Source organism: Aegilops tauschii, chromosome 7 (assembly GCF_002575655.3).
Source record: "Aegilops tauschii subsp. strangulata cultivar AL8/78 chromosome 7, Aet v6.0, whole genome shotgun sequence".
NCBI lineage: Eukaryota > Viridiplantae > Streptophyta > Magnoliopsida > Poales > Poaceae > Aegilops > Aegilops tauschii.
Genome location: NC_053041.3, coordinates 637,230,153 through 637,302,001, shown reverse-complemented (window position 1 = coordinate 637,302,001; position 71,849 = coordinate 637,230,153). Strand labels below are relative to the sequence as shown.

The following is a 71,849-nucleotide window of genomic DNA, read 5'->3' as shown; positions in this document are numbered from 1 at the left end:
GCTATCTTCCGTAGACGACAGTCACCATGATCGTATTTGAACTCACGTAGAATACCGATGTACTCAACCTCTGGGCAGTCGTCTGAGATTTTTGGAAGTCGAACCCGGTGACGAGTGAGGGAGTCCTGGACTAAGGGGTCCTCGGGCGTCCGGCCTGTTATCCATGGGCCGGACTGATGGGCTGTGAAGACATGAAGACCAAAGACTGTACCCGTGTCCGGATTGGACTCTACTTGGCGTGGAAGGCAAGCTTGGCGACCGAAGATTCCTTCTTATGTAACCGACTCCATGTAAACCCTAGATTCCCCCGGTATCTATATAAACCGGAGGGGTTAGTCCAGAAAAGACACACATTACCATAGTCATACAGGCTAGACTTCTAGGATTTAGCCATTACGATCTCGTGGTAGATCAACTCTTGTAATACTCATATTCATCAAGATCAATCAATCAGGAAGTAGGGTATTACCTCCATAGAGAGGGCCCGAACCTGGGTAAACATCATGTCCCCCGTCTCCTGTTACCATCGATCCTAGACGCACAGTTCGGGACCCCCTACCCGAGATCCGCCGGTTTTGACACCGACATTGGTGCTTTCATTGAGAGTTCCACTGTGCCGTCGATAAAAGGTTCGATGGCCTCTTCAATCATCGATAACGACGCTGTCCAAGGAGGAACCTTCCTCCCCGGACAGATTGTTGTATTCGGCGGCTTCGTACTGCGGGCCAACTCGCTTGGCCATCTGGAGCAGGTCGATAGCTACGCCCCTGGCCATCAGGTCAGATTTGGAAGCTTGAACTACATCGCGGATATCCGTGGAGACTTGATCTTCAAGGGATTCGAGCCCGCGGCGATCGCTCCCCCTCGCCCCGATGAACGTGACTTAAATCTGTCATCGGATCACACCCAGGAGATGGTTCCTGCTGCTGTGACGGCCTTAGAGCCAAAGCAGATCGTGCCATCCGAGGCCACAGAGTCCGCGGCGTTGGAGCCGCACACGGACTCGACTTCCCGCAATATTCACGTCAATGGAACTCCGGGCTCATCTCCGGCTATAAGTTCCGGAGCAGGTACGCCTGCGGATACCGAGTTGGATCGGTTATCGATTTTCGAATTTAGCGCCGCAGACATCTTCCAGCATTCACCTTTGGGTGACGTGCTAAACTCTTTAAAGAATTTGTCCTTGGAGAAGGACTCACAGCCGAACTATGTCCGGTTCGAGCTAGAGACAGATGACGAGGAATTTTGCTTCCCGGCCGCCACCCACTTCATAGCCACTTTCGATGACTTAACCGACGTGCTTGACTATGGCTCCGAAGACATCGACGGTATGGACGACGATCCCGACAAGGAGCAAGGCCAAGACCCGCCATTCACTGGACGGTGGACGGCCACCTCTTCGTACGACGTATACATGGTTGATACACCCAAAGGATCTGGCGACGACAAAGAAGAGCCAGATGCAAATAAAACCTCTGAGACGCAGTCCAAGCGTCGACGCCCCAAACGCCGTTCTAAGCCTCATCGCTCAAAAGACGGCAACACCGGCACCGGAGAAAATAGTACTCCAGGCGACACCGAAAACAATGAAGACCCTGTCGGAGCTGCATCCAAACAGGAGGAACACGGCAACGGGCGGGATAACTCTGATGAACAGGCCATAGAAGATGACTCGGAGGACGACAGTTACCGTCCACCCTCCAAGGAGGAGACAAGCCTCGGCAACAAAGACTTCATCGTGCCTGAGGACCCTCTGGAGCAGGAGCGCTTTAAGCTTCAGCTCATAGCCACTGCAAGGATCCTGAAAAAGAAACAGCAGGAGCTTCAAGCTGAACAAGATATGCTCGTCGACAGATGGACTGATGTCCTGATAGCCGAAGAATACGGCCTCAAGCGCCTAGCCAAAAGCTACCCGAAACGCAGACTACTACCTCAATTCGATGAGGAGGCACCGGAGCACATATCTCCCTCGCGTAATGCGGAACGACCACCACGTGGTCGAGATAGGGCGGCCGACCGGCCACCCCGCGGTCGGGATAAAGCGGCAACTCAGGCCGAACAGCAGCCGGCCCCACCGCCCCGTAAAAATAGAGATGGAAGAGTTCGGGGTCACACATACGACCTCCGGCAGACCCTGGACAGTAGAGCAGGACATACAAGATCGATCTACGAATCACGAGGGCGTGCCTCGAGGCACGACGACGGCTACTTATTCGGACGTGACAAACCTAACTACGCCCGGGCCGAATGCCGCAGACGGACTCCATCAGAGCTACGCCGCGACGTGGCCTGATACAGAGGTGCCGCACACCCTCTCTGCGTCACAGATGAAGTACTGGATCATGAATTCCCCGAGGGGTTCAAGCCCGTCAATATAGAATCATACGATGGCACAACCGATCCCGCGGTGTGGATCGAAGATTTTATTCTCCACATCCACATGGCCCGAGGAGATGACCTCCACGCCATCAAATACCTCCCATTAAAGCTCAAAGGACCAGCTCGACACTGGCTAAATAGTCTGCCTGAGAACTCCATCGGCAGCTGGGAGGACTTGGAAGAAGCCTTCCTCGACAACTTCCAAGGTACATATGTCCGGCCACCCGATGCCGATGACTTAAGCCACATAGTTCAACAATCTGGAGAATCAGCCAGAAAATTCTGGACTAGGTTCCTAACCAAAAAGAACCAGATCGTTGACTGTCCGAATGCCGAGGCCCTAGCAGCCTTCAAACACAGCATCCATGATGAATGGCTAGCACTCCACCTCGGCCAAGAAAAGCCGAAGTCTATGGCAGCCCTTACGGCACTCATGACCCACTTTTGCGCGGGTGAGGACAGCTGGCTGGCCCGAAGCAAAAACACAGCCAGCGAGGCAGGCCCCTCAGAGGCCAAAATCAGCACCAGCAAGCTCCGGCATAATAGACACAAACGCCGAAGCAATGGCGATAACACCGATGACACAACAGTAAATGCCGGATTCAGCAGCTCCAAGTCCGGCCAACGAAAGAAGCCCAACAAGAGGAACACTGAGGGACCTTCCAGCCTGGACCGCATACTCGACCATTCGTGCCAGATACATGGCACCCCAGACAAACAAGCCAATCACACCAATAGAGATTGTTGGGTCTTCAAACAGGCTGGCAAGTTAAATGCCGAGAACAAAGAAAAGGGATCACAAAGTGAGGACAAGGACGAAGAGCCCCGGCAGCCGAACACCGGAGGGCAGAAGAAATCCCCCCCTAAGTCAAAATGGTGAACATGATATACGCCACACACATCCCCAGGAAGGAGCACAAACAGGCGCTCAGGGACGTCTACGCGGTAGAGCCAGTCACCCCAAAGTTCAATCCGTGGTCATCATTTCCGATCACCTTCGATCGTTGAGATCATCCAACTAGTATCCGCCATGGCGGTTCGGCCGCACTGGTCCTTGACCCAATCATCGACGAATTCCACCTAACACGAGTCCTGATGGATGGTGGGAGCAGCCTCAACCTGCTCTACCAGGATACAGTACGGAAGATGGGCATTAATCCCTCACGAATCAAACCCACAAAGACTACCTTTAAAGGAGTCATACTAGGCGTTGAGGCCCGCTGCACGGGCTCAATCATGCTGGAGGTGGTCTTCGGTTCTCTGGACAACTTCCGAAGCGAAGAGTTAATCTTCGATATCGTCCCCTTCCGCAGTGGCTACCACGCACTGCTCGGACGAACCGCGTTCGCTAGATTCAACGCGGTCCCACACTATGCTTACCTCAAGCTCAAGATGCCCGGTCCGCGCGGCGTCATAACAGTTAATGGAAATACGGAACGCTCCCTCCGTACAGAGGAGCACACCGCTGCCCTAGCAGCAGAAATACAGAACGGCCTTTTCAAGCAGATCCACAATCTGGCTGGCGAGCCCACAGACACTGTCAAGAGGGTCTGGACTACACTGCCATAGGACAACTCGGCCCGTCAAAAGCTTGACTAGCAGTTCGGCCTCCATCCCAGCCCTAATCAAGTAGTGGCATTTGTACCACGCGCACATAATTACGCACTCAAAATTCCATGGGCATCGACGGAGGCACATCTTGTGGTCCACAGTACGGCCAGACCGACCCCGGACTCACATATACCTTCCCCTTTTTTCCTTTTTGTTTCAGGTTCTTTTTGCCGTGTGCCTGATAACCAGTCCCTTCAAAGGATCGACATACAAAGACAGCTAGCAGCATAGGTGCGTAGGGTAACCTCTACACGTTCTTCTTGACGGTATTTCTACTTATTTCTTAGGACCCGCACGCTCCGCCCCCTCAACTCCGGCATGTTAAATAGCCCGGAGACTTATTGCACTCTTTGTACAGGATACACCTTGACGTATCCATACAGTCATAATAAAAATGGTTTGCGGCCCAGTTTCTGTGGTTTGCGTTTCTTACTTCATTTTTATTTCGATTTGCTTATTGATCGCATCCGTACAACCTGGCACATCTCATATTCGCCAGGGGCTCCCTGTCGTCCCATAATATGGCAGCAAAGTCCGAACACTTCTTATAGATAAGTTCGGCACCCCGAATTCAGCATTATATACATTGGCTCCGAATCATGTCTTTGGTCAATAGTTGGGTCGCCCGGCTCCTGTGCTTGCTACCCTACGTTCCGCTGAATCGGCTAGGGTAGTAAAGGGAGAACTACTGCGATTGTGCCCTGGCCTTGACCAGATGAGCACCTCAGTAGAGAAAGCCGAAAACTGAATGTCATGATATGGCGAGAGCCGGTCAGCTGTTCGAGGGTTACAAATCGTTGGAGATTTTTTCCGCGTTATGCGGGAGATCGGCACTTCCCGATCAGATGCTGATAGTACTCTGGTTTAAACCAGGGGCTGCGCCCATGCTTTACTATAAAACTCCTATGGCTAAGTGAGGGCGTTCAAGCCATACAGTCTGATTGCCTTGTTCGTTGTGCTAAACAACTCCTTCAAGGTCCATGTAATTGGATCAAGATTGTTTAGATTCCATCCCGAACACCTCCGTACTACCTACGTGAGGGCAGAAGCCGACGACTGGCCAACCCTCAGATTACATGCAACACGGCCGCACACGAGGAAACAATTCAAAGCATAATAAAATTAATTTACAAAAACTGGCTTTGTTCTCATAATACAAGGCTAAGGCAACATGAATACATTCATTCAAATACAATGTCCTGCGAACATTGCACCGCTACAAGTCGAGACCCTTCTACGACATGCGCGAAATATCGCTCGGGTGTGCGGTGCTCCTTGCCCTCTGGTGGCCCACTGGCAACTTCAACGGCGTTCATCTTCGCCCACCACATCTTGCAGCGAGCGAAGGCCATACGGGCACCTTCAATATAGGCGGAGCGCTTGACGATGTCCAGTCGAGGACAGGCGTTCACCATCTGCCTCACAAGCCCGAAGTAGCTGCCAGGCATAGCTTCGGCAGGCCATAGCCGGATTGTCAAATCCTTCATGGCTAATTCGGCCACTCTGTGCAGCTCCACCAGCTGTTTCAGCTGATCGGTGAAGGACACGTGAGGCTCTGACACCGCATATTGCGACCAGAAGAGCTTCTCCGTAGAACCCCCTCCTTCGGCTCGATAGAACTCCACGGCGTCCGATACACTGCATGGTAAATCAGCAAAAGCCCCTGGGAACTCCGAACCCGGGTTAGTAAAAGGTACTGCTTCTCCGCATACTTGCTTTGCATCTTAAAAGCCTTACCCGCCGTGATCTTCTTGGCCTCCTGGATCTCCTAGAGGGCGGCCTGGGCCTCGTTCCGTGCCGTCTCCGCGCTCTGACGAGCCTTGGTGAGTTTGACCCCTTGAGCCGACGCATCATTCTCCAAGGTCTCACATTTGTTAACCGCATCCTGGAGCTCCTGCTGGACTTCTTTGACCCAGGCCTTGAGCTTCTTACGGGCGGCTTGCTGCTGGACAACCTTCTCCTCGGCCTCGCCCAGGGCCTTCCTCAGGGCCTCGACCTCGGTCGCGGCTTCTGCACATACCATAACACCACTGTCAATATACAGCACTTATTCTTTTCCGAACACATAGCAGGTCGTCACTCACCTTGCTTCTCCTGGAGACGGATTTTAACCTCGCCGAGCTCGTTCTCGGTTCGCTCCAGCCTCTGCTTCAGTTCAGAGACCTCGGCAGCATGCGAGGTCACGGCCAAAAGTGACGCCTGCTTATCGATACATATTGAGTCAGCCTCTTATAATTAACGATTGATCCTCTGTCCGGTTCTTCTCATCGAACACCGGACAGTGTCTCAGGGGCTACGGTCTACATGGGGTTTTTCTCTTTCTTACCTCGAAACCTGTCAACAGGTTACTGCAGGCTTCATTCAGGCCGCTCTTGGTGGTTTGAACCTTCTCGATCACTGCACCCATAAGGACACGGTGCTCATCCGCGACAGAGGCGCCTCGCAGCGCCTCCATCAGATTATCCGGCGCCCCTGGATGGACGGGGGCCACCGGTGGAAGCGGCGCACCCCTCTCCTTCAAAAGGGGCTGCTCGCCTGACTCCGGAGCTACCTAAGTCTCCGGAATCATATTCGGCTGAGGGCCGAACTGGATGCAGCCCTCCTCACCAGTCTCCATGGGGCTCGGCTCCCCCATGTGTCCGGCAGTGGAGGTCTTGCCTTGTGGCACCTCCCGGACAGCGTCCTGGGCTCCTCCTCGGTTAGGAGCGGTCCTCCGGGACAACACTTCGGTGTCGTCCCTGGCCTCGGGGGAGTAAGCAGGCGGTGGCGACATGCTCGCCATCTCCGACAGAGCCAACGAACCTCCAGACGAGGATCGCTAGATAAGGTCGCGAGCTGGACTGCAATAGTGCAGTTAACCAAGTCAAGATAATAAAGAGAAAGGGCCGGATGTGCGCATGACAGAGCCGTGTCACTTACGATGCGGCCTGGGGCTTAGTGCGGGGGCGTCGTTTCGGACTGCTGTCAACGTCCCACACGCTATTGACCGCTGGGACGCCCTTCCCCTTCTTAGGCGTTTCCGCCTCCAGACGCGCCGAAGCCGCCCTCTTTTTCTTCTTCTCCTCGGGGGGAGGGTTGTTTTCCTCCTCCCCCTCTTCCTTGTCATTGTCCTCAGGGACAGAGGCATGAGCTTCGTCGTCTTCGGACGTCACGTCCGGAGTGCCCTTGCAACGGGGGCCGCTTTTGGCCCCCTTGGCCTTCTTCTCCGGCGCCTTATATGGCGCCGGCACCAGCATCTTCGCCAGGCACGGGATGACCGGTTCTTCGGGCAGCGGAGCCGGACACTGGATCCGCTGCGCCCTCTCCGTCCAGTCCTGAAAAGAGCAATAATAAAAGCTTAGACATCATCCTTGAAACATTTAAGTTGGGGATACATCAGGAAAAACATACCTCGCTGGCGGGGTGTTTACAATCGTGACCACGGTCTGAGTCCGTGGCCGGTGGCTTCTCGTTGCCCTTAAAGAGCAACTTCCAGGCACCTTCGTGAGTAGTCTCGAAGAGCCTTGTCAAGGTCTGGTGCTTCTTCGAATTGAACTCCCACAAAGGGCGGCTTCGGCGCTGGCACGGAAGAATCCGGCGGACTAGCATCACCTGGATGACGTCAACGAGCTTGACATTTTTGGTCACCATGCTTTGAACGCGCGTCTGCAGTGCTATCAGCTCGACAGGTGAACACCAGTCCGGACTCTTCTCGACCCACGAGGTGAGTCGCATGGGAGCACCGGAGCGGAATTAGGCAGCTGCGGCCCAGGAGGTGCCGCGAGGTTCTGTGATTTAGAACCACTGCTTCTGCCACTCCTTCACTGTCTCCACAAAAGTGCCTTTGGGCCAGGAGATGTTGGATAGCTTGCTCACCATGGCTCCTCCGCACTCCGCGTGCTGGCCATCCAGCACCTTCGGCTTCACGTTGAAGACTTTGAGCCATAGCCCGAAGTGGGGTTGGATGCAGAGGAAGGCCTCGCACATGACGATAAACACCGAGATGTTGAGGAAGGAATTTGGGGATAGATCGTGGAAATCGATCCCATAGTAATACATCAGCCCGCGAACAAAAGGGTGGAGTGGAAACCCTAGTCCGCGGAAGAAATGAGGGAGGAATACCACCCTCTCATTGGGCTCCGGTGTGGGGACGATTTGTCCCTCGGCCGGCAAGCGGTGGGCGATTCCCTTCGCCAAGTATCCGGCAGCCCGGAGCTCAGTAATGTCCTCCTCTTTGACGGAGGAGACCATCCACTTGCCCTGACCACCGGATCCGGACATGGTTGCTTGAGTGGAGAGGAGATGAGCACTTGGGCACTGGAGCTCGAGATTGGAAAGGCGGAGACAGAGAGATAGCGTGAGAAGAGGAAGAGGGAATCCTTATCCCCTTATAAAGGCAGCAAATATTAAACGCCTCCTCACTCGCCTTAAGATTCGCCTATTCCCGAGGGCCGTATAAATGGCACGGTTGGGTTACCCATGCCCGCATTAATGAGAATCCCGTGATAAGGGGACACGACCTCTGCTTTGACAAGACGTGCCAATGGCAACTGCGTCTCGGGACGTGGGGCATCGAACATAAAAGCGGTTTGGAATTATGACCGGTCGGACGTAATGTCGTGCTACAAAAAAGTTGTCAGCGGATGGAACTCATGTAAAAATATATTCTCTCTGCGGTTGTGCATGGTGTGTATACGGTAGTTCCGGATACAATCATTATATCTGAAGACTGTCTTGGAGTTCGGAAAGGGGAACCTGCCTTGCAATGCCGAAGACAATCTGCGCGCCGGACTCCTCGTCATTGAAGCCAGGTTCAGGGGCTACTGAGGGAGTCCTAGACTAAGGGGACCTCGGGCGTCCGGCCTGTTATCCATGGGCCAGATTGATGGGCTGTGAAGACATGAAGACCGAAGACTATACCTGTGTCCGGATTGGACTCTACTTGGCGTGGAAGACAAGCTTGGCGACTGAAGATTCCTTCTTATGTAACTGACTCCATGTAAGCCCTAGATTCCCCCGGTGTCTATATAAACCGGAGGGGTTGGTCCGGAAAAGACACACATTACCATAGTCATACAGGCTAGACTTCTATGGTTTGGCCATTACGATCTCGTGGTAGATCAACTCTTGTAATACTCATATTCATCAAGATCAATCAAGCATGAAGTAGGGTATTACCTCCATAGAGAGGGCCCGAACCTGGGTAAACATCGTGTCCCCCGTCTCCTGTTACCATCGATCCTAGACGCACAGTTCGGGACCCCCTACCCGAGATCCGCCGGTTTTGACACCGACAACGAGTGTACACATTCACAAGTTCCCACTCGTAGTTGTACCCAATGTAAACAACCCAATCCCCATTTGCGCCTTCCCAAGCCTTGCCCTCAAGCGATGGCATCTTAACATCATACGTATCATTATCAAGCGGCATCAACTTGCACAAGGCGAGGCTTCCCTCGTCCCCGCGCCAGTCGGCAGGGTCACGGCGAAGAAGATAGGGGAGATCAAACCGCTCCTGGACCCTTGGGTTCCTTGTAATGATGTTATTAGTTGAGTCGAGAATGGTCTTGAACAAACCTGCCATGCTAGCCGAGGTGATGACGTCGCACCGATCAATGAGTTCCTCCACCGCGTCATCATTCAAATCGGGGCAAGAATAACAGGGTCGTTTCCGGCATGTTCCCTCCATGGAGAAGATGATCGAACAATGGCAGAAGGAAGGGTGAAGGCGAAGGGAGGAGGGAGGAAGAGCGTGCGACAACAGTTCCAAATCGAGAGGGAAAGGCGAAGAGGCGGTGGACGGTTGCCACGGTACACGAAGAGGCGTCTGGGGAGCGAACGGTTGCCACAGAGGTCACACATTGACAACAAGGGCCGAGTGAACCGCATGCGTATATCGCACACACCTTGATCTGGTTGACCGTTTCTTTTGTGTTGCCTAATCACAAACAGTTCATCTGAGTGAACAGTATGATGTATATCGCACACACCTTCATCTGGTTGCCCATTTCTTTTGTGTTGCCTAATCACAAACAGTTCATCCGAGTGAACCGTATGCTGTGTATCGCACACGCCTTCATCTGGCTGCCCGTTTCTTTTATTCCTCCTCATCGTAAACAGTTAATTGAACTGAACCGTATGCCCTTCATCGCACACGCAACTAAAACCTGAACCGTGTTTGATGCATCCGTCATCATGTTTTATACATTTCTGACGGTTTTCATACAGCATCGTTTGCGATTATGGCATCGCACACAGTTTCTCAAAGGGTCTCTTATTGTAGTGTCGCGTTAGCAGCATCCTGCAGTAGTGAGGGGATAGCATTGTGCAGTCATCTCCATATAAAGGTTTTAACCTTTCTCGGGACCTTCAGAGACCATAGTTTGCCCCAGATGGGGTGTGGAGATGAACCCTGTACAGCCAAACTACTGTCATTGCTGGATGCAAATGCTACTTCCCATTGCCAGTAATAAGCAGACCGTACAGTAAAGATCCCCGACTTGGTGAGATGTCATGCTACAAAGTCCTCAGTCTCATGTTGGTATATAGGAATCTGAAGAACCCATTCAGTGTCTACATGCCAAAAGTTATCACGAATAAGTGGCTCATCCCACTCACCCGTGGTTGGATTAATAAGCTTGTTTACCTTGGAGAGGATGCAGTTCCCCCGTACTGTCAGTATCTTCCTTGAGCTGCTACTAGGGATCTAACAATCATCCCAGATATCAATTTTCATTCCATTTCCAACCCTCCAGATGCACCCTTCCTTGAAGGTCTGTATTCCTGACCATATGCTTTGCCATACATAAGATGAGCCCTTCTTCAAATCACGGTTTAGCAAGTCTCCCGAGGGGTAATACTTAGCTTGCAGAACCTTGGCACAAAGTGAGTCATAGTTATCTATGAGTCTCTAGCATTGTTTAGCGAGCATTGCTAGATTAAAACTATGAATGTCACGGAAGCCCATGCCTCCCCTAGATTTTGGAATGCACACATTCCACCAAGTGAACCAATGTAGTTTACGTTGGTCCTCACCATCACCCCACCAAAAGTGCGATACAGTATCAGTGATTCCCTTGCAAATTTTCTTTGGAAATTTGAATACACCCATCGCATAGGTCGGGATGGCTTGGGCCACCGCTTTAATAAGAGCCTCCTTTCCTCCATATGACAAATTGCATTCCTTCCAGCCACTTATTAATTTCTGAATTCTTTCAATAAGATGTTTAAACCAATCCACTCGGTCTACTCCAATCATTGAGGGGAGTCCCAAATATTTATCAGACAGAGACTCGGTCTTAATATCAAGTATTTGGCACACTTCTACCTTATCATCAACATTTGTGTTTGGGCTGAAGTATATGGATGATTTTGCGGCACTGACCATCTGCCCCGAAGTTTCACAGTAGTCATCTAGGATCCTCTTTAAAGTGATAGCATTAGCTGCATCTGCCCTCATAAGAATCAAGGAGTCGTCAGCAAAGAGCAAATGAGTGATAAAGGGGGAGTCCCGACAGACCTGAACTCCCTTCAAATTCCCTTGTTCTTCCTCATGGGTGATCAAAGCCGAGAGACCTTCCACACAGAGCAAAAACAGGTACGGGGAGAGAGGGTCCCCTTGCCGTAGGCCTCTACTTGGGAAGAAAACGTCTGTTTCATTTGAGTTGAACCTCACCTTATGTTGGGGAACGCAGTATTTCAAACCATTTACCTATGATCACGCAAGATCTATCTAGGAGATGCATAGCAACGAGAGGGGAGAGTGTGTCCACGTACCCTCGTAGACCGAAAGCAGAAGCGTTTAGTAACGCGGTTGATGTAGTCGAACGTCTTCGAGATCCAAGCACCGAACGTACATCACCTCCGCATTCAGCACACGTTCAGCTCGATGACGTCCCTCGTACTCTTGGTCCAGTTGAGGCCGAGGGAGAGTTCCGTTAGCACGATGGCGTGGCGACGGTGATGATGATGTTACCGGCGCAGGGCTTCGCCTAAGCACAACGACGATATGACTGAGGTGTGTAACTATGGAGGGGGCACCGCACACGGCTAAGACAAATCTTGGGGTGCCTTTGGGGTGCTCTCCTCCCCAGTATATAAAGGAGGGAGGGAGGAGGCGGCCGGCCTAGGGGGCGCGCCAAGCATAGGGAGTCCTACTAGGACTCCCAAGTCCCAGTAGGATTCCCTTTCATATTCGGAGTAGGACAGAAGGAAAGAGAGGGAGAGGGAGAAGGAAAGGGGGGCCGCGCCCCCACCCCTTGTCCAATTCAGTTTGGGCAGGGGGGAGGTGCGCGCCACCTCTTGGCCCTTCTCCCCTCTCTCCACTAAAGGCTAATAAGACCCATTACTTCTCCCAGTGAATTCCCGTAACTCCCCGGTACTCCGAAAAATACCCGGATCACTCGGAACCATTCCGATGTCTGAATATAGCCTTCCAATATATGAATCTTTACCTCTCAACCATTTCGAGACTCCTCGTCATGTCCGTGATCTCATCCGGGACTCCGAACAAACTTCGGTCATCAAATCACATAACTCATAATACAAATCGTCATCGAACGTTAAGCGTGCGGACCCTACGGGTTCGAGAACTATGTAGACATGATCGAGACACATCTCCGGTCAATAACCAATAGCGGAACCTGGATTCTCATATTGGCTCCTACATATTCTACAAAGATCTTTATCGGTCAAACTGCATAACAACATACGTAGTTCCCTTTGTCATCGGTAAGTTACTTGCCCGAGATTCGATCGTCGGTATCATCATACCTAGTTCAATCTCGTTACTGGCAAGTCTCTTTACTCGTTCGGTAATACTTCATCCCACAACTAACTCATTAGTCACATCGCTTGCAAGGCTTATAATGATGATCATTACCGAGAGGGCCCTGAGATACCTATCCGAAACACGGAGTGACAAGTCCTGATCTCGATCTATGCCAACCCAACAAATACCTTCGGAGACACCTGTAGAGCATCTTTATAATCACCCATTTACGTTGTGACATTTGATAGAACACAAGGTGTTCCTCCGGTATTCGGGAGTTGCATAATCTCATAGTCTAAGGAACATGTATAAGTCATGAAGAAAGCAACAGCAATAAAGCTAAACGATCATTATGCCAAGCTAACGGATGGGTCTTGTCCATCACATCATTCTCTAATGATGTGATCCCGTTCATCAAATGACAACACATGTCTATGGTCACGAAACTTAACCATCTTTGATTAACGAGCTAGTCTAGTAGAGGCATACTAGGGACACTTTGTTTTGTCTATGTATTCACACATGTATCAAGTTTCCGGTTAATACAATTCTAGCATGAATAATAAACATTTATCATGATATAAGGAAATAAAATAATAACTTTATTATTGCTTCTAGGGCATATTTGCTTCAGTCTCCCACTTGCACTAGAGTCAATAATCTAGTTCACATCGCCATGTGATTTAACAGCAATAGTTCACATCACCATGTGATTAACACCCATAGTTCACATCGCCATGTGACCAACACTCACAGGGTTTACTAGAGTCAATAATCTAGTTCACATCGCTATTAGATTAACACCCAAAGAGTGATCATGTTTTGCTTGTAAGAGAAGTTTAGTCAACGGGTCTGCCACATTCAGAGCCGTATGTATTTTGCAGATTTTCTATGTCTACAATGCTCTGCACAGAGCTACTCTAGGAAATCGCTCCCTCTTTCAATATGTATCCAGATTGAGACTTAGAGTCATCCGGATCAGTGTCAAAGCTTGCATCGACGTAACACTTTACGACGAACTTTTTGTCACCTCCATAACCGAGAAACATGTCCTTATTCCACTAAGGATAATTTTGACCGCTGTCCAATGATCCACTACTGGATCACTATTGTACCCTCTTGCCAAACTCATGGTGAGGTACACAATAGATCTGGTACACAGCATAGCATACTTTATAGAACCTATGACTGAGGCATAGGGAATGACTTTCATTCTCTTTCTATTTTCTGCCGTGGTCGGGTTTTGAGTCTTACTCAACTTCTCACCTTACAACACAGGCAAGAACTCCTTCTTTGGTTGTTCTATTTTGAACTACTTCAAAATCTTGTCAAGCTATGTACTCATTGAAAAATCTTATCAAGTGTCTTGATCTATCTCTATAGATCTTCATGCTCAATGTGTAAGCAGCTTCACCGAGGTCTTTCTTTGAAAAACTCCTTTCAAACACTCCTTTATGCTTTCCAGAAAATTCTACATCATTTCCGATCAAAAATATGTCACTCACATATACTTATCAGAAAGGTTGTAGTGCTCCCACTCACTTTCTTGTAAATACAGGTTTCACCGCAAGTCTGTATAAAACTATATGCTTTGATCAACTTATCAAAGCGTATATTCCAACTCCGAGATGCTTGCACCAGTCCATAGATGGATCGCTGGAGCTTGCACATTTTGTTAGCACCTGTAGGATTGACAAAACCTTCTGGTTGCATCATATACAACTCTTCTTTAAGAAATCCATTAAGGAATGCAGTTTTTGACTTCCATTTGCCAGATTTCATAAAACGTGGCAATTACTAACATGATTCGGACAGACTTAAGCATCAATACGAGTGAGAAAATCTCATCGTAGTCAACACCTTGAACTTGTCGAAAACCTTTTGCGACAATTCGAGCTTTTGTAGATAGTAACACTACTATCAGCGTCCGTCTTCCTCTTCAAGATCCATTTATTCTCAATGGCTCACCGATCATCAGGCAAGTCAATCAAAGTCCATACTTTGTTTTCATACATGGATCCCATCCCAGATTACATGGCCTCAAGCCATTTCGCAGAATCTGGGCTCATCATCGCTTCCTCATAGTTCATAGGTTCGTCATGGTCTAGTAACATGACTTCCAGAAAGAGATTACTGTACCACTCTGGTGCGGACCGTACTCTGGTTGACCTACGAGGTTCGGCAGCAACTTGATCTGAAGTTTCATGATCATCATCATTAACTTCCTCACTAATTGGTGTAGGCATCACTGGAACTGATTTCTGTGATGAACTACTTTCTAATTGGGGAAAAGGTACAATTACCTCATCAAGTTCTACTTTCCTACCACTCACTTCTTTCGAGAGAAACTCCTTCTCTAGAAAGGATCCATTCTTAGCAACGAATATCTTGCCTTCGGATCTGTGATAGAAGGTGTACCCAACAGCCTCCTTTGGGTATACTATGAAAACACATTTCTCTGATTTGGGTTCGAGCTTATCAGGTAGAAGCTTTTTCACATAAGCATCGCAGCCCCAAACTTTAAGAAACGACAGCTTAGGTTTCTTGCTAAACCACAGTTCATACGGTGTCGTCTCAACGGATTTAGATGGTGCCCTATTTAACGTGAATGCAGCTGTCTCTAATGCATAATCCCAAAACGATAGTGGCAAATCGGTAAAAGACATCATAGATCGCATCATATCCAATAAAGTACGGTTACGACGTTCGGACACACCATTACGCTGTGGTGTTCCAGGTGGCATGAGTTGTGAAACTATTCCACATTGTTTCAAATGAAGACCAAACTCATAACTCAAATATTCACCTCCACGATCAGATCGTAGAAACTTTATTTTCTTGTTACGATGATTTTCCACTTCACTCTGAAATTCTTTGAACTTTTCAAATGTTTCAGACTTATGTTTCATCAAGTAGATATACCCATATCTGCTCGAATCATCTGTGAAGGTCAGAAAATAACGATACCTGTCGCGAGCCTTTATAACCCACAAGTATAGGGGATCAATTGTAGCCTCTTTCGATAAGTAAGAGTGTCGAACCCAACGAGGAGCTAAAGGTAGAACAAATATTCCCTCAAGTTTTATCGACCACCGATACAACTCTACGCACGCTTAGCGTTAGCTTTACCTAGAACAAGTATGAAACTAGAAGTACTTTGTAGGTGTTGTTGGATAGGTTTGCAAGAACATAAAGAGCGCGTAAATAAAAAGTAGGGCCTGTTGTAAGTAAAGAAGCAATAAAGTAAATATAGCGAGTGTGGAAAAGTGGTGGTAGGAGTTGTGAAATTGTCCCTAAGCAATTGACTACTTTAGTAGACCAATAGCAAGTATTTTGTGGGAGAGGCCACTGCTAGCATGTCATCCCTGACTTGGAACTCTATGCACTTATGATTGGAACTATTAGCAAGCATCCGCAACTACTAACGTTCATTAAGGTAAAACCCAACCATAGCATTAAGATATATTGGTCCCCCTTCAATCCCGCATGCATCAATTTCTATGCTAGGTTGAAGCTTCTGTCACTCTTGCCCTCCAATACATAGTCCTATCAACATACAACTAACCCTATGGTCTGATCCACGCGCGCGCTCATATGATGGGCACCAAAGGACAGCGACATAACCACAAGCAAATTAAATCAATCATAGCAATTCATCAACCACCGATAGGACAACGAAAATCTACTCAGACATCATAGGATGGCAACACATCATTGGATAATAATATGAAGCATAAAGCACCATGTTCAAGTAGAGGGTACAGCGGGTTGCGGGAGAGTGGACCGCTGTAGATAGAAGGGGGAAGGTGATGGAGATGTTGGTGAAGATGGCGGAGGTGTTAGTGAAGATCGCGGTGATGATGATGCCCCCGGCGGCGTTCCGGCGCCACCGGAAGCGAGGGGGAGAGAGCCCCCCTCATTCTTCTTCTTCCTTGACCTTCTCCCTAGATGGGAGAAGGGTTTCCCCTCTGTTCCATGGTCTCCATGACGTGGGAGGGGCGAGAGCCCCTCCGAGATTGGATCTGTCTCTCTGTCTCTCTTTGTTTCTGCGTTTTTTCTGCTGCCCTTTCACCGTTTCGTATATATATATATGGAGATTCGTAACTCCGATTGGCCTGAAACCTTCGCCGTGATTTTTTTACCAAAAATTAGCTTTCTTGCGGCCGAAGAAGGGCGTCAACCGCCTTACGGGTGGACCACGAGGGTCAGGGGAGCGCCTAGGGGGTGGGGCGCGTCCCCCCTGCCCTGTGCCCACCTCGGACACCGTTTCGCGTTGATCTTTCTCCCAGATTTTCCAAATATTCCAAAAATAAGCTCCGTCCGTTTTTATCCCGTTTGGACTCCGTTGGATATGGATATTCTGCGAAACAAAAACATGCAACAAACAGGGACTGGCACTGGGCACTGGACCAATATGTTAGTCCCAAAAATAGTATAAAAAGTTGCCAAAAAGTATATGAAAGTTATATAATTTTGGCATGGAACAATCAAAATTATAGATACAACGGAGACGTATCAGCATCCCCAAGCTTAATTCCTGCTCGTCCTCAAGTAGGTAAATGATAAAAAGGATAATTTTTGATGTGGAATGCTACCTAGCATAATCTTGATCATGTATCTAATCATGGCATGAATATTAAGACACGAGTGATTCAAAGCAATAGTCTATCATTTGACATAAAAACAATAATACTTCAAGCATACCAACCAAGCAATTATGTCTTATTGAAATAACATAGCCAAAGAAAGCTCATCCCTACAAAATCATATAGTCTGGCTATGCTCCATCTTCACCACACAAAGCATTCAAATCATGCACAACCCCGATGACAAGCCGAGCAATTGGTTCATACTTTTTAACGCGCTTCAGCTTTTTCAACCCTCACGCAATACATGAGCGCAAGCCATGGACATAGCACTATGGGTGGAATAGCATATGATGATGGAGGTTGTATGGAAAATACAAAAAGGAAGAAAGTCACACATCGACGCGGCTAATCAATGGGCTATGGAGATGCACATCAATTGATGTCAATGTGAGGAGTAGGGATTGCCATGCAACGGATGCACTAGAGCTATAAGTGTATGAAAGCTCAAACTGGAAACTAAGTGGGTGTGCATCCAACTCGCTTGCTCATGAAGACCTCGGGCATTTGAGGAAGCCCATCATCGGAATATACAAGCCAAGTTATATAATGAAAATTCCCACTAGTATATGAAAGTGATAACTCAATGAGACTCTCTATATGAAGAACATGGTGCTACTTTGAAGCACAAGTGTGGTAAAAGGATAGTAACATTGCCCCTTCTCTAATTTTCTCTCATTTTTTTCATTTTTTTGGTGGGCTTCTTTGGCCTTTTTTTATTTGGGCTTCTTTGGCCTCTTTTATTTATTTTTAAAGTCCGGAGTCTCATCCCGACTTGTGGGGGAATCATAGTCTACATCATCCTTTCCTCACTGGGGCAATGCTCTAATAATGATGATCATCACACTTTTATTTACTTACAACTCGATATTACAACTCGATACTAGAACAAAGATATGACTCTATATGAATGCCTCCGGCGGTGTACCGGGATGTGCAACGATCTAGCGTAGCAATGACATCAAAAAATGGACAAGCCATGAAAACATCATGCTAGCTATCTTACGATCATGCAAAGCAATATGACAATGAATGCTCAAGTCATGTATATGATGATGATGGAAGTTGCATGGTAATATATCTCGGAATGGCTATGGAAATGCCATGATAGGTAGGTATGGTGGCTGTTTTGAGGAAGATATAATGAGGTTTATGTGTGATAGAGTGTATCGTATCACGGGGTTTGGATGCACCGGCGAAGTTTGCACCAACTCTCGAGGTGAGAAAGGGAAATGCACGGTACCGAAGAGGCTAGCAATGATGGAAGGGTGAGAGTGCGTATAATCCATGGACTCACATTAGTCATAAAGAACTCATATACTTATTGCAAAAGTTTATTAGCCCTCGAAGCAAAGTACTACTACGCATGCCCCTAGGGGGATAGATTGGTAGGAAAAGACCATCGCTCGTCCCCGACCGCCACTCATAAGGAAAGCAATTAAAGAACACCTCATGCTCCGACTTCGTTACATAACGGTTCACCATACGTGCATGCTACGGGACTTGCAAACCTCAACACAAGTATTCCTCAATTTCACAATTACTCAACTAGCACGACTCTAATATCACCACCTTTATATCGCAAAACTATTGCAAAGAATCAAACATATCATATTCAGTGATCTACAAGTTTTATGTAGGATTTTATGACTAACCATGTGAATGACCAATTCTTGTCATCTCTCTAAATAGATATAAGTGAAGCAAGAGAGTTTAATTCTTTCTACAAAAGATATGCCCACGCTATAACAAGTATAACTGAAGCAAAAGAGCATTCTACAAATGGCGGTTGTTTATGTAAAGAGAAACAGGCAATCCAAACTTCAAATGATATAAGTGAAGCACATGAAGCATTCTATAAAGCCATACTCAAAGAATATAAGTGAAGTGCAAAGAGCATTCTATAAATCAACCAAGGACCATCTCATACCAGCATGGTGCATAAAAGAAAAATTAAAACTAAATGCAAAAGACGCTCCAAGATTTGCACATATCACATGAACGAAATGAATCCGAAAACATACCGATACTTGTTGAAGAAACAGGGGATGCCTTCCGGGGCATCCCCAAGCTTAGATGCTTGAGTCTCCTTGAATATTTACTTGGGGTGCCTTGGGCATCCCCAAGCTTGAGCTCTTGCCTCTCTTCCTTCTTCTCACATCGAGACCTCCTCGATCATCGAACACTTCATCCACACAAAACTTCAACAGAAAACTCGGTAAGATCCGTTAGTATAATAAAGCAAATCACTACTCTAAGTACTGTTGCAAACCAATTCATATTTTGTTTTCGCATTGTTTCTACTGTAGTATAACTTTTTCATGGCTTACTCCACTGATATAAATCGATAGTTTCATCAAACCAAGCAAACTATGCATCAAAAACAGAATCTGTCTAAAACAGAACAGTCTGTAATAATCTGAACATTCACGATACTTATGATACTTGAAAAATTCTGCCAAAATTAGGAAAAATAAAAAAATTCATAGAAAGAAAGTGAAAAAAGAATCAGAACCATTCAACGTTCCAGTAAAAAATGTAAAATCGCGCACTACAGCCAAAGTTTATGTCCTGCACTGTACAAACCAACAAGCATTGTAAACATCCTAAAGGCAAACCTTGGCACATTATTTTTATTTCTAAACTTTATAAAAGCACACAACAGAAATAAATGACTCTCTAAAACTTCCGGGTTGTCTCCCTAGCAGCGCTTTCTTTAATGCCATTAAGATAGGCATATAGTGCTCAAGTAATGGATCCACCCGGATCCCAAGGTATATCAAAGCCAATTTTAATTAACAATGATTTGTAATTTAGTAGTGAGCACAAAGTAACATATATCGAGCAATGACGAAGTCTAACTCTCTTCCTATGCATCGGCATGTCATAAAAGAACAATTCATGCACACAAAGTAAAGGGCAATGCATAGTATAAACAGTTTCTTGCAATTTTATCGTGTTGGAAACATAGAGAGGTGGAGATATAGTTCCTCTCTCATAATAATTGCAAGTAGGAGCAGCAAGCACATGCATATTATATTCATCAAAATCATCATGTGCAACGGTAAAAGGCAACCCATCAATATAATCCTTAATAATTGCAAACTTCTCCGATATAGTGTAGTTTGGAGAATTCAAAAAGATAATAGGACTATCATGTGTGGGTGCAATAGCAACAATTTCATGTTTAACATAAGGAACTATAGCAAGTTCATCTCCATAAGCATAATTCATATTGGCATCTTGGCCACAAGCATAGCAAGCATCATCAAAAAGGGATATTTCAAAAGAATCAACGGGATCGTAACAATCATCATAGCAATCATCCTTCGGTAAGCACGAAGGGAAATTAAACAATGTATGAGTTCAAGAGTTACTCTCATTAGAAGGTGGGCACGGGTGATCAATCCGCTCTTCCTCCTTTTGTTCTTCGCTCTCCTCCTCATCTTTTTCATCCAATGAGCCCACAGTTTCATCAATTTCTTCTTCCATAGATTCCTGCAAAATATTAGTCTCTTCTTGGACAGCGGAGACTTTCTCAATAAGTGCATTAATATCGGAATTGTATTCATAATTCTCATAGCAATATTTGAGGATAGCTAAATTTTCAGGTCTATAAGCAGCATCATCAAAATCTTCAAACTCTTTAAACATAGATTCAATTTCATAAGCACCCATAAAAGCAACAAATTCTTCTATTTGTTCCACATCATAGTAATCATATATACCATTAGCATAAGAAGCTAAGGTTTTATTATCGTTAAATTTGCATGAAAAGGGAAGGTGTGGAGCCTTCATCCTAGAGCAACAAATATAATCATAACTCAAGCATAGTTGTCTAGCATACCACTTCAATATATGAATTTGATCCCATAATAGTTTCCCTTTTTGAGTCAAGAGATAATCCCTAAAGTATTCACGTTGATCCAACGTTACTCCCATTACCAAATTGAATGGGGTTTTCTCTGGATTATCAAAGTAGTACATAATATCTGTCACATAACGAGCATCGAGGGTTTTAGGAGGTTCCTCATCTCCATGAGTAGCAAGTACACCTAATTTTTTTGGTATTTTGTGTTCCATATCCATAACTAAAGATAGAGAACAACTAAGAACAGCAAATAAAAATTACTTAGTGATAAAGCAAACAAGCACACACGAGAATATTCACCCCACGCTATTGCTCCCCGGCAATGGCGCCAGAAAAAGGTCTTGATAACCCACAAGTATAGGGGATCAATTGTAGCCTCTTTCGATAAATAAGAGTGTCGAACCCAACGAGGAGCTAAAGGTAGAACAAATATTCCCTCAAGTTTTATCGACCACCGATACAACTCTACGCACGCTTAGCGTTTGCTTTACCTAGAACAAGTATGAAACTAGAAGTACTTTGTAGGTGTTGTTGGATAGGTTTGCAAGAATATAAAGAGCGCGTAAATAAAAAGTAGGGGCTGTTGTAAGTAAAGAAGCAATAAAGTAAATATAGCGAGTGTGGAAAAGTGGTGGTAGGAGTTGCGAAATTGTCCCTAAGCAATTGACTACTTTACTAGACCAATAGCAAGTATTATGTGGGAGAGGCCACTGCTAGCATGTCATCCCTGACTTGGAATTCTATGCACTTATGATTGGAACTATTAGCAAGCATCTGCAACTACTAACATTCATTAAGGTAAAACCCAACCATAGCATTAAGATATATTGGTCCCCCTTCAATCCCGTATGCATCAATTTCTATGCCAGGTTGAAGCTTCTGTCACTCTTGCCCTCCAATACATTGTCCTATCAACATACAACTAACCCTATGGTGTGATCCACGCATGCGCTCATATGATGGGCACCAAAGGACAACAACATAACCACAAGCAAATTAAATCAATCATAGCAATTCATCAACCACCGATAGGACAACAAAAATCTACTGAGACATCATAGGATGGCAACACATCATTGGATAATAATATGAAGCATAAAGCACCATGTTCAAGTAGAGGGTACAGCGGGTTGCGGGAGAGTGGACCGCTGTAGATAGAGGGGGGGAAGGTGATGGAGATGTTGGTGGAGATGGCGGAGGTGTTGGTGAAGATCGCGGTGATGATGATGGCCCCCGGCGGCGTTCCGGCGCCACCGGAAGCGAGGGGGAGAGAGCCCCCCTCCTTCTTATTCTTCCTTGACCTTCTCCCTAGATGGGAGAAGGGTTTCCCCTCTGGTCCATGGTCTCCATGGCGTGGGAGGGGCGAGAGCCCCTCCGAGATTGGATCTGTCTCTCTCTGTTTCTGCGTTTTTTCTGCTGCCCTTTCACCGTTTCGTATATATATGGAGATCCGTAACTCCGATTGGCCTGAAACCTTCGCCGTGATTTTTTTACCAAAAATTAGCTTTCTTGCGGCAGAAGAAGGGCATCAACCGCCTTACGGGTGGACCACGATGGTCAGGGGCGCGCCCCCTGCCTCGTGCCCACCTCGGACACCGTTTCGCGTTGATCTTTCTCCCAGATTTTCCAAATATTCCAAAAATAAGCTCCGTTCGTTTTTATCCCGTTTGGACTCTGTTTGATATGGATATTCTGCGAAACAAAAACATGCAACAAACAGGGACTGGCACTGGGCACTGCATCAATATGTTAGTCCCAAAAATAGTATAAAAAGTTGCCAAAAAGTATATGAAAGTTGTATAATATTGGCATGGAACAATCAAAAATTATAGATACGACGGAGACGTATCAAGCCTCAACACTCATCAGACCACATATATCAATATATATTATTTCCAATAAGTCAGTTGCTCGCTCCATTGTTCCGGAGAATGGAGTCTTAGTCATCTTGCCCATATGAACACAAGGGTTCCGATATTACAATGAATAACATCGTTACGGCGACACTACGCCAATCACGGTTGCTCTATACAAGCAGCATAACAACTCGAAGCAGCGGAACAACTACTGGCAGCGGAACAACGAATAGCGATGATGGACTCCAATCCGCAGGGACTCTGGCTGGAACGTTTATCCTAGCTCGCGAACACAGGAACAACACCAAACAAGCAAGCAATCCAGGCACGACCTGCAGACTGGCATGACACGCCAGGTCAGTACATTGAATGTACTTGCAAGCTCACAATAACCATAAGCATTCAAGACAAACAACAGCATGGCAATTACAGGTTAAGCAGGAATTTTCATTGGATCATCAGGATAGCATGGCATGAACAACATGAACATAATATCGCTAGGACAATATATGATCATGGCATATAAATCTGATGATACTAGCATGCAACATGATGACACTACATGCACCATTTATTCTGCTCGGGTTACCTCGTAATCCATCACATGCATCACTTACCAACCTCGGACATTACACGATCATCTCAGGATCAAATCAAGCTTGGTATAAACAATACCGTAGTAATCATCAAATGACCACAAGGAGCTTGATCTTTCCCACGATTCTCGCACAACATCACGAATATCCAACAACTCGGTATCCTCGATACCACGGTGATCATTCCGGCGACCACAACCATGACCAACACCTGGTCTCAAACAGTGATCCTTCCGGCGATCACAACCAACTTATCTCATCATCGAACCGGGGTTGTTATTAAGCACATTATTATTATTACTGTTGACTCACAGTGGGTCCGACACGAACTGGGACCTTATCCGCGAGCGCGGCTATCGATAGATTTAATATACACTCTGCAGAGGTTAGTACATTGTACCCACACTACGGAACCCATGGCCTCGCACTCGATCCCATTCGGGTGGACCAACGGCGTTCCGACAAAACCGATCTACTACCATGACACTCTCCCGGCCACTCCGACCCACTCCCAACTGGGCTAGTCCTAGGTGGCCCCGTGTCTACCAAAGACACAACGACCACCGTCGTGGCCAAAACGTCCCTCACGGGGACCGGATCCATAATACAACAACGGGCACACAAGGTTATGTCTGCTTACCGGGCCAGGGTACCGCACGCCCATAACCTTCCCTAGTTGGAGGCACCAACGAGAGGCACGACAATAGACCCAGTTAGGACCTTCCCATAAAGGTAAGCGTGGTTGCACTGGTCAGTTCAATTTGGTGGCACCATGACTCAGCCAACAGTTGTTCAAGTTCAATTTAATCCGGTTAAACTGAATGCAAATATGCTGAGCCATGATAAAATACATGATGCAATTACAATGCATGAGCATGAATATCAACATAATCATGAGAGAACCACATAACTATCCACCATATCAACAATGAATCATATCCAACTAAGCATGGCATACTGACTAGCATGAACATCATAAGTACATACTTCTCCGAAACATAGCATGACCACTAGCATCAACAATAAATATCATGCAAGAACATATCAACAATGCCATCATGCAAGCATTTAACCAACTGGATGCAATGGAACATGCATAACAACGGTACTCGGGACAGACGGCAGTTATGCATCGAAGACCATCACCAACATCAACAGGTACTACTTGCAAGCATAAGCATATGAAAGGAATACTAGCAACTACCAGGGCATGATAACCAGGTGCATAACAACATAGCAAGAAGGTAAGCACTAACCCAGAAGCATTACCGAAACAACAATAACCATATTTTAAACAAGCAATCATTTAATAAATATTCAAGTTGAAAACCATGGCTACTGCATGACTATCATGCAAGTGGGTATTGTGGCTTGCCTGGGGGTGACGGAGACTCCAGGAAGAAGTGCAGTGAAGCCGCGGAACGAAACGTTGGACGGTTCTTTCTCGGAGGGGAGTGATTAGAGGCAAGGGAAAAATGGTCATTTTCACTTTGAGAACACCTAGTGAAAATGTTACCAAAAGATAGACCTCGACGCGACGAAGAAGTGAGCGCTGGTTTCACCTCAATCGGAGTTACGGTTGCGGAGTTATGAGGTGTAGAAGATCAGGGACCAATCTGTGAATAAACTTCAGCAAACAGGACCCTGGGAGGAAAAAACTGAAAGCGTATAAGTAGGAATACGTTTTCAGAAAAGTGAAAGCGTACTTTATGCTGCACTAGAGAGGAATACGCTTTCCGGAGGGGAAAACGTATTTTAGATAAAAGAAAGGAGGAATACGCTTTCATTGAAGAAGACGTACTCGGGGAAATGTGTTTCCACTTACGTGACTTGGCAGTGGCGGGGTCAACGGGCAGAGGATGACATGCGGGGCCCACCTTATCCTTCTCTCTCCTTCCCCTGTCTTCTTCTTACTCCCGTGCCTGGCCACGACAGGAAGCAGAGGAGGAGGACAGGGGCGCTGCCGGCGCTGGGGCGGCCGGTCCAGGCCAGCTCCGGTCAGGGCGCGGGCACCGGCGGGCGCGGCCCGGCGTGGCGCGTCCGTCCAGGGGGTTGGCCGGTCCCGGGGAGGAGAGGAGGACGCGGGGCGGAGGAGGACCGAGGGGAGGCAGAGGACGGCGGGCGGCGGTGGTCTTTGGCGATGTGGGCAGCTCCGGCGAGGGGTGATGGGGTGGAACGACTCAGCGGAGCACGGGGAGGACGGTGGTGGAGTCGGGAGGGAGAGAGGAGGCTCGGGTGGACTTGGTCGGGGTGGTGGCCGAGAGCAACGGCGACGGCCAAGCGCCGGGAGCAGGGCCGGCCCTGAGGGGGGGCAGGGGGGGCGGCCGCCCCGGGCCCCCAACATCCAGGGGCCCCCGCCCAAGTATGCAACAACTAAGCCTAGGTAGGCTATGGGCCTATGTCCGAAGAAAAAATCAAAGGGCTGGGCGCTGGGCTTTATTTAGTCTTCCAGGCAGACGCGCGAGCGCAAAACGATCTCTAAAAAAAGCAAGCAGCAGGCCGATCGCTTTGATCCCACTTTCCCACCCATCGTCGATTCGTTCGTATTCCAATCACGATCAGCCGCAAGCGAGCCCTTCACGTGAAAAAAGGAGCCAACAACGCGCGCCCTTCCTATTCAATCGGCAATCACGCAGGCGCAGCTATTCTAGCCCTAGCCGCCGAGGCCGGATGTTCATACTGGTACTGACGCCTCATCCCTCCCGACTCCTGGTAATCTCCTTCCTAATTGACTGCTGATTTCAGTTCCTAGGGCCCCCATCTTAATTTTGCATAGGCAGTTAGGAACGCGTGTAATCTAGTTCGCCACTGATTTCAATTCCAGAGGCCCTCATCTGTAATTCCATAAAGCACACGAACAAGGAAGACGGCCATGGATAAATTGGTACAATCAGGTATATGATGTGAGCCTTGATGATAACCCTAGCGTTGAACAATTGCTGCAGCAATATTTTTGAGCATTGTGTGTTATCATGTCGTACAAAAGCAGGACATATTCATCGGGTAGGGATAAAAGGACAAGGAAGACGGCCATGGATAAATTGGTACAATCACAACACCCAGATACGCACAAATTTCTCGAGAGTAATAATGGTGCTTCCACTGCTTCGATAAACAAAGATGATGATTGGCAATGGTTCCCATAGAGGAAGAGCAACAACCAATTGGGAATTCAGAATATGATCAGCGAGTAGAAAATGTTGACACCAGCATCGGCGATGACAATGTAAGTGGCTACGAGATTATGAGATTATTGAACTTCTTTTTGAACTAAAGAGTATGAGTCACTTTGCCATACGGTGTAATGTCTGCCATGGAGATTTTCGAACATGTTAGAGAAGTTGATAGCTATCCTAATATCTCCATTGTTTCTCACATTTTATTTGATATGCCTATGATGGTCGCATCAGTCAAAAGAAGCTTTTCAAATTTATAATTATTGAAGAAACTATTTGAGGTCAGCAATGACTCAGGAGAGGTTAAATAGCTTGGCAACATTATGCGCCGAGAAAAAAATATAGATGAGATTGACATCGACCTCATCATAAGTGCCTTTGCATCGAGGAATGTTATTTTTAAGGTAATATGTATATATTATTTCTGTCGCTAGTGATTTTGGATTCATTTAAGTGTTATTTATAATATTATATATATAAATATATTCATTGTTATTATTGTGGTGTCTATACTAAGGGCCCCGAGTTTTAGTTTCGCCCCGGGCCCCCAAAATCTCAGGACCGGCCCTGGCCGGGAGGTGCGGCCAGAGGGACTTCGGGGTCGAACGAGTGGGTGGGGAGGCTCTCTGGGATGAGGGGAACGCGGTGGACAACTCTGGAGGAGAGGGGAGGGGCTAGGTTCGCCGGAAATGAGAAGACCGGCGATGGCCGAGGCGAACTCCGGTGAAAAGAGGAGGGGGCCGAGGACTCCGGTGGGCAAGGAGGCTTGGGAGAGGCTGGTGATGTGCGGAGGGACTCGGGGCACGCTTAAATAGCCGCGGGGAAGGCTCTGGAGCTCACAAGCGAGCTTGAGCAGTGCTCTAATGGAGGTCAGGGGCAGGGCATGGCACGGGCACTGCTCTAGCGGCGCATTGATGGCCAACCACGACGCGGAACCGATGCAGGGAGACGCAGTCGAGCACGGGCGAGCTCCTGGACAAGGTTTGAGGTCGAGACGAGGAGGGAGGAGACGAGCATAGTGGCCGGAACAAGCCAGAGCATGCCTGCAGCCATGACGCAAGCGTGATCACCATGCGCACTGGCGCACGAGGCGCTCTTTGGCGTGGCCAACCATGTCCAGTGGATGGACCTTGGTTCCCTTAGTCCAACTGAAGAAATAAATCGGTCCAGGGGCAAAGAAGAGATTTGCACTTAGCTCCAAAAGTAAATCAGTAAGAAGGTGTTTGTAACTTGTTGTGGTTAAACCAGCTAGGTAACGTGGTAACTAGTTTGTCTGATGATGATGACATGCTAAGGTGATGCTGATCACCAAAAATCAGACTAAGAGGAGGAGTTTAGATGAGGGTTGCTGTAGAAAGTGCAAAACTGGCCAGAATAATGGATTTAGATGATACACTCACATACTTGATTGTAATGAGCTGAAATTATGCAGAGAGGGGTTATATGATGATATGAAGCTACTGTAAAAATTTCATGCCATTTGTAAATACCAAAGTGGCACTTGCTTCACAAAGCTTCATTCTGGACAGAAATTTGGAAAAATTACACAGGGCAATTGGATTAACAAATTGAGATAAAACTTGGTGGAAGGAGTTGATATAGGTAGAAGCATGTCCTGGTAAAGTTTCAGCTCAACTGAAGCAATATAAAATATAGTTGCTTCACAAACTGAAAACCTAACCAGAAATAAAGATTTGGTCCTGGGCTCACATGGATGAGTTACATGAGCTCATATTTGGTGGAGAGTCATGATTTGACCATAGGAAGGACCTTGCAAAATTGCAACTCATTTGGATATGCCTAGAATATAGCTCCTTCACAAAGTTCCTTCCTGGACAGAAACTTTGGAAAATTGCTGAAAAATATTTACTAGGCAAATTGAGTTGAATTTTGGCATGAGCCAATGATATGGACAGGAAAAGGTGTCCAAGAAGTTTGGGGTGAATCAAGCAAATATAAATAGCACTTCCTTTGCAAAGTGCCATTTAGGACAGAATAGGAAAAGAATTATTGGGGGATTATTTTTGAACATGGCAATGAAATATGTTGCCATATTTGAGCAAGATAGGACCCAAAAAATTTATGAGAATTATTTGGGAATTTTAGGAGTGACAGAAATATAGGTTGCTTCACAACCTAGGGTTTAAAGGGTTATTCCTTTATCAGAAAAGGAATATTCCCAACAAAAGAATTTTGGGTTAGGTCAAGGATGGAAATGACATGATCTTGGGATGATGATGACAAGCCACTATAAAACCTAGGAAGACATGATCTTTCCAAGTTTCAGAACCACATAGCCACGGAAAAGCAAAACAAAACAAGAAATCCAAGGAAATCAAAGGAAAAAAGAAAAGGGCAAAAATCCAGGCTGTTACACATTATTAACCTTGCATCTTTTGACTTCAATATTATGAATATGTGTATCACTACGATCGAGATTCAGTAAACCATTTATATTAAGTGTATGGCCATAGAAGGTTTTATTCATGTAAACAGAACAACAATTATTCTTTGACTTAAATGAATAACCGTATTGCAATAAACATGATCTAATCATACTCATGCTCAACGCAAACACCAAATAACATTTATTTTAGGTTCAACACAAATCCCGAAGGTAAAAGGAGTGTGTGATGGTGATCTTATCAACCTTGGTATCATTTCCAATACACATCGTCACCTCGTCCTTAACTAGTCTTTGTTTATCTTGCAACTCCTGTTTTCGTGTTACTACTCTTAGCAACCAGTATCAAATACCGAGGGGTTCTTATAAACACTAGTAAAGTACACATCAATAACATGTATATCAAATATAGCTTTGTTCACTTTGCCATCCTTCTTATCCACCAAGTATCTAGGGCAGTTCCACTTCCAGTGATCATATCCTTTGCAGTAGAAGCACTCAGTTTCAGGCTTGGGTCTAGCTTTGGGTTTCTTCATGGGATTGGCAACTTGCTTTCCATTCTTCTTGAAGTTCCCTTTCTTTTCCTTTTCCCTTTTACTTGAAACTAGTGGGTTGTCAACCATCAACACTTGATGCTTTTTCTTGATTTCTACCTTCGCCGATTTCAGCATCGCAAAGAGCTCGGGAATCGTTTTCGTCATCCCTTGCATATTATAGTTCATCACGAAGTTATAGTAGCTTGGTGATAGTGACTAGAGAAAACTATCAATCACTATATTATCTGGAAGATTAACTCCCACTTGATTCAAGCAATTGTAGTACCCAGACAATCTGAGCACATGCTCACTGGTTGAGCTATTCTCCTCCATCTTGTAGGCAAAGTAGTATCAGAGGTCTCATACCTCTCGACACGGGCATGAGTCTGAAATACTAATTTCAACTCTTGGAACATCTCATATGCTCCATGGCGTTCAAAACATTTTTGAAGTCCCGGTTTCAAGCCGTAAAGCATGGTGCACTAAATTATCAAGTAGCCATCATATCGAGCTTGCCAAACATTCATAACGTCTGGATATACTCCTGCAATAGGTCTCTCACCTAGCGGTGCATCAAGGACATAATTCTTCTGTCCAGGAATGAGGATAATCCTCAGATCACGGACCTAGTCCGCATCATTGCTACTATCATCTTTCAACTTAGTTTTCTCTAGGAACATATCAAAAATAAAACAGGGGAGCTATACGCGAGCTATTGATCTACAACATAGATATGCAAATACTATTAGGACTAAGTTCATGATAAATTAAAGTTTAATTAATCATATTACTTTAGAACTCCCACTTAGATTGACATCCCTCTAGTTATCTAAATGATCACGTGATCCAAATCAACTAAACCATGTCCGATCATCACGTGAGATGGAGTAGTTTTCAATGGTGAACATCACTATGTTGACCATATCTACTATATGATTCATGCTCGACCTCTCGGTCTCAGTGTTCCGAGGCCATATCTGCATATGCTAGGCTCGTCAAGTTTAACCCAAGTATTCTGCGTGTGCAAAACTGGCTTGCACCCGTTGTATGTGAACGTAGAGTTTATCACACCCGATCATCACGTGGTGTCTTGGCACGACGAACTGTAGCAATGGTGCGTACTTAGGGAGAGCACTTATACCTTCAAATTTAGTGAGGGATCATCTTATAATGCTACCGCCGTACTAAGCAAAATAAGATGCATAAAGGATAAACATCACATGCAATCAATATAAGTGATATGATATGGCCATCATCATCTTGTGCCTTTGATATCCATCTCCAAAGCACCGTCATGATCACCATCGTCACCGGCTTGACACCTTGATCTCCATCGTAGCGTCGTTGTCGTCTCGCCAACTATTGCTTCTACGACTATCGCTACCGCTTAGTGATAAAGTAAAACAATTACATGGCGATTGCATTGCATACAATAAAGCGACAACCATATGGCTCCTACCAGTTGCCGATAACTCTGTTACAAAACATGATCATATCATACAACAAATTATATCACATCATGTCTTGACCATATCACATCACAACAAGCCCTGCAAAAACAAGTTAGACGTCCTCTACTTTGTTGTTGCAAGTTTTACGTGGCTGCTACGGGCTTCTAGCAAGAACCGTTCTTACCTACGCATCAAAACCACAACGATTATTCATCAAGTGTGTTGTTTTAACCTTCAACAAGGACCGGGCGTAGTCAAACTTGATTCAACTAAAGTTGGAGAAACTGACACCCGCTAGCCACCAGTGTGTGAAGCACGTCGGTAGAACCAGTCTCATGAACGCGGTCATGTAATGTCGGTCCAGGCCGCTTCATCCAACAATGCTGCCAAATCAAAGTAAGACGTTGCTGGTAAGTAGTATGACTTTGTGTTCTACTCGTGCATATAACATCTACGCATAGACCTGGCTCGGATGTCACTGTTGGGGAACGCAGTATTTCAAAAAATTTACCTACGATCACGCAAGATCTATCTAGGAGGTGCATAGCAACGAGAGGGGAGAGTGTGTCCACGTACCCTCGTAGACCGAAAGCGGAAGCGTTTAGTAACGCGGTTGATGTAGTCGAACGTCTTCGAGATCCAACCGATCCAAGCACCGAACGTACGGCACCTCCGCGTTCAGCACACGTTCAGCTCGATGACGTCCCTCGTACTCTTGATCCAGTTGAGGCCGAGGGAGAGTTCCGTCAGCACGACGGCGTGGCGACGGTGATGATGATGTTATCGGCGCAGGGCTTCGCCTAAGCACTACGACGATATGACCGAGGTGTGTAACTGTGGTGGGGGGCACCGCACACGGCTAACACAAATCTTGGGGTGCCTTTGGGGTGCTCCCCTCCTCCGTATATAAAGGAGGGAGGGAGGAGGCGGCCGGCCTAGGGGGGCGCCAAGAATAGGGAGTCCTACTAGGACTCCCAAGTCCTAGTAGGATTCCCTTTCCTATTCGGAGTAGGAGAGAAGGAAAGACAAGGAGAGGGAGAAGGAAAGGGGGGCCGCGCCCCCACCCCTTGTCCAATTCGGTTTGGGCACGGGGGAGGCGCGCGCCACCACTTGGCCCTTCTCCTCTCTCTCCACTAAAGCCCAATAAGGCCCATTACTTCTCCCGGTGAATTCCCGTAACTCCCCGGTACTTCGAAAAATACCCGAATCACTCGGAACCATTCCGATGTCCGAATATAGCCTTCCGATATATGAATCTTTACCTCTCAACCATTTCGAGACTCCTCGTCATGTCCGTGATCTCATCCGGAACTCCTAACAAACTTCGGTCATCAAATCACATAACTCATAATACAAATCGTCATCGAACGTTAAGCGTGCGGACCCTACGGGTTCGAGAACTATGTAGACATGATCGAGACACATCTCCGGTCAATAACCAATAGCGGAACCTGGATGCTCATATTGGCTCCTACATATTCTACGAAGATCTTTATCGGTCAAACCGCATAACAACATACGTTGTTCCCTTTGTCATCGGTATGTTACTTGCTCGAGATTCGATCGTCGGTATCATCATACCTAGTTCAATCTTGTTACCGGCAATTTACTCGTTCTGTAATACTTGATCCCGCAACTAACTCATTAGTCACATTGCTTGCAAGGCTTATAATGATGATCATTACCGAGAGGGCCCTGAGATACCTATCCGAAACACGGAGTGACAAGTCCTGATCTCGATCTATGCCAACCCAACAAATACCTTCGGAGACACCTGTAGAGCATCTTTATAATCACCCATTTACGTTGTGACATTTGATAGAACACAAGGTGTTCCTCCGGTATTCGGGAGTTGCATAATCTCATAGTCTAAGGAACATGTATAAGTCATGAAGAAAGCAACAGCAATAAAGCTAAACGATCATTATGCCAAGCTAACGGATGGGTCTTGTCCATCACATCATTCTCTAATGATGTGATCCCGTTCATCAAATGACAACACATGTCTATGGTCACGAAACTTAACCATCTTTGATTAACGAGCTAGTCTAGTAGAGGCATACTAGGGACACTTTGTTTTGTCTATGTATTCACACATGTATCAAGTTTCCGATTAATACAATTCTAGCATGAATAATAAACATTTATCATGATATAAGGAAATAAAATAATAACTTTATTATTGCCTCTAGGGCATATTTCCTTCACCTTATACTCCACCGAAGTAACACAAGCCATTATGAGTTGTACCCACTGTGCTGCAAAACCAAGTTTCAACAAGATAGCTTCTAGGAAAGCCCATTCCACTCTATCATATGCTTTGTGCATATCAAGCTTGACTGCACAAGAGCCAATCTTCCCTCTCTTCTTCTTCATAGAGTGTAAGCACTCATAAGCTACTATCATGTTATCTGTTATGATCCGTCCTGGCATGAAAGCACTTTGAGTCTCACCAATAATTTCTGGAAGGAAAACTTTCAATCTTGCTGCCAACATTTTTGCCATGACCTTGTAAACCACGTTACAAAGGCTAATCGGCCTGAACTGTGATACATTCTCTGGTGTTTCGACTTTTGGTATTAAAACTATGGTGGTGGTGTTCCATCCAGCCGGAATCACTCCACTATTAACAGCCTCCAGTACCTCTTTCACTAGATCTTCCCCTAGTAGGTGCCAGAATTTTTTATGAAAGATTGCATGGAGACCGTCCGGACCCAGTGCCTTCAGGTCTCCAATGCTAAAGAGTGCTTTCCTAACTTCCTCTTCAGTGTAAGGAGAAAGTAAGCTTTCATTCATATAAGGAGAAACTTTTAGCTTTACTTTTTCAAGAACATCTTGATTTGGTACCTGAACTTCAGCCCTAAAAAGGTGCTGGAAATAACCCTCAATCAGCTGCTTCATAGCCACATTGTCCTCCTTCCACTCTCCATTTTCATCCATGAGACGACGTATAAAGTTTCGCTTCTTACGTGCTGATGCAAAATTGTTAAAGAAGTTTGTGTTGCGGTCACCATATTTTAACCAGTTCGCCCTGGCTCTGAAGCCTGTAAATCTCTTCTTTTTCCATAGCTTCTTCTATCTCAATCAAAAGTTCCCTCTGCCGATCTGCCGACTCATTAGTGAGTGGCCCCGACCGCAGGGCCTGCAGCTCCTCCTTTAAGTTCTTCAGTCTGCGCTGTGGAGACTTCAGAACCAATCGGTCCCATTCATGGAGTTCACTATGTACTCCGGCCGTTCTCTCGGACAAAGATGCCGAGGCTGGTGTTCGTGTCCATGCTTCCGCTACTATATCCATCACTCCATTCTCTTGTAGCCAACGAGCTTCAAATTGCCGTTGCCTATCTCCCTGCTGTATGTATACCGTCGCATCTCCTTCGGTATCAAGCACAACAGGTCTGTGATCATATTTAAGGTCAGGCGCATTTGTAATAGTTGAATGCGGAAAGAGACCCTAGAATTCTGCATTACACACGGCACGATCCAACCGTTCTCGTATACGTCTCCATCTCCAGGTGAACTGTTCCCCCAAAAAAGCCAATATCATCAAGCTCACAGTCAACTAGTGCATTCCGGAAATTCTCCATCATCCGAAGTGGGCGAGGGGCGCCCCCTTCCTTTTCGTGGGAGTATAATATCTCATTGAAGTCGCCTACAACCACCCAAGGCAGAGATGATTGTGTATGCAGTTTCCTCAAATAGTCCCATGAGAGGTGTTTATCCTCCCATTTGGGTTCACCATAGAACCCAGTAAACCTCTAGCTTTCTTCCGGTGAACTTCCAGCTTTCACATCTAAGAAGTTTTTGGTCTTATCCATCAGTTCCAGCAAAATAGGATTTCGCTAGAATAGTATGAGGCCTCCGCTGGCCCCAATACTCTCAACCACTTCCATATGGTCCATGTTCAACTTTTTCCTAAGCTTTTTGCCCTTGCTGTATTCAGATGCGTTTCGGACAGAAATAACACATCCGGCCCCCATTGCTTCTGGACTTCCAGAAGTGCTCTCACTGCCGCAGTAGTGGCCATACCACGGCAGTTCCAACTTATTGTTTTCATTGCACCCGGCGATCACCCTCAAGGGGAGTCGCCGATGTGCTACTTGATACACTTCCACTCTCTGCAGTTGCCTTTAAGCGTTTCTGATCATGTATCTTTTGAGGGGTGCTAAGTTGACTCTTGACCATGGCTCAGATGTTATATTTTCCAAAAACTCAACTTTCTCGCTGACAAACCCTGGTGGGGGGGGGGGTTAAACCTGACCCACCGGCTGTGCTTGTGCCATGGTTTACCACATTCCCATCTTGTCCTATAAGCCTCTTCCTGGCAGTAGGCACAAGCGCTCCATGGTGAATATCCCCAGATTCAACCTCCATAGCATTTAGTTCCTCTTGATTAGGGTCACCTGGAGCCCGTCTACCTCTTCCAAAACCTCCTCCACGACCGGGCCGGCCACCTGGTGCTGGTTTTCCTCTACCTCTTCCAGACCCATCAGACGAATCCTCAAAATTAACCAGGATCCAATCCCCCCATTCACATTCCTCTGGACTATGGATTCCATCACCGCATTCAGTTACCATATGCCCCATTCGGCCACAGAAATCGCAGAACTCGGGAAGCTTCTCATACTCAATGGGGTATCTCTTACTATCTTTCAGAGTTAAAGGGACAAAACACACAAGGGGTGTATCTAGCATCAGATGAATCCGAGCTCTCAAATAATTAGTGGGGTTTATCCGCCCTTCATTGACAATAACTTTCAGCTGGGGAATTCCAACCTTTCTTGCAATCTTCTCCGCTATCTCTTTCTTTTTCATGAGCCCATCAGGGACTCCCATAATGCGCGCCCACGCTGGAATACGATCCAGCTTATACCTCAACATTCGCCAATCCATCGTACTCTTCCATAGGAACAGCTGCGTTCCGAAACAACCATGGTCCTCCATTCATCACACGATTCCAATCGCCCAGGCACATGAATTGCGCCAGGAATAGATTTGGTTTCATTGCCTTGAAAGTGACTCCCTACGCCGGCGTCCATGCGTTTCTCATTGATTTATACAAGGCCACATGGCTAAAGTGGTTTTGTGTATGAACCCTAAAGATTGCAATCCATCTAGTTTCCTCGATCAAGCTATCCACTTCTCCTGACAGATCCAATTCCTCCTTGTCTTCTCCATGTAAGTTCAGACGCTGAAACCTGTCCTCAATACTGGGTTCGGATCCACGGCCGCCATGTCCAGAGCTTCCAGATGCGCCGCCAGCGGGCGCCTTGCCTCCTTCCGTTCCAGCCATGCGTACGCACCAGATCGCTCAGCAAAAGGTGGGGATCACAACCAGGTTGGGAGAGCCCAGCCCCAGCGTGAGATTTGTGGGGAAATTGATGGTAGATAGGTGGAACCCTAGCAGTCGCCGCCAGGGGAAACAGGGAACCCTAGCTGCCTAAGGGAAAAACTATCTGGCTGTAAACGTGGTGCTCCTTTCCTGTAGAATGCTTTGTTGAACCTACATTCCTTTCTCCCACCCGCACATCCCTCCACCGATTTTTTCGTCCCACCGGTTTTTTGGGCACTGTTGGGCACCGACCGACTGGCCATGACCACAAATTGGTCCCCTCCTGGACCATTTGATCGGGTCGACAGTAGCCGTCAGATTCGTCCCCACAGTGCGGAGTCGTTCCCTCTCTTCTCACATGAGTCGTCCGTATGGTTCTAAGAAATCTCGTTTTGACCATCTCCGCGGTAGCAACACCCCGTGCACACTCCGCTCGATGCTTGCCATCTCTACACTAGTAGCACCACCTCGGATGGAGTGATTGACAGAAAACAACCACTTTAGAGGTTACCGTCCCACAGAACTATCACTTTTTAAAAACTGACCGAAAAATACCAAAATTTTCTAATTTTTTGACTAAAAACTACCACTTCCGAAAAATGGTCAGTTTAGACGATTTAAGCATGTTTATGACATGCGGGACCCACCCATCAGGGCTGACATGGCAGCAAAGTCAACTCCATTTATTTTTATCGTTAAGTTGACCGTTATTACAGGTGGGACCCACACGTCAGCATCAACCTCCTTCTTCTTCCTCCTCTCTCTAGCATTTCCTCGAACACCTCGTGTGCACCTGTGAGCCACCTCCGCCACCTCCATTGCCGGTGCTCGCGGTCGTGCTCTACACAGAATTGACTTTACTCCAGTGTAGTGTGTGCCCGTGGGGCAAGAGCTGCAGCTCAAGGCGCTCCTGGGACAGCGTCGGCCGGACTTCGCCGCGACTGGGTCAGCGCTGTGGTTCCCCAACGACGCAGCCTTCCGGCGGGGGGGGGGGGGGGGAGGGGGTATGACAGGTGCCTGTTCGAGAACACATATGAGGGTTGTAGGGAGGTCTTTGGCTCCGACTTCACTGCCTGGGCACGCCCCGCCGAGGCCGACGCCAAGGACGACCTCGGCCCTCCCCCCGCCAGCACCCTAGACAGAGACCTGCTCGAGGAGTTCGAGGAGGAGGCCGAGGACGGCAGCAGCGTCAATTAGGATCTCGGGCGGCCGTGGTGGCGGTACCGGCGGCAGCACCCACTCGCCGGATCCGCCGCGGCGCCGGCGGCTGCCTCGCCGGGAAATGGAGGGGCGGGTGCTCGTCGGATCCCGCGGCTCCGGCGGCTGCCTCGCCGGGAAATGGAGGGGCGGGTGCTCGTCGGATCCCGCGGCTCCGGCGGCCAGCGGCTGCTTCGTTGGCCGGATCAAGCGAAGGTGTGGGTTCGGGAGCAGACGTACGCGATGGAGCGACGGTGCGGTGCGGGGTCAGGGGCAGCAGTTAGACTTCTTTTTTTAACTGAGAGATTGGGGATTTAGAAAAAATAAGCATATTTGTTAGACTGACATGCATGCCCCATCTGTAATAACGGTCAACTTAACAGTCAAACTAAACTGAGTTGACTTTGTAGCCACATCAGCTCTGACGGGTGGGTCCCACATGTCATAAACGTGTATAAATCGTCTAAACTGGCCATTCTCCTAAAATGGTAGTTTTTAGTCACAAAATTAGAATTTTTTGATAGTTCTCGGCCCTTTTTAAAAAGTGCTAGTTCTGTGGGACGGTAACCCTTAAAGTGGTAGTTTTTGTCAATCACTCCCTCGGGTGCCATCGTGTCACTCCTGGTGTGTCGCTCGCGGCTCGACGCTGTGCTGCCCCGCCGGTTCAAGCACGCAGCAGCCATGGTCGTATCATCGTGGTCGGTTGGTTCCAACACATGGCGGTCGCGGTCACAACATCGCGGTCGGCCGGTTCCAAGCCTTGTTGACCACGGATGTCGCAATGATCGGCCACCAGTCCCAACACCATGTAGCCTGGGTTTGCAACTCCATCTCTCGTCGGGTGCAGCTTCTGCCGTAGTATGTTGCAGCTCCTCACCTATTTGGTTGTAGCTCTGGACTCCTCGTCAGATGTAGCTCTCGTTGTAGTCTGTTGACCAGTTTTATAGAAAAAAATATCAATATTCACAATACAAAATCAATATCATTAGATGCGCCATAAATTTAATTTTCATATTGTATAATTTTAATATTATAGATGTTGATATTTTTTCATATAAATTTGGTCAAAGTCGATGAATTTTGACTTTAGACAAATCCTATATGTAAAGTAAAAAGGACTGGAGCATGGCCCATTCGCTAAGGCAGGAAACCCCTGCCTCCTCGCTCGACGGCGGTGGCGGCGCCGTCTCCTCCCGCCCCTCGCCATGTCCATCGTGGCGGACTGCTCTCACCCGCCGGAGGAAGGCCGCCCGTCGACTCGCATGCGGTACGCAGAGCAACAAGCACCATCAACTCCCCCTCCTTCGCTGCTCTCACCAGCCGGAGGAAGGCCGCACGTCGACTCTCATTTACCTACTCAAGGACAAACAGGAATTAAGCTTGAGGTGCTGATACGTCTCCAACATTCCTATATTTTTGAGTGTTTCATGCTATTATATTATCAATCTTGGATACTTTATATGTCTTTTTGTGCTATTTTATATCATTTTTAGGACTAACCTATTAACCCAGTGCCTAGTGCCAGTTGTTGTTTTCTGTTTGTTTTTGGTTTTTCAGAAAATCAGTACCAAGCGGAGTCCAAACGCTACGAAACTTTTTGACAATCTTTTTCTGGACAAGAGAGACCCTAGAAGCTTCAGGAGGAGTCCAGACGACGAACGAGGAGACGGTAAGGCAACAGGGCGCGCCCAGGGGGGCACCCTAATTCTCAAATATTGAGAAATCCCTAGAGAGCCACCAGAAACACTTTTTCCACAGTCGCAAGTTTCCGTTCTTCCGTGATTTCATCTGGAGGCCTTTTCCGATACTCTGTCGGAGGGGGAATAGATCACAGAGTTCTTCTACATCATCCTTGCCACCTTCCGATGATGCATGAGTAGTTTACCACAGACCTACGGGTCCATAGCTAGTAGCTAGATGGCTTCTTCTCTCACTTTGATCTTCAATCCAATGTTCTCCTCGAACTTCTTGGAGTTCTATCCGATGTAATCTTTTTTGGCGGTGTGTTTGTTGGGATCCGATGAATTGTTTGTTTATGATCAGATTATTCATTGAAAGTAATTGAGTCTTTTCTGAACTTTATTATTCATGATTGTTATAGCTTTGCAATGCTCTCTGATCTATCCGTTTGGTTTGGCAAACTAGATTGGTTTATTTTCATTGGAAGAGGTGCTTTATAACGAGTTTCAATCTTGCGGTGCTCTATATCCCGTTGACATAGTAGGCGACAAGACACGTATTTGTATTTTTGTTATTAATGATAAAACGACGGGGTTTATTCATATTGATTGGGTTTACTTTGTCTACATCATGTCATCTTGCTTAAGGCGTTACTCCGTTTGTCATGAACTTAAAAACAAGATGCATGCTGGATAGCGGTCGATTGGTATAGTAGTAGATACAGACAGGAGTCGGTCTACTTGTTTCGGACGTGATGCCTTCATTGCCGTGAATACGTCATAAGTATAAACTTTTTTATCAATTGCCCAACAGTAATTTGTTTACCCACCTTATGCTATGTGTTCGAGAGAGAAGTCTCTAATGAAAACTATGCCCCCGGGTCTACTTTTACGTATTATAAAAACCAAAAATACCTTCCTGCAATTTATTTACTTTTCTTTTGCTTTACAATTTATTTAATCTTCAACCACTGTCAGAATTAATCCTTGCAAGTAGCGAGTCCAAGGGATTGACAACCCTCTTGCTCGCGTTGGGTGCAAGTATTTGATATTGTGTGTGTAGGTACTGAAGACATGAATTTGTGTGGTTCTCCTATCGGTTCGATAAACCTTAGTTCTCGCTGAGGGAAATACTTATCTCTATTGTACTGCATCTCCCTTCCTCTTCGGGGAAAATCATAACACGGTTGACAAGTAGCACTTAGGTTTTGCACTAATCATCTAGCGCGTAAAGACCGACATGACAAAACTGAAAATATAGCAGAACATCTCTTAGCTTGACATCAACGTCAGTCACCTGCCTCTGGCACCATTACAACATCCATCAAAGAAAAAGAATGACGGATCACCTCCTCACCCGAGCCCGACGCGGCTCCATCGCTGTTATGCAGCTTTGCAGACCTTCAAGGTGGCTCACCAAAAGGTGAAGACTGCACGCCGAATGAGGAAACCATATCTGTCATCCATCAATGACGAACCCAGCACATGTTCCTTCTTTCAGATGTCGTCGATGCAGACCACAATCTGCATCTACTCCTGGACTACCTCCCAAGCTCCGCGACACACTGGAGCAGACACCGTCGCAATGGTGGAGCGCAAGGACACAAGTCCACCAGAAGGATGTCGTTGCTGCCACGATATCCCCGCTTGAACAGACTGGTTCCCAAATCCATCACCGACCATAGAGACGATCGCCTCGCCGGAGAACAATCCATAGCTTCTTTATTCAGCATCGCCGTCGCCGCCGTCGAAGCCAAGACGTTGGACGATCCAAAAACCTAAGCTACTAGGGCTCTAAAACCTAAAGCTAAGACAATCTGCACGCACGGGATCTGGCGACCCCCCTCACCACCAACGACCGAAACCTAAAGCTAGGGTTGTTGTCGCTAGCCAAAGAGGAAACGATCCTATCATCTGGTTGATTGTTAGCAGCCGCCATTCCAATCAGTAGTAGTACATTATTGTGTCCCTTAAAAAGAAAGTACAGTATTGCGTACGTGATTGAAACTCTAATTGTTCTTTTCCCGGAAGGATTTTTTATGTTCTTTTTTAACATGGTTTTTTTAGCCTTTGTTTTGAGAAATAGGATTTTTTTTTGAGTTTTTTTGTAGGGATGGGTTTTTTTCCCGGAAAGACGGGATGGATTTATTTTGAGACAGGCCGACGCTTACAGATGTGATACAGTTAGCCCATTTACCCACGGCCCATTCGCTAAGGCCGTAGCCATGGTTTTCACTCCCCTGACTCCTCCCTCTGCTCCAAAAATAAAAAAATCCCCTGCCTCCTCGCTCGACGGCGGCGGCGGCGCCGTCTCCTTCCGCCCGCCGCCATGTCCATCGTGGCGGACCGCCCTCGCCCGCGGGAGGAAGTCCGCGCGTCGACTCGCGCCCGGTACGCAGAGCAGCAACCACCATCAACCCCCCCCTCCTTCGATGCTCCCTGACCTCTCCTCCGTTTGTGTTTCTTTCCGCAGATCTTGCTCCGATTTCCCCAGCCGGACGCCGGCCGAGAGGCTGACGGACGACATCCTCGTGGAGATCCTCTCGCGCGTCCCCGCCAAGGAGCTGTGCCGCTGCAAGTGCGTCTCGAAGCACTGGCTCGGCCTCATCCACCACCCCGACCACCGCAAACGGCTCCCCCAAACCCTGGCCGGCTTCTTCTACGGCCGCATTACCAGTACCACCGGGCAGCGGGTTCTGGAGCTGCCCTTCCGCTTCACTAGCATATCGGGGGACGGCCGCTCTCCGGTCGGCACCTCCTTCACCTTCCTGCCCAACCACCACCTGCCCGTCGATCTGCTGGACTCCTGCAACGGCCTCCTCCTCTGCCGATGTTACCACGTTTCCGATGGGGTTGGTGCATTCCATTATGTCGTGTGCAATCCCGCCACCGAGAAGTGGATCGTGTTGCCCAACTCCGGCAAGGACAGCAGCCAGGTGGCCACCACATCTTTGGGCTTCGACCCGGCCCTGTCGCCGCATTTTCATGTGTTTGAGTTGGTACAGCAGCACAAGTATGGCGAGAATAAGAATACCGACATTTCCGGAGTGACAGTGTATTCGTCTGAAACCGGAGAATGGATTTATAAGGAGAAGAGATGGAGCAGAGCTACTTGGTTTGCTAGTTGGCACTCCTCCGCAACAGTTTTTCTCAATGGCCTTCTGTTTTTTCGTGCCCTTGACCTTAAATTACATGATTGTGTAGCCGCGGTTGACACAAAGGGAGAAATATGGATGAAATTCAGGGTCCCTGGTGGTCAGGTTGATGGTTTTGTTCAGCGGTCGATATTCAGGGCCCCTGCTGATCAGTTTGATGATTTGGATCTGGCTCATGGTTTTATTCAGCGGTCGCAGGGCCGCTTGCATTTTGCCAACTTTCAGAGGGATAAATATGGTGTTGCCATTCGATTAGTAGTTCATGTTCTGGAGAACTATCAAGACAAACAATGGATATTGAAGCATAGCATTGAAACTTCAAACATATTTGGATGGACAGATTTATGGCTTGATGCGGATTTTGATTTTATTGCGATTCATCCGGAATGCAACTTGCTGTTCTTCGCTGTGGGGGGTATCACATTCATGTGCTATAATATGGATAATCGGCAAGTCAAAGTGATCTCTCATCTTGCAGATGTCAAGCCGCTATTTCTGCCTTATGCACCGTTGTACACAGAATCACAATCATTGCACATTTGACGTCAATATGAGATTGCTGCTGCCTTTATAAGAAGTGGATCTCTGATGGGAGTCAATTATTCATGATATGGAGCAGCGGGCTTGGTATGTCTGCTTGAATTTGGCTCTCATTTTCTATGACTGATGTATCCATGTTTTCATTTTGGAGCAATGGTGGTTCAGTATGGAGGGAACTTGACTAATTTGTCTTCCAAATTTGTACTGAACTTTCTGTCATCTGTACTGGTTTCTGGTTTGGGTAACTTGTATGTCCGTGCATTGGTTAATCTTGTGTAGTGTTTGTGTTAAGGTACTATGATCATTATGTAAAAGGCATGGGCAAAGATTATCATGAAGCCTAAACTTTTGTCCAACACCATCCTGCGGCTTAAACTTTTATCTTCTATTTACAGGCATAAGCATCTTTTTAGCGGCGATTTAGTAGACAACCACTTGTCTGCTAATGATATAATGTGTGAAATTCTGCTGATGATGTGATGTAGCAAATCTTTTTTTTCTTTACTGCTAATGGTCTGAGAAATAAAATCTCTGCTGCTATTTGTTAGTGTAACACTTGGATGAATACATGTCACTTTGGATGCTAGTTACTTCTGACATGTCTTAAATAGGAAATTTTGTTGGCAGAACATCATCAAGCATGCTGTGCTTGGATCATAATTTTCATTATGTTGTTAGAGGTTTTCTTTTTAGAACACAAAAGTGGTCTTTGTTTGTGGGTATTATTCTGTTTCTGAATTTGACTTTTGGTGCCCTATAGCACTGAAACAACAAGGTTCATCGCTCTGGTTTTCAGCTACAAGTCGCCGAAACAAATTGAAACTACCCTTGTGTACCGCACTCGCATCGTTAGCTCGCCTCTTGGTATCTGGGACGACATTGGTGTTGAGGAGCTTAATCGATTTGTTTTCGGCGCTCTCGATGGGGATCGATATGTAAGAACACTTTCATAGTGTGGTCAAGAAAAAAAGATGTTTTTTTCCTGAATGAAGGTCAGTTAGGTAACAGCAGCCAAGTCAGCATACATTCTTCTGGTTATAGGGTATACATATTCCTGAAATCACAAAATGAACTCATGGCTCCTCTCAGCTCTCTACAAAAGTCGCAAACACACATTGGGGGAAAACTTCAAGTACAATATCCATGCTTAAAGGGTTAATCAGAACTTAGAAACAAATGACTATACAACAATAAATAAATAAATAAATAAATCAGAGAGTAACTAGGATTCGCGAAAATGTCCAGATTCGTAGTGCACTGCAATTGCTGCCTGAATTTGACCAAAGCTACAAAAAAGACCCTTCTAAAATTTTATATATACAGTTGCTGAACCCATCGTCAGTAATACAGTGACAAAAGTGTGCCGAGGCACATGAACGAGCCACGAATTGGCCAAAATGTGACAAATGTGTGCCAAGGCACTAGAGCGGCACCAGCATATATCACTGCTTTGGTCAAACATGAAGGATATATGCTTGAATTATAGCTGAAGACTGCTTCGTGTAGCCAACTTCAGACGACTATAAGGCCACCACTGAATTTAAACATGTACACTTCATATACAACTGAATTTAAACATGTTGACCCTCAGACACGAGAGGATGGAGTCTGGCGATGGCGATGGCGACGCGCGGGGCGACCCGCCCGGCGCTGCCTCTGCCGCTTCCCACTCGCCGCGGGGGCTGGCCCCCGCCACCCCCGCCTCCTCGCCCCAACTGCCACCGCCTGCCCCGGGGGTTGGCCGCTGGACCGTCCGCCGGCGCGGACCTCGTCATCCCGCAGGTACGCGTCCCCGTGTCTCGGTTGTTCCCCGCCCAGGCTTTCTCTTCCACGCCGACGTCCTGCGTTCCATGGGGCGTGGCGTCGCTGCCGCCTCCCCCTCTCATGGCGTGGCGTCCGCCGTCGTCTGGGTTACTCCACCGCGGCGTGCTCCGTGCTTCAACGCTGCCGCCATTTCTTGCCTCATGCCGATCTTTCTCTGTGGCCCCGAAGAGAGACTCCTCCATGCGTCCGAGCGTGAGCCTCTCGTCTTCTCCGTCCCCGTGTCGACCCCAGCGCTGGCCCGGGCGGTGGTCGCCGCCGGCGTGCCCTCGTGTGCCAAAGTCAACCTCGCTCTCCACTCCTCCATGAAAGACGCCCGTCGGGCCGCTCGCTCCATCCCACCCACCGCCCCCTCCGTCTTTACTGCGGGGCGTTGCCGCGTAGGCTGGAGTAGCCTTTCGGCGCCCCGTCGCCCCGCCCCTCCTCCATCCCTGCTGCCTCCCCTGCTTCCCTTAATTGCTGATGGGATTGTTCCTAACGGCGACCAACGGACTGGGCGCGTGCCTGCTCTCCGCCACCCGAGTGTCGACAGCAGCGGGAGCGCCGGGCTGTCTCCAACGGCCGAGACCGCGCGCATTGATGCCCCCTCCTCCCCCTGCGCTACCCACTGCGCCCCTTCCTCCAGGCTCTCTTAACCCCGCACCACCCACCGCTCGATCCACCCCCGTCCCCCGCCCCTCCTCCTCTCTCTCTCGACGGGTGCTTCCGGTGCCTGTCAACGCGGCATTTCGTCAAAGACTGCCGCGATCCCGTTCGGTGTCGGCGATCCGGGCACCGCGCGCGCTCCCGTCTCTGTCCCATGGCGCCTCCCACCCCCCGGTCCACCGTCCCCACCACCGTCCCCGCCCCCGCTTCCTCTCGCCCCAGTCCTCCCCCTCCACCACCTCCGCCTCTCCGCCTGCGCGCTCCGACCCCCTACCCTACGGCTTCTCGACGCCTCGGTGGCGCCCTCCGGTGCTGCAGCCGCGACGTCTCGATGCGTCTACAGATGGGACTGGCCGCGCTGACTCCCCCCCTCCCGCCCGCGACATTTCCATCTCCGCCGTGGTCGTCTCGCCGCCTCACCCCCTGCTGACGGGGGCGTGGAAGACGTTTGGGGCCACGCCGAGCCGGTGGAGGACCGTCCGTCCCCTCCCCCGGAGCAGCTCCTTGACTCGCTCGTCCTCCGAGGGGACCGTCGTCTCCTCCGGCGCCCCTTCCTTCGGCAACGACTCCGACAGGCCCAGCTTCGTCGAGGTTTTCATGCCCGAGGGGTACTATGAGGCGGCTCTACGCCTCGCGGTCGTCTCCATTGAGCCCCCCTCTGCCTTCATCAACGCCACCGTCGCGGTTCAGACCGTCCTCGCGCGTGAGCTCGGCCACCTCTCGGTCGACGTCGTCCCCTCTTCGATCGGCGTTATGTACCTCCGGTTTGCCTCCCACGCTGACCGGGAGGTTGCCATGCAGCGCCAGCAGCGTCAGCCCTTCCTCCACGAGGCGTGCGCGTTGAGCTGCACCGCGAGGAGGAGTTTGGGCGGGTGCAGCAGCGCGCCCGCTTCTGTGTGCTCCTCGCTGCTGCCTCCTTCCCCACCGAATTCCTCAACCCCGCGGGCCTCCGTGCTGCATTTTCCTCCTTCGGCAAGCTGCTCGAGGTTGATCCTCGGGTCATTGCCGGGCGCGAGCTGGCCATTGTGCGCGCCGTAGTGCTCATGGAGCGCCCGCGTGACGTCCCTTGTGACATCTGGCCTTGGGGCGGGCGCTGGGGGGCGCGCGTCGTGTCAGTCGAGCCGCTGCGGTTTTGGGACATGGCCGAGTCTTTCCGCGAAGACGGTGCCTACATCCCCTTCTTCTCCGACGGGCCTCCCCCCTTCGCCCACAACCTGCCCGCGATCCAGGGGCGTCCCGTGCAGCGCCCTCAGGGAGAGGGCGCGGGCTTGTCTGACCGGCGTGGCGGTGCTCGCGGCGGCCAGCTGGCCTCCCTCCTCCGCGTTCTGAACGCCCCTCCGTTCCCGGGGGCGCCGCTCGCTGCCGATGCCTGGTCCCATGGCTCGGTGCCGCTTCCCTCCCCCCGATCTATCGACCGTCGTCATCTCCGAGCTTGGTGAGGAGGGGGTGGGCTCTGGTGCCTCGGTGGTGGACGAGCGCCCTGACGCCTTGGATGGTGCGGCGGTGCAGCGCCGCAGCGCCCGCTTGGCCCGAACCGAGCCGTCTGGTTTCGTCAGCATGGAGGAGAAGGCGGTCCGGCGCAAGGCTCTTCGTGAGTCGCTGCTGGGATGCTCCCCCCGCCTCCAAGGTTGTACGGCCCGGGACAAGCTTCTAGAGGCTGTGGTTCGTCCTCTCAGTAGGAAGGCGGTGGCCGAGCTCCGTACTGCTGCCTCCGTCTCTGCTGCCCCGGTGAACCGCGGCGCCGATGTGTAGCTGCCTTCCTGCTCTCCTCGTCGCCCCGGCCCGTGTGCTGGTGCAGCCTGCCTTTCTTCGCCCCGCCTGTTTGGGAGGCGTGTATCGTAGCTATCGTCTCTCCTTTACTTTCGTCCGGGTGCTGTGGTGGTGGATCCATGGCTAGGTCTCCCTGTGTCTCCCTCTCGCTCCTCTCTTGGAACGTGCAAGGTCTTGGCGATCCTGATAAATGTACGCGTGTGCGCGATGCGATCGCCTCGATTAACCCCTATATCGTTTGTATCCAAGAAACTAAGCTTTCTAGTCTCGATGCGTTTAAGCTTGCTACGTTCCTCCCCGGTCTCCTCTCTGCCTATGTGGTCAAGGACGCGGAGGGGAGCCGTGGCGGGATTGTCACTGCTTGGAACCCTCGCGCTTTCGATCTGGTTTCGTCGTCCTTCTCGCTCTTCACCCTCACCACGGTCCTCAGCTCCACTGTCTCCGACCTTGTTTTGCTATCACCAATGTCTATGCCCCCACTGACCACTCGCGCACTGGCGAGTTCGTCCTCGATGCCCATGCGGTGGCCGCCTCAATCTTCCTCCCTTGGGGCGATCCTCGGTGACTTTAACCTGATCCGGAGGGTGCACGAGAAGAACAAGCCTCCCTTCGATGCTGCCCGGGCGGCCACTTTCAACTCTCTGATCAATGATCTTGCGTGGTTTGAGTTGCCCCTCTCCGACCGTCTGTATACATGGACCAACAGGCGCTCTCCCCCAACGCTCGAGCGGCTCGATCGTGTCTTCTTCGACGCGGGCTGGGATGCCCTCCTCCCCGACTCGGCGCTTAGCTCTCGGGCACGCACTTGCAGTGACCATGTCCCCCTGGTCGTCTCGGCCTCCACAAAAATCCCTGCGGCCTTGCGCTTCTTCTTTGAGAACGCCTGGCTTGCCGATCCCCGCTTCCTTGCCGCCACTCTCCCCTCCTGGACGGGAGCCCGTTGTTCCCGGGACGCGGCCGGGGATCTCGCCTCTCGCAAGAAGGCGTTTCGGTCCGTGGCCAAAACCTGGAAAAGGCAACATCGTTTTTTTCCCACCTTTAAAAACGACTGTGTCTTCTTGATTGATCTCTTCGACTTCCTCGAGGAGTCCCGTTGTCTCTCTGCAGATGAAAACGCCCTGCGTTCTGATGCCCGTTGTGCCTTGGAGGCGTTCGTCCTACGCCAAGCTGCGTTCTGGAAGCAGAGGGGGAAGTGCCGGCGGGTGCGGGAGGGGGACGAGAATACTCGTTTCTTCCATGCCCAGGCCTTCCGACCCGTCTCTCTTCAGAACGCCGACGGCAAAACGCTGTGTCGCGGGCTCACCTCTCGGCTGCAATGGCAGATCAGTCCAACTATCGACGAAGATCAGTCTGGGTTCATCCCAGGGCGCAGCATAGCTGAGAATTTCATCTATGCCCTGGTGGACGGGGCTCCCCCTGGTGTTGCAGTACGCGGATGACACGCTCATCATCATGCGTGCGTGTCCGCGTGCCGCGGCCCGTCTTCGCGCTACCCTCGACGCCTTCACCGCCGCCACTAGGCTCGTCATCAACTATGCCAAAAGTACGCTCGTCCCCATGCACGTCGACGCCCCTACCCTGGCAGAGGTGGTCGAATCGGTGGGCTGCCGGGTGGAAACCTTCCCTCAGACCTACCTGGGGCTGCCGCTGTTGTGCTTCAAGTTGGGGATCGCCGACTTCCAGTTCATCATCGCCAAAGTCGACAGATACCTGGCGGGGTGGCGTGCCCTCCTCCTCTCTCCCGCTGTCCGCCTTGTCCTGATCAACGCAGTCCTCGACACCATCCCTTCCTACGCCATGGGCGCGCTCAAGCTGCCCCCGAAGGTGGTCAGTGCTCTCGACTCTCTTCGCCGCGCCTTCCTCTGGAACGCCGCGGAGCGCGCGTTGGGGGCGCAATGCCTGGTTGCTTGGGCTCGTGTGTGTCTCTCACGGGAGGAGGGAGGGCTGGGGGTCCGCGACCTTGCCTCTCATAACGATGCCGTGCTGCTGAAGACTCTCCATCGCCTTCACTCGGCCTCTCCCTCTCGTTGGGCTGCCTGGGTTTGCGGTGCCCTTGATGGACGCCTTCTCCTCGACCCAAGGGGTTCCGTGCTAGCTGGCGAGCACTGGGCATGCCTCCGGGGGCTTATGCCGCTCTACCGTTCTCTCTCCCGGGTGGCGGTGGGCGACGGGAGGACGACTGCCTTCTGGGAGGATCACTAGCTCCCGTGTGGGCCTCTCGCCTTCCCCGCTCTCGCTTCCCACACCTCCTGTCCCGAGGCGTCGGTGTTCGCGGTGCGCGCCCAGGGGCTCGACGCGGTCCTTGTCCCGCGCCTCTCTTCTATCGCGGCTGGCGAGCGCCTTCGGGTGCTGCCAATGCTGGGCTCGGGAGCCACGATTGCCCCGGACGCCCGCTTTCTTCCGCTGTGCGGGAAGAAGGACGGCGGGCTCGACTCCTCGGCCGTCTACAAGCTCTCGCGTCTTGGCGGTGAGGCTAAGGCGAACGTGGCCTTCCTCTGGGGGTCCGTCGCGCCGTCCCGGGTCAGGTTTTTCGCCTGGCTCCTCTCCCTGGGCAGGATCCACACCCGCGACGCCATGCTAAAGAAGCACATCGTCGAGCTCTCCGGGGCCGGGTGCTCGGAATGCGGGGCTGGGTTGGAGACGCCAGATCACCTCATCTTTTCCTGCCCGTTCGCGTGCGCCTTCTGGGCCGTGGTCGGGGTGGACACTGCCGGCTGCTGTACTCGAGATCTTCACCTCTTCGACACCTCGGCCGCGGTCGGGGGTGCGTCCCCCGCGCCTTCTCCCTGCTCTGCTGCTGGCACCTTTGGAAAAGGCGGAACGCGGTGGTGTTTCGACGTGAGTCCCCGACCCTTGTCGCAACGTTGAAGGCTTGCCGCGACGACACCGTTCTCTGGCGCGGGCGGTTTGGGGAACAGGAACACATTGATGTCTGGCTGCGTGTGCTTAGCTTGTAATCCCCCCCCCCCCCCCCCCCCCCCCCCCCCCCTCCTGTAAAAATGCTGTTGCCCCTGACTTTGTCTACGCGGCTCTGCCGCTGTTCATGAAATATATTCAGGTGGGGGAGTTCCACTCCCCCCCGGGTGACAATTCAAAAAAAAAATTTAAACATGTTCAACTCCGGTCTGGCAAATTAATCGTGCCAAAAACGCGACGGCGATTCCAGGCCAAGAAGGAGGGTATCTCCCTTGCATAACCAGGCCAAAAATGAAGGCATGCTGGTGCGGAAGAAGGTGCATCTGATGATGGCAATTTGCTAGGATCATGGTCTGTTCTTGTGCACCCTGATCTGCTGCACGGTGCCAAAATGAAGCAGCAAACCAGCCATAAATCCCAAGTCAGCTGTCACTTCTGATTCGATCCTGCCTGCGCTCAGACCTGTCGACTATCGTGGATAAGGAAGAGAAGAACTGACAAGTGATAATCAGTGTCCTAACAAACTGCAGCACGAACATAGCACTTCCGCCATGGGTTGGTGTTTCCAGCTACACAACAGAACCCAAACGAGTATATACTAACCGTGTGCCGATTCCTCCATCTTCCGGGCTAATGGATGTTCAAGTAATACAAAGGCCTCTGCCAATCTTATCCTGCCAACGAAACACAGAGTATCATGACAGGTTTACATCAGGATGCTGGGAATAGGAAAATAAACTCTCTTACTTGCAGAGGCAATGAACACCAACCTTGTTCAGTTCAAGGGGGGGCAGGGAATTTTCTGGGTGAAGAGGATAAACAAACATCACGAACTTTCTTGGCATTATTTAGAGTCAGGTGCAGTCGTTGGGTGATTGTCCAATAGTAATGCTGGACAATTACAGGGGCTCCAAAACACGTGACAGCAATCCACCTATAAAAGAACAGAGATGCATGATCCAGTGAGAGAACTGAACCCTTGGTGGCCAGTAAAGGATTTTAGTTTTGACTGAGAAATAAGATATGAATGCCCAGTTTCAGCAGGTCTGCACCATGTCATGCCCACATCATTGGTTAGTTGGGTGCAGTAAGGGCTTGTTTATTTGTGGCTCTGTGTAGTACTACTACTAGTTCAGTTCATGGCTTCATGCTATGATTGAACTGTTCTTTGGTCCTGCACATGTAAGCACTGCTGGTCTACTGTATAGATTGCTAGCTATTCATGCTATTTAATTCTGCAGCTGCAGCACACCTAGCATATAAAATGCATGGAAGGCATCAAGCCACTAATATAATCTGACTGACATCACACTAGTTTAACCTATTTTTTGTTTTGCCCCCAAAAATGTAAGTGAAGAAATACTACCATAAGGAAGCAACAAAGAAGCTACCACAGAAATAAAACAAAGAAGTAGCAGCATTGGATCCTTCATAAATCCTCATAAACAAAGTAAGTGAAGAAAGGGAAAATGATGCATACTACTATTTGCTAGCTCTTCTTCCTCTTCTGTACCTGATTCAACTCTACAGAGCTTCCTTTGGCCCTTGCAACCACTGTTTGCGGCTCCCTTCAGGCCCATTGCAGCTTCCTGTCATCGGCAGCCTCCACCATCTTTTTGGTGCTCTCCTACACCGTGCCTTGCGAGACCTATCTCGCCGCCATGGCCCTCTGATGCTCCTCAAGTTTGGCGAGAATCCTGTGATCATCGCCTCCTCCGCCGAGGCTGCCAAGGAGATCATGAAGGTGCATAACAGCAGGTTCTGCACAAGGCCACTGGGCTCGTCTCTCAAGGTCATCATCAACAAGCATGGCCCGGTGAAAGGATCGATATGGTTGACTAGAGGGGTTGAATAGGCAACTATCAAATTTTAGCTTTTCTTAACAAATTAGGTTTAGCAACAAATAGGTTGTCTAGATGTGCAACTAGATGAACAAGCTATATATATGATGCTAGCAACAACAACAACACAAGCAAGCAAAGGATACAACACAAGTAAAGCTTGCACAAAGTAAAGGTAAGAGATAACCACAAGTGGAGCCGGTGAAGACGAGGATGTGTTACCCAAGTTCCTTTCCTTTGAGGGGAAGTACGTCTCCGTTGGAGCGGTGTGGAGGCACAATGCTCCCCAAGAAGCCACTATGGCCACCGTATTCTCCTCATGCCCTCACACAATGCGAGATGCCGTGATTTCACTAGTGGTTCCCTTGAAGGCGCCAACTGAACCTTTACAAACAAGGCTGGGGCAATCTTCACAAATTAATTGGAGGCTCCAACTAAGTTTTTGAAGCAACAATGGAGTTTTGGGAGGAAGAGATGGTCTTCTTGGGGAAGAGGACCCCCTTTATATAGTGAGGAACAAACCCAACTGTTATTTAACCCGCATCCCGCATACGAGCGGTACTACCGCTCTGGGGAGCAGTACTACCACCCAAGCATATTTTTGGAAATGCATGATTAACATTTTTGAAAACGCATACGAGCGGTATTACCGCTTTGGGGAGCAGTACTACCACCCAAGCATATTTTTGGAAATGCATGATTAAGTTTTTTGAAAACTTATATATTTTGATGTCCATTTTTTTTCATACATATGGTACATTTTTTGTATACATCATGACATTTTTTATATACACATTTACCATTTTGGAAATAGATAATTAAAAATTTTGAAAACTTAAATTTTTATATCTACTTTCTTCCTTACACACTGTATTTTTTTTGTATACATCGGAAATATTTTTTGTATAGACGTTAAACATTTTGAAAATACAAGATTCTCATTTTCCTACATATATAATTATTAATGTCTACTTTTTCTATAAATATTGTTTATTTTCTGTATACATCAGGAACGCTTTATATATACATATTTAACATTTTCAAAATACATATACATGATTAACATATTTTAAAACGTATATTGTTTGATGTCTATCTTTTTCAATAAACATTGTAAATTTGCGTACTCATATATACAGCCTTAACATTTTACTATTACATGTTTAACATTTTTGAATCTTTGTATTTTTTATGCCTACTTTTTTCCATACGCATTGTACACTTTTTGTATACTTTTGTTATACACATTTAATATTTTCGAATGCATGATTATCATTTTTCAACATTTTGTGTATAGTGTTATTTGTAATATATATTTAGAATATTTATAAGTGTAAACCAATGTAAAAAAAGAAAGCAAAAAAGCGAAAACAAACAACGCATAAAAATAAAAAAAGGAGTGCATCTAAGGTCTGTGGCCTCCATCGCGCTGGGCCAGCCCACTGTCGCTCTCTCTTCAGGCGAGCCAGCCATATCTTGCCTATAAGCGAGACATAGGGCGCAGCTATACCTCGCTTCTAGCGAGGCAACACTCCGACTCACTGGCCTTCCTGTCGCGCGAGCGTATGGGCCGGCCCAGTGCGCAGGAGGCCACTGCTTCGTTCTTTTGTTGTTTTTTTCACACTTTTTGTTTTGCTTTCTCCTTCATTTTGTACTTGCGTTTATACTTCCAAATATTCCAAACAAATATATTAAGCATTTCAAAACTGTTAAGTGTACATAGAGAAAATATTTCTCAGGTATACAAAAAATATATAATGAGTGTGAAAAAAGTTGACCAGGTATTTAAAAGAAGTTAATCCAAGCAATTGAAAAAAATGACAAACAAGTATTTCAAAACCATTAATTAAGCATTTGAAAAATGTTAAATGCGTATAGAAAAATGTTGACCATGTATTCAGAAAAAAATTTAACTTGTACTTAAAAAATTGTTAACAAGCATTGGAAAAATATCATTTTGTTGACCATGTATAAAAAATTTGTGGACCATGTATTAAAAAAATAAACTTAGATTTGAAAAATGTTAACGAAAGATTTGAAAAAAATGTGAAATGTGTAAAAAAATGTTGACAATATATCAAAAATATGTTAATCTAGTTTTGAAATTTAATCAAATATTTTTAAGAAAATGTTAAATGTGAACAGAAAATATATTGACCATTTATTGAAAAAATGTTGAACTTGTTTTTTGGAAAATGTTAATCAAGGATTTGAAAAAACTGTAAAATGTGTATAGAAAAAAATGTTGACCATGTATTCAAAAAATGTTAATATTGTATTTAAAAAAAATTATTAACCATTTGAAAAATGTTAAATGTATGTAAAAAATGTTACCATGTATTCAATAAATGTTAATCTCGCATTTGGAAAATGTTATACTTTTATTAAAATATATTAGATAGGTGTATAGAAAAACAATAAAACCCTAGAGGAAACAAAAGAAAAGCCAATGAAAAAAGGGGGAAAAAGAAAGAAAAGGAAAAAGATAGTGAATAACAAAAAGAAACAAAAAATAATGAAAGGAAAACAAAGAAAAGGAGAAAACTAATAAAAACGAAGAAAAGCCAGTTTAAAAACAAGAAAAAAAATAAAAACACAAAACCCGGAAAAACTATCGAAAACTAGCTCTTTTTGTTTAACAAGGTCGCGACCTACTAGTTTAACACGAACCGGACCGTGGCCACATCCCGATGACATGCGGTGTTGACGTGGAGTTCATGCGTTGTTAAAGCCAAGCTCCCAAACCATTGAACATTCTTGTAAGTTTGTATCCAACTCTTTTACCTTTGTCTATTTATTTCAATTTCCGATGAATTGATGTTTGACTTGTTTCCTCTCTTTTGGTACGACACAAGATGCATTGCTTGAATTTGGATGATTGGATAGCTTAAGCGTGAGATTTCCTAATTTACTCCAAGGCTCATGAGTAGCACATTCATGACTTCCCTTCAAGAATTCAGGCGTTCTCTATCCCTGTTTTTTCCTAATAATAATGTTGCCTCAAAAGCATTTATCTGGTTGTGAGAAAACAAAAAGGAGAAAATTTACGGATCAATTAGTTGAATCTCGAAAGGATGCTATGCACAAATTCGTTTTCTGAAATGCCACTGCTAATAATTGGGAGATGATAGAAACTCATTTTCTTTTCCTGTCTCTATGATTTTGATTTTCAATGAATGAGCCTTTACTAATGCTTTTATCTCTATTCTATGTCGCAGGCGACCATACAGTCTAAACAAATACTAATGAGAAAAATGAAAACTATACTAGTAAGGAAATCTCCAGTCTGATGCTAATTATTCCTGTGAATCATGTGCTGCAAATGCATGAACCAACAACTGTTATTTTCCAGGTTTCAATGTTCAACGTTTGAATTCTCATTACTGTTATCGTCAGATGTCAGTTTCTTTTGAAAAAATGAAGACTTCTCCGTCTGTCTGCACCGCTGAAGTCCATATGTTGCCAAGTTTACGGTTTCTTTCCGATAGCAGCCAACTGTTGAAATAATAGAGACTTATTTCACTTGCCAGCTGTATGATGGATGATTGGCTGAAGCACGAGTGGCTCGAATCATACCCCAAAAGCTTTATTGCAGGAGTATACATCAGCCATCCGGAAGCCCTGAAAGACAAAGACTTCAATATAGTTGAATTGTTGACTGAATAGAACAAGTTGCCATTCAAGAGACGGACAAGAAGCGATCGAGAGAAAGTGACATGAAGAAATGTGGACCTGGCCAGCAACCTTTGTAGGAAATACTCCCTCCGTTCACACATGTAAGATGTTTTGGATATTTCAGTATGGACTATATACGGAATGAAATGAGTGAACAAACACACTAAAATGCGTCTATATACATCCAAATCAAATTTTTTTACTCAGTTCCATATTAATTGTCGCTGATTTAGTACAAAGTTGTACTAAATCAACGACAATTAATATAGATCGGATGGAGTAGAACATCTTATAATAGTGAACTGAGGGAGTAGCCAAATCGTTGTCACCACACAATTGGAAGTTTGAAACAAGTAGGGGTATGTTTTTTTGACTTATCTACTATGTAATGGATGGTCAGATTAAGCAATGAGTGGCCCAAATTGAATGATGTCTTGGGAGTCTGGACCTTATTTCAGGAGTATACATCATCCAGCTGAAATAAAAGATAATTCTACAACGCGCATATTTAAGAAACAAAGACATTACAGCTAACCATTGATTGACTGGTTGACAAACAAGAGCAAATTATCACCCTCAACAAAAGGACAAGCACCTATCAGTGTCGTATTGAATTATAGAAGTATATTGCTTCCTCTAGTTGGTTCCTATATACAGTAGCTGAGTAGCATCCATTTGTGTACATTCTAAAGATCAACTAGAGTGCCTCAACAAATATGGAAATACACTCTACCTCTCTGCTTCTTCTAAATCTGATTCATCTGTTTTTGCGGATCTCGGCTCGTGAATTCCTCTCGCCAGGCTCCTCTCTCTCCGTAGAGGATAGCTCTGACGTGCTCCATTCACCAGATGGTACTTTCACCTGCGGCTTCAACAATATTTCTGGGAGTGCCTTCGTTTTCTCTATTTGGTTCTCCAACACAGCTCATGAAAAGACTGTCGTCTGGAGTGCAAATCATCTCCACCCCGTGTACTCCTGGGGATCCATAGTCATGCTATATGCGGATGGCGGAATGGTTGTAAAAGATTACAATGGCCAGGCCGTGTGGGAAACCAATGTCAGCTCTTCATCAAAAGCCGAACAAGTCCAGTTGTTGGACACCGGGAACCTCATCATGAAGGGCCAAGGTGATATCATTTTGTGGCAAAGTTTTGATTCTCCTACTGATACATTGCTGCCAAATCAGAACATTACTTCTGCTACAAAATTGGTATCTGCTAATAGGTTACTTGTTCCTGGGCGCTACAGCTTCCATTTTGATGATCAACATTTACTCACACTGTTTTATGATCAGACGGATATCTCTTTTATCTATTGGCCAGATCCTAATAAGAATATCTGGGAAAAGCAAAGAAGCTCGTTTAATACCACCACAATTGGGGTCCTAGATAGCTCAGGTTATTTCCTTGGAAGTGACAATTTAACATTTAAGGCGACTGACTGGGGTCTCAAGGTTATGAGGAGGCTAACATTGAATTATGATGGCAACCTTAGATTATACAGTCTAAATAAGTCAGATGGAAGATGGTCGGTCACATGGATGGCATATCCTCGGACCTGCTCTATACGTGGTCTCTGTGGTATGAATGGAATATGTGTGTATACACCTAGGCCAGCTTGTGCATGTGCCCCTGGACATGAGATCATTGACCAAAGGGACCGGAGCAAAGGTTGCAGGCCAAAATTCAATCTCAGTTGTGATGGGCAGGAGATGTTTGTGAAGCTACACAACACTGACTTCCGAGGTAATGATCAAAGTAGCAGTACCTCAGTTTCATTTCATACATGCAAGAAGATATGCTTGAACAACTGCAATTGCAAAGGTTTCTCATACTGGCAAGGAAGTGGAAGTTGCTTTCCGAAGTCGTCCCTTGTTGGTGGTGTAACCAGCCTGGGTTTGGGTCGTTCTATCTATCTCAAGCTTCCTAAGACATTACAGGTCTCAGAGTCCTCAATTCCTCACTCACAACCTTTTGGTCATAGATATGCTCCTAACTGTAGTGCAAAGAACAAAATTTTCACTACAGATTTTCTGGATCAACCTAAGAGCAGTCAGAGTGGATCACACCCACAGTACTTGTACTTGTATGTATTCTTGGCAGCGATATTTTGTGTAGAGGTAATATTTGTGGCATTCGGATGCTGGTTTGTGTTGAGAAGGGAGGGCAAGCAGTTAACAGGAGTATGGCCAGCTGAGGTTGGCTATGAAATGATAACTAACCATTTCCGCAGATACACTTACAAGGAGTTGCAGAGGGCAACTCGAAAGTTCAAGGACCAGATTGGATGCGGGGCATCTGGTATTGTATACAAGGGGGTCTTGAAAGACAAGAGGGTAGTAGCGGTGAAAAGGTTGGCAGACATAAACCAAGGCGAAGAAGAATTCCAGCATGAATTGAGTGTGATTGGAAAGATTTACCATATGAATCTGGTGAGGGTTTGGGGGTTCTGTTCTGATGGTCCACACAGGATATTGGTCTTAGAGTACGTTGAGAATGCTTCGTTGGATAAAACCCTGTTTAGTAGCAAGGCCCCACAGATCTTACTCGAATGGAACCAAAGATTTAAGGTTGCCCTAGGGGTGGCAAAAGGATTGGCCTATCTTCATCATGAGTGCTTGGAATGGGTTATCCATTGTGACCTGAAGCCTGAGAATATACTGTTGGATGAAAACTTGGAGCCAAAGATCACCGACTTTGGCCTTGCAAAACTTTTGAACAGAGGTGGATCCAATAAAAATGTATCGAGGGTCCGTGGAACTAGAGGTTACATAGCTCCTGAGTGGGTTTCTGGCCATCCAATAACAGCAAAGGTAGATGTCTACAGCTTCGGAGTGGTTCTCCTAGAACTACTCAAGGGGGCTCGTGTTTCAGACTGGGCATCAAATGCCGACGAGGAAGTGGAGACAGTCCTTGGAAGGGTCGTTAGGATGCTTACAGAAAATCTGATGCTGGAGCTGGAGGGCAGCCAACAGTTATGGGTGGCTGACTTCATTGACTTGAGGTTGAACAGCCAGTTCGATAACTTGCAAGCGAGAATGATGGTCAAGCTGGCTGTTTCATGCGTGGAAGAAGATGGTAGAAAAAGGCCCACCATGGAAAATGTTGTGCAGATGCTTCTATCGGTTGCTTGATGAAGCTAAGTGGCATGATGCAGCAGTATGCATGCTACCAACCAAAAAAAAAGAGTTTGATGTTTGATATAGTACACGGAGCTTATTCTTGGATCCAAAACAAGATATCTATGATGTGTTAGAAATAAAGTGCACATCACTTTGCATAAGTAGATTCTGTCGTCCAAGTGTCTGATCGAGTAGTATTAAATTAGCAATTTTATTTTGGCATTTCGTCCAGATTACTATTCGAGTTGGTGTCCTGTTGAGTTGAGCTGCTGTATAGATGTGTTGGCCGCCGAGTCACTACTCAGTAAGCACTAGCCTTGTAACTGATACGCCGATAATAAAGTAAAAAGAGACAGAAAAGCAGCAAATTCTGCTAGCTGCACCAAAAATCAATCAATCTGTTTGTTAGCCAGTTTCTGTGCATGTCTAGCTTCTATAGGTCCTTCCCACCAAAATAACTAACTCGGGAAGAATCGATCAGCAAAATCCATCAGCTTCATGCACGAAAGACTTTTCAGCTAGTCACATGCGGGCTCTGGTGTATCAGTGACTTGATCAACGCCAAGCGGGCTCAATGCTAACATGATGTGTGTCCATGTAAATCAACTGCCAGAAATGATCTAACCATATAATAAGCCAAGAAAAAACAGGGGACAAAGTCTCCTCTAACGTTTGTGCTTTGATCGGGGCACCCATAACCAACGATGGTTTAGGACCCTGGACCCTTGATGCCACAAATAGAAGGGGGAGGTCGTGCCCCTCTGGAATACAGATACATACATGGGTTAAACACTCTATACTGAACCACTGGTCCTAAAAGAGCAGTAGAGCACTAAAGGGGATCAGCAAGACGTCTGTCTACTCCTGTTGGCCAACACGAGGTCAGTGCTGGTGGCGCTCATGCATCCCTACCTCTTCCCTGCAGCATCTCCACCACCGGCTGCCGCGAGGGTCATGCCAGTGAGGCTCTTGGACCCTGCTGCTGCTCCTATATCACCGCGGCTACACCGAACCTTCACCACGCATGCATCGAGCAGGCACAAGACCTCGCCGTATAGCCGGTGAGAACAAAACGCCTCCTCCTACTATTTAATGTAGTAATGTGGTGTTCTAATTGTCAGGGTTAGATCATAATTATGTTAAGCGTAATACACGAAATCTAACATTGGTACCCAAGCTACTAGCCTATAATTACAAGCCTAATTAGACCTTGCTCAATGTTAAAAGGCTTATGTCAGGGAAAAATCGTTTTGGTCTTATGCCATTTGATGGTAATGAAGATCTGAAGTGGTTCTGTTAGCACCTAATTATCATGTCTAATGATTATATTCAAACCATAACTGCGTCATGTGAATGATCGTCACATAATATGAAGTGTCAACTGCCTGACGGTTAACCCTAACGATTATCACGGATGCAAATCGGTCAGGGGAATTTACAAATTCTAAGACACACCCTAGTGGAAAATCTCAATTCCGCTAACCCTAGCAAAAATCCCCAATTTTCCCCAATGCCGAAACAAAAATCCCCAAATCTTGAAATCCTAAGGATGGGGAACGAGCTTACCAAGCGCATCGGGCCGCCGCACGCGGCCGTCACCGTGGGTGGAGTAGCCACAAGCTCCAGCTGTTGCCGCACCTCAAGAAGACGACGCGGTGGCCGCAGCCTCGCCCCGTTCGCCATCCTCAAGTCGCCGCGGCACCGGCGTCCTCCCTCCCGCCGCTAACGCCATGAGAGCGGCACGGGTGGCCAAGATCGACGGAGCAGCGCGCTGGACCCCTCCGCTGCGGGCTGCTACGGCGAGCCGCCATGGACGCCGGGACATGCGGCGCTGCGCGTCGGCGCGGTCTCTCTGTGGTCCGAGAAAATCGGGGAGGGGGAGGAGAAAATGGGCCCTGCTTAACTTGGCCCACGGATGGGGTGATGTCTAACGTGCTGTTGATGGGCTTTGGGCTGAAATATGTTCATATACTTTTTGCTGTATTTTCTGCTGTTATATGTTTTGCGAAATAAATATTTATTTCATGAGGTTGGTTTATGACTGTTTAAGCCAGCAAATGCCGAAAAATATATGCAAAATAATGTTAACGATTATTCAAGTTTTTATGGGTTTATGTGGGTTATCATGGGCCAAAATGTGCTTTTAGGCAGTTCTTCTTTTTCAGCGCATTTTGACTCTAGCATACAATCCAAATCTATCCTAGTTATCCTACAATCCAAAACTATGGTTAGTTCTATCTAGCATCTAATAGTACCATTACAGATACTTAAGGTTTCATATAGATTTTGATCTCATGCCATTGAAAGTGATGGAACTGTGTTTGTTTAACCCATAGCATCAGCCCACATGGTCATGTGCGTATGATAACAAAATTTGCAGTTCACCAAATAGTTGGGGTTTCCACTGTGATGTTGATGGGTGGATATCTTCTCTTAATTATGTTAATATACTTGTATGGCTCCTAGCAAAAAAAAAAAGAAGAGAAATATATACTTGTGTGTTTTAAATATAATTGATAGATGATGTTTTTGTGGCACCACTTATATAAATTATGATTCAGGTTTTGCTAATTAGTTACCTCTCATCTAAGCCCGCCACTGTCCGAGATAAGTTCCAAGATCCATGTTTTTTTAGCACCGACTCGTGCTGCATGGGCGTTTTCACACGGGCGTTCCATGTTGTCATGTTTCTAAGTTGGGCCATTTTTATCATTACTAGTCAATGTGTACGCGCAATGCACGTTAATTTGAAAGTATATTAAGACCATGTGGATATTAAGTAGGATATTATTTGTGTGTTATTATGTGATTAGCACTATATTTGGCATGAAATTAACTGCATGCTAAACGTGTTGAGCGCTCGACATTGAAGCAGTCTAGGTCGTTGGATTGACATGATTTAATGGCCAAGATTAATTGGATTTGCCCCTTTGGATCTTTTTATATTGGTATAGATATGTTTGGGACTACACTTTTTCATGTGTGATGCCCCACGTTTTTTTGTTTGTCATTTATGGACGATGGGAGTGGTTGGAGCGGCAATTTATAAATAGATGTTTAGATACTATATAGCTTAAGCTGAGGACACCTCCAACCGACCTGCGGGGTGGCCACAAGCCAGCCAGGCACACCCTGGGTAGGGTGGCGCGCCCCTATGGCTTGTGGGCCCCTCAAGCATCATCTCGCGTTGATTCTTTTTTCACAAAAATCAGAAATATTTCAAAACAAATCTCTGTAAATTTTTATCGCGTTTGGACTTCGTTTGGTATGAATATTCTGCGAAACAAAAAACATGCAACAAACAAGAACTGGCACTGGATACTGGATTGATATGTTAGTCCAAGATCAAATAAATTGTTGCCAAAAATATGTAAAAGTTGTAGAATATTGACATGAAATAAGAAAAAAAATATAGATACGACGGAGACGTATCAATATGATTAGCATCGCTCTCTTGGAAGACATAGATGAAAGACTGGAAATGCAGAGCAACCTAGTTTTTCTTTTTGAAATTAAGACCTAGGTGATATGTCATGCCATTATCTCCCTTCAAGTTGATATGCTCATTTTTTCCGAAAAGGAGGATGACCTCAGGCCTCTTCATCTGGAAAATGCATGCAACCATTTTATTAGTTATTCACAAAGAGCTTGCAAAGTAGTACGTCAGGTAGTCTGAAGCCATCATCTTAACAACATCTGTCGCTACTCCTATCCACTTGATGAAGGGGTGCCGATAGTCCGAGCCTAATACCAAACAGACATCACACAAATGCCTAACATCTAAATCCGGAGGCCCCAACCAAGCCACATATACTGGGTTTGGGGTGCAAACTTGTCCGACGCACTCTCATAAGTCTTCGTTGCCCTCTTCCACTGATCCACTCATGACATCCAATGTACCTTCTTGCGATCTTCCTCATCTCCTCCCTTGCAAAAAAAAAATCCGTCTCATCTCCCCATAGAAAGTATCGAATCGAACGGAGGTTAGCACAGAGACTCGTGGGAAAATAGAACATACCCATAGCACCAACGCTAGCACGGACTTAGTCAAGACCTCTTTGCCTGCATGAGAGATATTTTTCAGTCCAAACATCTCCTCACATCTCCTCACTTGAGAAATTTATATCTTTTGTGGATTAAAATCGACGCACCTTCATACGCCTTTCTACCTTTCTGCTACAGGGGACCTAGATATTTATCATCAAAACAACCGACAATGACCTAAAAAGATACAATAAATGAGACCCGGCCTTCAGTTCACCTGCAAAACATGTAATGAATAGAGCAGACTAAATGTCTTTCGTATTTTTGGCTGATAAATCATTCGATGGCCGACAGGCACCGACAGGGACATGAAGTTTCTAATCTTGAGCTCAAATGCTCTTGGATGAACAATATATTCAATGTTTGGAGTGCATACTAAAATTCATCACAAAATCACATTGGTGGGAGGCGTGGTAAAAAAAAAAAATCCATGCTCTGAAAATATTACTTTCAAACACAATTTGGAGCTATAATAATATTATTTTGCCACGACTCCCATCAATGAGATTTCATGATGAAAATTTGCGATTCTTATCAGCAATCCAGAAAAACTACCACGCAAATATGTAAAATCCAGAGAACAAATACTTGACGGAGGAGGCCTACGATATGAGAAGATTATGCTACTAACTAGTCAAGGAGAGAGTTCCCCTAAAAAAAAAAGTTAAGGAGAGAGTTCGCAACTTTCAACGTTTTCCCACTCGTCTTACCCAACGCTTCTCCAGTTCTCCTTGCCATTGCTCCGCCACTGCCAGATCCTCTGTTCTTCGCCCTCACGGACTGCACCAGGAACAGTCTCCAGCCATCGTGGAATCGTGGTAAAAAACTTGCACAGGAAGAGCCCGTATAAACTAATCGAAGGCACTGTCATCTCTAGCTAGATCGAGACTCGACAAGAATCAACGGTCGTCGAATCGATCGATGCAGACGTAACGTGCACGCTGATTAATTAGTCGTTTCTCTCTGATCGAGCAGTAGAAGTTTTCCCAAGGGGAGGCATCGTTCACACATGCATCCACATGAAGTGTGCAGTATATTATGTTACTCTATACTGTAGTACATGGAGTACAATTAATCCCCTCACAAAAAAAAAAGCTCTACATGGAGTACACGCAGACCCGGACGACTTGTTAGATTAGCTGCTAGCTTATTGACCGAAGATCAATCAAACACAAGTACTACAGGTCGACTCCCGTTTGTTATACATACACAGTCATAATCCATTGAGGAAGCTATTTTCCTTGCCTAGCTAGTTAGGCGCACGAGCTGGCCGCCGGCCATGAAGGGCGTCATCTTTCTCCTCGGTCTTGTTGTGTTGGGGGCGCTTGTCGGTGTGGTCGTCGCCAGCGCTGGGGCGGTGCGGCGGCCGGTGGTGCCGGCGATGTTCGTGCTTGGGGACTCAACGCTGGACGTGGGCAACAACAACCACCTGCCGGGGGAGGACGTGCCCAGGGCCAACCAGCCTTTCTACGGCGTCGACTTCCCCGGCCGCGCCATTGCCACCGGACGGTTCAGCAACGGCTACAACATCGCCGACTTCATCGGTAAGCAGCGGCAGGCTACAACATCACCGACTCCATAATCCATAAACACATGTGTTCATATATACTGATTGATGGATGCATCAAGGTACCTGGGGTTCGAGAAGAGCCCTCTGGCCTATCTGGTACTGAAATCACGCAACTATCTCATCCCTAGCGCTCTCACGAGAGGTGTGAGCTACGCCTCTGCTGGAGCTGGGATCCTCGACTACACTGTAAGTAACTACTAGTACTACCTTTGTACGGGCTTATTAGAATTAGCCCCCGTTGTTTTTTAGGCTAACTTTAATCTTTGATTTTACTATGAAAAATTAAGTTATATAACATAACAATAGTATAATTGAAAACCTCTTTTGAATATGAATCCAATAATATATGTTTTAGGATATATAATTTATATTTTGTTAGTCAAACCAACGGTCAAAATACAAAGCCTTTAAAAAAAATTAAACTCACGACTTTCATACTTATTTTTTTCTTCCATACTAAGTGCTAGAGAAATCTTTGGCACCAACGCCCGAATGGAGGGAGCAACGTGGGAATCATCACGTACCGAAATAATTAATAAATTGTTTATGGTCATCAATGAGAGTACCACACAGATCTCAAGAAACAAATTAATTAATCTACTACTTGGATCAAATTTCACGTGTATGTTCCTTGATAGACGCGTCAATAAGATTCACAGATCACATCTTGATCCACCAAAGCCACACACATGCATAAATGAAAAGTGAGACAGTAGAGCCCTTTCGAATGCTCTATCTTGTACAGGTGTTAAGGGTGTCATGTAGGGGAAAAAAAATCTGATGTGACAAGGCAATATTTGTTTATCACAAGATTCACCGTCTGCTAGCTAGCTAGATTCTCTAGGCATGACTACCTGTCTACTAGCTCTTGTCATGCATTTGTTGGAGAGGACTTATGGCACACACGTCTCACGGCGCATGCAGTCCCTCATGTGTGCTTTTATTTTTGACTTTCGATTTTCAAACTTTTATATCTTGAATGAAAAGTTCAAATTAAGTTTTGTTTTCAATTTTGTGTTTCTCTGTGACAAGGTCTTTCAAATAAGATCTATTTTAAACAAAATTTTAGATCGCGGGCGAAAAGTGAGCGATCACGGCGCAATCACGGCCTGGAGGCCTCCCCGCGACGCAATGCCTTAAAAAACGCTAACTGCCGCTAATCGCGCGATCGCCCGCGAAACTGCGCGTATTTGACTTTGCGTTCCTTTCAGTTTCGCTGGGATGGGCCAAAATTCTGAAAGAGAGGCCCAAATAGAGGTCAGCCCAAATCCCTGCGGATAGATAGCACTTCCTCCACGAAACCTAGCGTGGTCTCTTCGTTCCCTTCTCTCCCTCCCACCGAAAAGGTTGCGGCGGCTGCGCCGTTCTTCCTAGCTGCGGTCGGCAGGCCGGCTGCTGCTTCGCCGGAAACTGGATCCGGTGACGGGAGAGGCGGCAATGTAGCAAGGTAGCGAGGCAGTAAGGCAACAACCACGGCAAGGCAGCCGGCGACGAGGGGTCTTTGCACGACTCCGCGACCACGAGCAGCACGTCAGGCTCTTGGGATTGAATTGCTAACTTGTAGGTTCAGGTATAGCGGTTCAGGTTGGAGGTTCAGGTCCAGGTGGTGCCAAATGTTGATGAAGAACAAACAGAAGATGAAGATCAAGAACAAGAACCAGCTCTGACCATCAACTTCTGCTCTCTGCTTCCTCTGCTTCAGAAAGTCCTCTGTTTTCTGCTGAAAAATCCCCTGCTTTTTAAGATAATTATGCACATGTACTGGTTTGGATGGGGATATACGTGCACATGTTACTGTTCCCGCGAACTGGGTTAGCGGCCGCTATCTCCGGCTATAGCGGCTTTAGCGTTTGCATGAGCCAGCCGCGAAATGGGTTAGCCCGCGATCTTAAAGTTTGATTTTAAATACATTTTAATGAATTTTGAAAATAAATGATAAGTTGCAACTCCTAGAACTTAGTCCACGCAAACAATAAAATCGAGCTTTTTTGCCTATGACCAACAAAGAAATATCTTACAATTTTATATATGAAATTGGCAAAAGCGAGTGAGGAAATCTCAAGTTTCAGATAAAAAAAATGTAAGTTTCAAAGACTGAAACTTAAAACATACTTCATGAATCATGAGGTAATCGAGCGACTGGGTAGGGCTTGGCAGGTACGTGCCCCTGCGAATTTGTGGCGTTTTGGAAGATGACATGCTTCCTAGAGTAAAACCGATCATACGCTTGTCCCACATGGGTGACCTTTATCTAGTCCGGAGTCGACAATCTAAGTTACATGACCTCCATTTTTATGGTTGTCCAGGGTTATATGTGCTTCACTCGAGCAATTTTGACTCCACTCATAAGTTGTTAAGCACACTGACATCACCGCTCTTGACTTAATTCTTTTTGAATGTTGATTACAATTATGAGGAGCTTCAGTGGATTGACATCAAAAGACCATAGGTCGTCCAGCACTGCCACTAGTTTCAAACATCTCCTAACCCTCAAACCGCAACCACATAATAAAATAATCGGCGCAATTCTAACATTGCATAATTAGCCACAGTTGCTTGAAATTTCTGAGAACCAACCTTGTGAGTGGTGAGTTATTGCAGAGTGAGGGAATCAGCATCCCATTGTCGAAGCAGGTGCGCTACTTTGCGGCGACCAAGGCAGAGATGGAAGCCGCAGTTGGCAGAGGCAACGTCTCCAGGCTCCTCGCTCACTCCTTCTTCCTCCTCGGCGTTGGCAGCAACGACTTGTTCCAGTCCACGGCGACCACCCAGGGCGATGTCATTGCGCTCTACACTGCTCTCATCTCCAACTACACGACAGCGATCACTGTAAGCAAACCGATAAACCATCCAATCCATTATTATTTTTCATTAACTGAGTGTTTTTTCATTTCCGAGCAAAAGGGAAATGACTATTCTTGTACATAGTTTTAATTTAATTAGCTGGTCATACGTATCACAATGCATAGGATTTGTATGGGATGGGGGCGAGGAAGTTCGGGTTCATCAGTGTCAGCCCGCTGGGCTGCGTGCCAGCGGTGCGCGTGCTCAACGCGACGGGGGCATGTAACGATGCCATGAACCAGATCGCCATGGGATTCACCGCCACGCTTAAGTCTGCACTCGCCGGCCTCGCCCCGAAGCTCCCAGGCCTCGCCTACTCCCTCGGCGACTCCTTCGCCGCCTTGGAGACAACCTTCTCCAACCCGCAAGCAGCTGGTACGTCCCTGTACAGAAATCGATAGAAAAAGTTGTGGCACTATAATTTCTCTAAGAAAATATTGAAAATGCGCTAGTTGTTCTTTGCTTTTTCGACAAAAAAGAATTACCCCTGCCCTCTGCATCAAGCTATGCATACATCCATTTTTTTGAAAAGGCGCTAGTGACTATTGCAATTGTAAAAAAAATGCTTGAGATCAAAACAGGATGATGCTCATGTATCTCTGTGAATCAAAGGGTACGAGAACGCGGACAGCGCGTGCTGCGGGAGTGGGAGGCTGGGTGCGGAGGGCGGCTACTGCACGCGGAACTCCAAGCTGTGCGCCGACCACGACGCCTACGTGTACTGGGACTGGATCCACTCCACGCAGCGGGCTGCCGAGCTGGGTGCCCAGGCGCTCTTCAACGAGGGCCCAGCCCAGGTCACCGCACCCATCAGCTTCGGGCAGCTGGCCCGCAAGACATAACGATACACTTTCTAGTCTAGAGAAAGGAAGAGAAGATTCATTCGGAGGTGCTCATAATAGTAGGGTATGCGAGTGTGCGTTTATAGGGGTGAGTGTATGCGCGTGTATATGAGCGCTTGCGTCTGTACTGTGTTTAAAAAAAACTATCTCATTTCCGGTTTATAGGGCTTATCTCAAAACTTTCGTTTTTCCGTTTTATAAGACTCATTTCTATTGCTTCCCACCACACACTCAGATATCGAGGTGCATTAAATCACTACATGCAAGGACTAAAAGAAAAATCACCAATGCATGTAAAATTTCTTAGTTATTTATTGGTTACGTATGCATGCATTGCAATTAATGCATTGGTAAATATAATTGTTTGAGGAAAACAAGCACATTAATTGAGTACTTTTGCAAACTACCAAATTTATTTCACCAATCATCATCTACCTTTGTTGGTGAGATTTTTGAGTTGAGCCCTATAAACCAAAAAGGAGGGAGTATTTTTGTAGGGAATATTGTAGATCTTTGAATATCCAATTCTGAGCTCGGGCTCATCTGCACCTGCTCAAGAAAAAATCATAAAAAGTCCAAAAAATCCAAATTTTTTGTGCAACGTAGATAATTTGGTGCGTGAGGTGCGCTCCAAATTTCAGAGTATTTGGACATTTGAGTAGCTCTCACCAAAAAAGACAAATTGGGTCAGAACAGTATATGAACAGTACACTATTTAACAGACCCTAAATTTGTCTTTTTTGCGAGAGCTACTCAGATGTCCAAATGCTCTGAAATTTGTAGCGGACATCACACACCAAATTATCTACCATGCCAAAAATAATTGGAATTTTTTGAATTTTTCTAGTATTTGTTTCGATTTTTTGATTGAGCGCAGGTGCAGATGATCCTGGGAGGCAAAACGCCTCACTCATCTTCGAATATCCTTGTTGTTCTGAATCACAATAAGCTAGGAAGCTCCTCTAAGAAAAGCAATGAATAAGCTGGGCTGAATCTTCCCATGACACGTTGCTTCATTGTATTTGGATTTAGTTTGTACCCCATGTTTGGTTCATTTTGATGTGTAGACTGAGGCCGTTGGTTGGTACTGACAAATATCTCACCCTTTCAGATGTAGCTAAACTAGCATTGCTTAAGCCATGTGCACGTGCAATGCTTCCTTGGGAAAACGTGAGCTTACGTCCACACACAAGAGAGGTTTCTATTACTGTATAATCTCCCAAGAAATGCTAATGGACAAACACATACAAGAAATAAAAATGGTCATTGCAACAAAGCCAGATCCAAGTAGTTGGCAAAATCTATCATTTGGAAACCATTGTTTTATCTCAATAAACAGATAGATACACCGGACCTGTGACGGGGAGCAAGCACGGCCACACAAGACCTGAGCTAGTTAGTACCAAAGAAGGAACATCATTTAAAAATTGACAAGCAATGGCATCAACCTGCTTCTTCTTCATCATGTCTATCTTTGACGGTTTGGCTCACCACCTATTTTCTCAACTATGCCACATCAGGTCAAAATCATGATTAGGCCGAAGAATAACCACTGTGAGGTGCCAAGCCAACCCAGTATCGATAGTTTAGAATGAAAAGTGCACATTTTTTTATGGATATAATCAACCTACATGATAAATTGAGAGACAAAAATACATTATCTAGGTAAAATGTTATATTAATATAATAGGCCTTATTAGCACCATAAGTGTTGGGCCTTTTCTTGTTGGCCCAAGCATGTACTTCCTCCGTTCCTAAAAAATTGTCTTTTTAGAGATTTCAAATTATCACATACGGATGTATATAGACATATTTTAGAGTGTGGATTCATTCATTTTGCTCTGTATGTAGTCACTTGTTGAAAAATCTCTACAAAGACAAATATTTAGGAACAGAGGGAGTATGATATAGAGCAGGTTGGCCCTAGCCCGCAGAGAAAGCGATCAATAATAGATGTATGGGCCAAACTAAATGGACTGAAATGTTAGAGATGATAACTAGCCCAACTTCACAATAGCTGCCTATTAAACTTCAACAATAACCGGAGATAGCCTATCTGCCGAGGACACAATTAATAGAAAAGTGTCTCTACATGATTTTTTATGGTTGTTTAATAGAGTCAAATTGTGAAGTACACCTAAAGAAGCATCACTACATTTGTGATAAAGTGCATCTGATGGTCTTTTCCTTGTGTCATTCTACAAGTGCGGCTGCAATGGAGCTTTCTGCTCGTGTCAATCTATGATGCGCCACGTAGACTAAAATCTACAGTTAAATTAGGGAAACAATATATTTTGTGGACTAGGTGTTGCTCTCGTCATGTAATGAAAAAGTAAACGACCGGTTTAATGTTTTTGCTATTTTTTGGTCCGCCGAGCTAGATCCCACTTTATTTCAATAGAGTATCATATGAGCTATGACTTGGAAGAGTTAAAAAAACTTTGTAACTTTAAGGCACAAAACCAAGGATGATGTTTTTTTAAACTAAAACTGGGGATGATCTAGCCACTAAAGACACAGTTAATAGGGAAGTGTATTTTCATGATTATATGGCAATTTAATAGAGGTGAATTATAAAGTGTATCTAAAAACATCAGCGCATGTATGCTCCGAAATGTTAGAGAAGATAAACTAGCCTAACAACTTCAACATGTCCAAAAACAACTTCAACAACGACTTTAATGGCACAAAATGGGGGCGGGCCGCGGGGTGAGTAGATCGTAATTTAATACAAACAAATTGTGAAGTTCTTCTAAATAAGCACCACTACATGATATTTTTGTTATAGTGCGCCCCAACGGTCTTGTCCTTTTGGCTTTGAATACGTGCATTGAATGAATAACAATACAATTAAAATTGCACCATATGCAATATAACACTAAATTAGGAAAATAAAAAGAATTGAATTTGTGTACTCGTTCACGCCCTCAACGTGTTTTGCAAAATAATACAATTAACTTAATGGTATTGCTACTTTTTAGTACACGGTGCCACGCCTATTTTCTTCGACCACATCATCTATTTTCTTGTCTATGCCATGTTTGGTCAAAACCATGGTGTGCCAAGTCTATCCGGCATTGATAGTTTGGGAGATGAAATAAAGCTTTGCAATAAATTGAGAGATGAAATACACTTATCTATTGCTAAAATGCTATACCCGTGTAAAAGGCCTTATAGATGTATATTAGATGCACCAACTTCAAATACAAGGTGCATGATAACGAATAAGGTCATCTATAACATACTAATGTATAATACTACGCATCCATAGACATATTTCTACACATGCGTACCCTACATTTTAAGTAATACACAGAACCTGGGCAATTATTAGCTGCAAAAATATCAATCAATCGATCTTGGGCTTATAAAAAAGAAGAGAAATTGTACATCGATCCAGTAGTGGGGTCCATCCGGCCATATGCAAGATTGCAAGTGTGCATGCCGCGAGAAGATGGATCCCGGCCCCCTGCCCGGGCCAATCACACAAACTGACACACATAACACAGTATGTTCTGATCACTCGATATCTTCTGAAATCGATCTGTTTTGCTAGCTGACAAAATATATAATGACGGTGTCCA

At 46.7% G+C, this 71,849-nt stretch overlaps 4 protein-coding genes and 2 long non-coding RNA genes across 6 annotated transcripts; 5 read left to right on the top strand and 1 right to left on the bottom strand.

Moving 5' to 3' along the window:
* Positions 1-26,257: 26,257 nt before the first annotated feature.
* LOC120969737 (uncharacterized) lies at positions 26,258-27,108 on the top strand. The gene is made up of 3 exons (XR_005764081.3): positions 26,258-26,420; positions 26,533-26,602; positions 26,698-27,108. It is a non-coding gene; the product is annotated as an uncharacterized lncRNA (long non-coding RNA).
* A 14,604-nt stretch (positions 27,109-41,712) lies between these two features.
* LOC109761350 (F-box protein At5g07610) lies at positions 41,713-43,567 on the top strand. The gene is made up of 2 exons (XM_020320166.4): positions 41,713-41,871; positions 41,954-43,567. The coding sequence occupies exons 1-2, from the start codon at positions 41,810-41,812 to the stop codon at positions 43,176-43,178; spliced, it is 1,287 nt and encodes a 428-aa protein (XP_020175755.1). The 5' UTR covers positions 41,713-41,809; the 3' UTR covers positions 43,179-43,567.
* A 3,963-nt stretch (positions 43,568-47,530) lies between these two features.
* LOC141027572 (uncharacterized) lies at positions 47,531-48,850 on the top strand. The gene has a single exon (XM_073504655.1). It carries the CDS (start codon positions 47,531-47,533, stop codon positions 48,848-48,850), a length of 1,320 nt encoding a protein of 439 aa, XP_073360756.1.
* A 6,607-nt stretch (positions 48,851-55,457) lies between these two features.
* LOC120968431 (uncharacterized) lies at positions 55,458-60,809 on the bottom strand. The gene is made up of 3 exons (XR_012189950.1): positions 60,532-60,809; positions 55,745-55,789; positions 55,458-55,663 (listed from the first exon to the last, which is right to left on the bottom strand). It is a non-coding gene; the product is annotated as an uncharacterized lncRNA (long non-coding RNA).
* LOC109761349 (putative receptor protein kinase ZmPK1) lies at positions 56,349-59,354 on the top strand. Its single transcript, XM_020320165.3, has one exon. It carries the CDS (start codon positions 56,560-56,562, stop codon positions 58,975-58,977), a length of 2,418 nt encoding a protein of 805 aa, XP_020175754.1. The 5' UTR covers positions 56,349-56,559; the 3' UTR covers positions 58,978-59,354.
* A 2,678-nt stretch (positions 60,810-63,487) lies between the features above and the next one.
* On the top strand, positions 63,488-68,823 carry LOC109761351 (GDSL esterase/lipase At5g37690-like). The gene is made up of 5 exons (XM_073505554.1): positions 63,488-64,557; positions 64,639-64,765; positions 67,181-67,408; positions 67,549-67,798; positions 68,036-68,823. The coding sequence occupies exons 1-5, from the start codon at positions 64,289-64,291 to the stop codon at positions 68,263-68,265; spliced, it is 1,104 nt and encodes a 367-aa protein (XP_073361655.1). The 5' UTR covers positions 63,488-64,288; the 3' UTR covers positions 68,266-68,823.
* Positions 68,824-71,849: the final 3,026 nt, after the last annotated feature.

Coding starts and splice junctions, on each gene's coding strand:
- LOC141027572 (XM_073504655.1), top strand. CDS start 47,531: ATGGCTAGGTCTCCCTGTGTCTCCCTCTCGCTCCTCTCTTGGAACGTG.
- LOC109761350 (XM_020320166.4), top strand. CDS start 41,810: ATGTCCATCGTGGCGGACCGCCCTCGCCCGCGGGAGGAAGTCCGCGCG. Junction 41,872..41,953: donor CGCGCGTCGACTCGCGCCCG/GTACGCAGAGCA, acceptor TTCTTTCCGCAG/ATCTTGCTCCGATTTCCCCA.
- LOC109761349 (XM_020320165.3), top strand. CDS start 56,560: ATGGAAATACACTCTACCTCTCTGCTTCTTCTAAATCTGATTCATCTG.
- LOC109761351 (XM_073505554.1), top strand. CDS start 64,289: ATGAAGGGCGTCATCTTTCTCCTCGGTCTTGTTGTGTTGGGGGCGCTT. Junction 64,558..64,638: donor ATCGCCGACTTCATCGGTAA/GCAGCGGCAGGC, acceptor GGATGCATCAAG/GTACCTGGGGTTCGAGAAGA. Junction 67,409..67,548: donor ACTACACGACAGCGATCACT/GTAAGCAAACCG, acceptor CACAATGCATAG/GATTTGTATGGGATGGGGGC.